Consider the following 72,089-nt stretch of genomic DNA (forward strand, 5'->3'; position numbering starts at 1 on the left):
TGATAGCATCTTGCTCGCAAGTTAGCCATAATTCGGCTCTTCAAGCTATGTTCGGTTCATTATCCTATTAAGGATTATTCAATAAGAATTCTTTCTTCTCTGCTTTATTTTATTATATTATCTGTCGTTGAATTTATTTTTCACTTCTCTATCACTTTGTATTAACAAAATTTTATATCTTTCGGATTGAATCGGTTGTTTGTGGCCCGTTATATAAAATTATTGCTATGACTTTGAAAACCATTTTTGGGGTTAAACAGTTATAAGAAGGAAGAAATTCCTAATAGGTAACGTTTGTCTTTTTAATAAGTCATACGGGGCACTCATTCAATTATATAAGGACAATATATAGGTGCTGAATACCTAATAATCAAAACAAAGGTATGAAAACTGACGAAATTAAATTAGTAATACATCAAAAATTGACCTTAATTTCTATTGGTCCCATGAGCACTAGAGGACAAATAATTGATAGAAAATGCTTTTGGCAGGTAGCAGTGTGTTATTAAATTTAGAATAGACAAGTATTATGGCATGATGTATTAGGACAAGGTGGTGAAATTTGATCCCTCGACTTGGGACAAATATTGACCCTTATAACATCTCCATTTGGATTTGTTGTTTGCTCTTGAAAATTGTTGTCTACAGTACTCCACACGTGGATGTGGTAACGTAGAAAATGACCTTTCACGAACAGATGTCAAAAATTAAAATAAAAAAAAATTGTTAGAAGAGAGATTTTATTTTTGTGTTGATTTTTCATATGTGGGAGGCCTATATTTCTTCTGTTCCCAAATATTAATTGTTTTAGCAAACCAATTTGTCTCAACATATTTTAAATTTTATAAAAAGGAAAAAAGTCCTAATTGTTACATTTTTTTTAGATTTACCCTTACTGTTCTAGTCAGTGAAATGTTTATTAAGTTAAATGTATAAAGTGAAATAAAATACTACAATCCACTCCCTCCTAGCTCTTACTGTTGCCCTACTTATTTTCCACTTTCTCCTAGCTCTTCTTATCCATATGTATAGGCTAATAATACTCGTTTTCTTTTTCGTTTTTGTTCTTTCCCAGTGGATGTGGTCTGCATTATTTTATTTGTTCTTGAATATGTATTCAAAAGAATGATTAAGTAGATGGAAAAAAATAGAAAGATTTCGTCCTCAAATTGCATTCACTTTTAGATAGCATCACGTAATTCTATATGCACTTTCTCATGGACTTTTCTATAAAATTTAACAAGAGACGTATCTATTGGAGCTTGAATTCATACTAATTTGAAGAAACTTTAAAGTTTTTGACAGTAATTAAAAATTCTTTTGCGAGAGAAATTTATTTCCAGATGGTTGTAGTATTTGTTTCAACTTTCAAGATTCAATTTTTCTTTCTCTTCCCCTTCAACATCAGTTGCCTTATATTTTAGATAATGAAATAGTACTACCTAGTCATATAAGCTCCCCCCTAAGTTTCAAACTTTCAATAACATTATAGTAAATATATTAGTACGTACTTAATTTATCAAATTTTTAATTTTCTTCTTCTATTAATTACTACTTACATATGAGTAATTTTCAATTGAACTCAAGAGCATGAGAATGGTGTAGGAGGAGGAATGGACGTGGTCCTAATCCAATGATTGTGCCAAAGTGGCATTGAGGTGTCAAAATCAAATGTATGACTGTAAAATCAACTAGCTGCCTTATGCCTAGTGACTTCCCAGCTTGGATTTCACATGTAAATTATTCATACCAAACCATATTTCCTACTAATTGTGTGCCATTCTCCCTATCTCAACTCAAAAGATCTTCCCTTTCTTTACTTCTTATAACCATAAATATACATCGTCTTATTATCCATATTCAGTGTTCCAGCGGTTAAAATTTGATATATAAACTAAATTCTCCGTCCAATTTTTGTTGCTACTGTATAATTTTCAGTGGACTCATGTGGAGTCAAAGTAAACAAACTTAAAAAAAGGAAGAGAAGAAAGGAAAAAGGTGGAAAACACAAGAAGGTGGCCTACTGGGGAAAAAAAGGAGGATGAGTGTCTTAGTTGAAGTCACATGGTAGCATGTGGGATTGTAGTGTTTGGATATGTTGCTGAATTAATGGAAAAGCCAAAGATATTATGTTTGTTAGGCTGAGAGGCCTACACGAACCAAAAGAAGAAAAAAAAACAAATCACTTTGTCTAAATATGTTGTTCATGGCCACTCGATTTATCCAAAATAATTTGTTTGCATCTAATATTTATATTAAATCAATTAACGTACGATACACATTACGTATATAAATTCTTTAAGTAATTAAGATTAAATCATATATATCTTTACTTTAATATGTAATTCTTAAAGTTAAATTATTCGGTTTAGTGTAAATTCTGAATAGAGTAAGTATTTTCTTGACGCTAACCTCGTCTTATTAAACTTTAGGTACTACTTTTGTGTTGCTCACACAATTGACCCATTTTTTGTCATGATTGTAGTTAATATCCTTATCGGTCTTTATGACCCTTTGTCATCTTACATTATTATTTATCCTAGATGTACAGAATAAATGAATGTGCAATTATCTCCGATATTGATTGATCGCAAGGAAGAAATTGTTTCTGAGATTTAACAGATAAATAGTTGATTTATTGAAGCAATATTTCAAGATTAATTACATCAAGAAAGAAGCTCAAGAACAAACCGAGCAAAAGGAAGGACTTTGAGGATAATGCTGTTTAATAACACACTAAATAACATGGTTCTTAATTGGTTAATCTGTGCATTTTCAACTGAAAACTAGTTAAGAATCTTGATGGATAATGATAATGACAATTAATAGACAAAATGCTTAAACCACAAAAATTGTTGTAATTTCAAGTCAAGAACCTAATCCGGACGGATAATGATAATGACAATTAACTTCTTGTCTATCATTCATTACAAGAAGAGTTACAAATAGATTTATGATCGTTGAGGTTTAATCACTAGAAAAACTTTTTTTTTTAAAAGGTAAACCAGTTTAGATGAAAATTATAACCATATCTATTTAAAAGGAGAAATAGTCCTTCAAAATTTATTGATTGTTCCACTTGGGGGTGTACAAAGGAAACCGACAAACCGCACCAACCCGATAATCCGAGTCAAATCGAGAAATAAAACTCGACTATAGGTTGGTTTGATTTGGTTTGGTATTGGAAAAAAAAAACCGACCATAATTGGTTTGGTTTGGTTTTAACTAAAGAAAGTCAAACCGAAATCAAACCAACCCGACATTACATATATAGAAATTTTAGATATATTTAATATATAAATATACTTATTGTGATGTAATTTATTAATATTTCTTAAAAAATTTCATAATTTTATCTTTTAAGGTATTATTTCAAGGTTGGACTTAGAACTTTTGAATGTTCCAATAAGTTTTATAGTCATTAACATTAGTAAATTAAATAGTGCTAACAAAAGCCCAAACCAAAATCAAATCAATACTAATGCTAACAAAAGACATTTAATTCAATACTACAAACGAGAATGTATTGAATATCTTTTTTTTTGTTTTGCAATAATTTAGATAAAATGCATAACCTATTTTTATTTTTTCTTTGCGTTTAGCCATGTATTTAATACTTCCGTATTAGTCTACTTATTTTAGCATGACTTAGTACTCTTAGATTATGTTTATTTTTATTATGGCTTTTTAATTAGCAATATTTATATTACATAATTTTATTGTTGAATATTTTAGGATAATGCCATGACATATCTCATATTTTGTATTATTTTCTTGAAAAATACTTTATATAGTTGTATTTTACTGGGACTAAAGAAATATTTTGAGCATAATTTATATGTTTTGTTCTACGAAGATTTTATCGGGAAAAAACCCGAATAACCGAGAAAAACCGAGAGTGAAACCCGAGTTTTATTGGTTTGATTTGGTCTTTAGATTTAAAAATCCGACACAAATGGTTTGATTTGGTAATTGTAAAATCCGAACCAACACCACGTATGTACACCTCTACACTTCCACTTCATCACTTTTTTCAAAAAAATAGAAGGTCGGACTTGTAGTGGTTTAGTTGATGACTTAATATGCACAAAATTGACAGTATGAAGGTTAATGGCGGCACACGTGTTAGTCCTTTTTTGACTGTAGAGAAGGCAATTTACTTTGAGAGCATGATAACTTAAGACCACAGAAGACAATTATCCCACGCTAACAGCTCTTTCAATCACTTTGTATTGAGAGGCATGCTCTCTAATCTGTATCATCTAAGCAAAGGTGTATTCCTTGTATCACAATAACACACATATATATCATTACTTAATTAGTGGTAACTTCTAATATTCTGTTTTAGATTTTTCAATTATGTTTGTGATAACTGCGTTAAGCTGGGAGGATTTTGTTTAGAAAAATTTGCATATAGCTTCCCTTAATTGCGCAGTATGTAATTATTATTGATTTATTTTTATGTAAAAAAGAATTTTGTTATTAACGGGTAAGTGTGAGAAAATTTATTCTAATTCATGCCATCTATACGCATAAAGTGAGTATTATAGATAAAGATAATGGACATAAATATGGAGAAGACAATAGTTTATGTACATGCTATAAGTAGGTAGAGGGTGGAAAATTTTCAATGACTAACAATGATAGTGTTTTTTAACACCATACTATACCTGGTGGGATATTTATCAAATTATTCCACATTCTTAATGCGTTATGTCCTTGTAGTGTCATAAAAGTATAATATCTTCCTGGATTCTCATAATTTTTCAATCATTATAAGAAATTAAACAAGATTGGTTTGGGTAAGAGAAGAAGTTATGATGGGATATATATCTCTCATCTCCTAACTCCTTGTTGTAGAGTCCTTAATGTGTCATGTCCTTAAATAGGAAAATTTAGGGCAATCTTCTAGAAATTGAACCCCTAACTCTGCCCTATATAACACGCATAAAGGGCGGAGCTATTTCATTTAGGAATAGTGTTGAGCCCCTTGAGGTTTGAGAAGGTGGTTGATACACTCCTTTGTAGTGTTAAGATTTCATAAAATTATGCTTGTTGCTTTTTAGACATGAGTAAGTGTTGATGTTCAAAATTAAAGGGATCGATTACCATTTACTATTGCACCCAATAATCAGAGATGGCTGCAATGTATCGATACGTGGTTCAACTAAACTCAGTACTTTTGACGCGGAACATATATTTATATATAAAAATTCACTAATATTGTAATATATTGCAATATGAATCCATAACTTTAAAAATACAATGAATTCAATGTTAAAACCTTAAATGTTGAACCCATAAAACTTAAATTCTAGATCCGCATCTGCCAATAATGTCTCTTGACTTTTATCATAAAGGATGGCAGATATCACTTTTAGAAACCTCAAAGGCATAAGTGTAACAATTCAAACTTCAAAGGGGTTCAAGTGAAAATTAGCATGGTAATAGTTAGGGGTGTCATAGTTCGTTTTGGATCGGTTTTTCTCTAAAAAGAAACCAAATCAAGTAATTCGGTTTTTCAAATATTAGAACCAAACCAAACCAAACCAATTAAGTCAGTTTTTTCTCATTCGATTTATGTCGGTTTTTTCGGTTATTTGTCGGTTTTTTCTTAAATATAAGACATACACTACCAAACACATATTTCGGCGACCACATTTTCAATGTAATACTATCAAATCAATTGCCCTTTGAGAAATCTATTATTTACCAAGATATATTGATGATAATTGAATCAAATAGTGATGAATAATTTAAGAACTCAATTAAAAATATATTATTTTTAACATGAATAGATTCTTACACTTAACAAAAGAAAACTACCAATCAAACTAGAATGTAAAGGTAAAGAACTGTACTAAAAGTGCAAACGATTAATATTTACTATAAAAATTTTGAAACTTTGTATAAAAGTATACATATATATAGGTGTAATAATGAATTTAAAATATCTACTCTTATATTCAGTTTGGTTCGATTTTTTTTTTTATTAAAATCAAAACCAAACCAAATTTAATCCATTTTTACATTTCAAAACTAAAACTAAACCAAACCAAAAGGTATCGATTTTTTTGATGGAAAGCATTCACATTACCGAAAATAAAGGTAGGGGGAATTGGGAAATAGGGATTAGCAATAGTAGGTGTTTCAACGCTTTACTTATATATATCACATGGGTGCTGAGATAGTGGGTGGGACGACTAGGGGGGCAAAAGATAGTTAAAAGGAGATTGAAAATGGAGCACATGAAAATGTGGCTCTCTCTCTCTCTCGCTTTTGTAGACTCTTGTTTTGGCCTATTCTCCTTCTCCCCCACTTGCCAGCTTTTCCTCATGTGCATTTGTGGGGTTTTGTTAGCCTTAGCCCACCCCTATCCCCTGTCCTTTTATTATGAGTCAAATTTTGTAACTGAAATTTGACATTTCAATATAGTTCGATCAAATTAGACGAATGATCAGTTTATACAGTAACAACAAAGATCCGCTCAATTCCAAACTACTTAAAATCAGCAATATCGATTCTTGCTATTCGTATATCAATTTCATTTCAATATTCACTAATTAAGTTCTGTGTACACGATAATTAACAAATATTGTTACCTAATTATATCGATTAAATCGTACTATGGTTAGTGAAAGAGAAAAGACGGCACTAGCTAGGCCTTCATCCATTTCCAGGAGTAAAAAAAAGGTAATTTCCCGTCCAATATAATTGCCTTATAATTATATGGCGAGTTTACCCAATACCTTATCTTTTCTATTTACTCACCTTGAACTTCTTGAAACATTTAAATTATTAGTTAATGAATTTATTAACAAATAAATTGAAAGGGAATCAAACAATTGTTTGTTCGATTACAAAAGATATTAGCTGGCATGTCTACTTAATCAGCCAATAATTAATGAATAAATTAATTAACAAATAAATATATAATTTTAATCCATAAGCAAGACATCAAGAGAAACAAAAAGTAAATACTACTCCAATAAAAAATTCAAAGAAAAATAAAAATAAAAAAGGTAAACAAAGTGGAGGAGAGGTAGAAGTTTTGAGAGCAAAAGAAAGGATAAAGAGGGGAGGGGGGACAAGTATACAACAAAATACACCAATATAAAAACTCAATTATTAACAAAAAAAAGTTCAGAAAAAAATTAAAAAGAATTTAAAAAAAAAAAGACACCTCAGCATCGTAACGAGCCACTTAGCCGAGCCGATCGGGGTGAGATGCAACTGATCCGGCTCCACCGGCGGTGAGGAGGCCGGTCAGAACAGTCATCGCTCGGATTTGCATCTCTAAAGCTGCTATGTAATCCGTAGTTTCTTCTAAAAGGTTCGGAAACGGGAGTTTCTGACAGCCGGGAACTAAACGGCCGAGAACACGAACTTTCCGCTGCAAAGCCGGTAATCGCTTCTTCGCCGCCGCCGGTTTCTTCGACTTTATATTGCTGCTGTTCACCTTAGCTTTCTTATGCTTCTTATTAATTTGGCTAAGCCTGAGGCTGAGCCGACCAGTGAGAATCGCTCTACTCCAACGACTTCTTCCTTTGGCTGTGACGGCGAGGACTCTGTCGGCGGTGTCCCTGACGGCGCGTCCGGCGATAACTGGTGACGGACAATCATCACTCCGGCGGACTTGACGGAGAGCCTGGAGAAGTTTAGAAGAGTAGATCTGCTGCTCGTTTTGAGTTCTCCACCTCGATTGATCAAGGCTAGCGGTTGGCTCACTTTTGCCGTCATCTCCAATTTTTCTTCTCTTTTTGCGCTTGGATTCTCGGGAAGGGTTGAAGTTAGCATCGGGATTCGAGACGGTAGAGGATGACGCCATCAGAAGGGACAATTCTGTGATACAAATTCGGAATGATTCTCACGAATTGTACTTCTGTTAATAGATGCAAGCTGCAGAAAAAGAAAAAAAGAGGCGATGAGACTCTGAAACAGGTTATAAAAGCTTTTTCAGAAACTGATTCTCTGTGTGTAAACATGCTAAATCAGGTGAATCAAAAACAACGCTTTTGTGTCCGTACATAAACACCTATACACATAAGGTAGTAGTAACATGATACTCGTTTGACAGAATGAATTCAAAAGTGACTCAACTATATCAAATTCGATTCTCAGGAATCTCCGTGTAAACAAAAAAAAATTGAAAATCAGAGCAACAAAACGAGAAAAAGAGAGCACTAGTTGAGTTGAAAAACAATACCTGAGTAGTGAGTGCGGCGGCTGCGGCGGCTGCGACGGCGGTAGGTGGCGGATGGGATGAATAATACGTAGAGAGAGAAAGAGGGAGAGAGAGAGAGAGAAATGGGGGAGGAGAGTTGAAGGAAATGGGGAGGGGGAAGGGGTGAGTTTTGTATAGGAAAAGAAGAAGGGGACAAGCCACGCGTCCTTTGTTTATTGCTTTCCCTTTTCCCATTTCTCTCTCTTTCATTTTCGTGCACCGAGGTTCTCTCTTCCCGCCCTTATTCTTTACTTTTCTTTTTTCCTTTTTCTTAATGACACTATTTTCATTTTCTGTATCTTTTGTTTCCCCTTATTGTAAATTTGTAATGTTAAATTTCATAAGAATTTCAAATTACGGATGCATAGGTTTCAGGTGGAAACTTAGATAGCTATTCTACCTCCCCTCAAAAGGCCGAGATGTAGTCAGGATTTCAATTTTAAGAGTTTTGAAGTTTAAAACGATAACTTCGAATGTTAGAGATTAAATTTTAAATTTAATATTTATACATATTTAATTAATTTTAAATACCAAATATATTATTTGAACAAGAGTTACTAGGTTCTACGAACCTGTAGCTAGGCTTGTGCCTAAACCTTTGAGTCAAAGGCTTGCCTTTTCTATGTTGGTTATGGACTTTGACCTCTGCCTTCATCTTTAAAAAGAAGAAAAGAAATGTTTCATTCTTCTTTTGTTGAGGATTACACATGACTATGTTTCTTGAAAATAAAATTTTGTAACCATATAATATAGGGAAATTTTCTTAGATACTGGAAAAACAAAAGAAGAAATATTAGATAGGAAATACATATAATTAGTACTTCTACTTTTTGAATTAGAGAAGAATATTATTGTCATTTACTTCGCTGTCCATTTGTTGAACTGTTTCTTATTCTCCATATTAATTTACTGTGTCAGCACATGCATATATCGTATATGTGGCTATAATATCCATCTGTCTCTGTGTCGTGAATAAGTGAATTGACTGAAACATGCATCATACTCCATTAATAAGCAAATTATATGAATGAATTAAAGTTAATAGTAGTTGTCGCTTGGGACCCATAATTGATAATTTTGTTTATGTTACCCTTCCACAATATTAAATGGTGGTTAACCATGTTTCTTATCCGTTTCTTTTTCTCAGATATTAAATAAGTAACGTCGCTCCTACTTCAGCTAGCAGGACGAGTGATTTATCAATTACTGCACCTTCTTTTTGTCAAAGTAAATTTACTTAATTTTTCCCATTTAGGAAACATCTATATCTATATAATAATATAAAAAGATTACACTTGAATTTTGCAATTTTTGTACAAATTTCAGTTACAATTCCATAATCCATTTAATTTTATTTTCCTATTCAAATTCCACACAAAAATTTTCAGTTATAAAATAAGTTATCATCCTACCGAATCTTCTTTTTACCCTTGACCCATCTTTTTTTTTTGCCCATTTCTCTCTTAAATCCTTTACTAACCAAGTTTTTCTTCCAAATTTTTTCTTCGACCATGGTGACCAGTCATATGTTATTGATTTGTCATTTTCATCTCTCTTTGTTATCCATTTTAGTTTATAATTCCGCTTTCTTATGTCAGAATGGTGTGAACAATAACCTGGATCGCTAAAAAGAAAAAGTTCTTGAAAGTTCTTCAACAATTCATTTTTCCTTTGAGGTTAATAATTTTCTTTATGAAGTTAAAATTTATATTACTGATTTTAATGCTTTAATTTACTAATTTTGAAATTTTTATTATCTTTTATAGTTGTCTTACTTTTGGGATATATATGAAATATTGTGATGGAGAAATACTTTATTAGAATTTGATTGTTTGTTCATACAAAATATTTCATTGGTATTTTAATTTATTCACGGCATTTGTGCCCGTCTCAATGAATAATTTATCGTTATGTAGTTTTTTCATGATGTTTTGGTCAATTATTTTTGAGTTTATTTATATTCATCTTTTATTTCTATGTTCTAATGTTTCTTACCAGAATGCCAAGCGACTTCCTTGAAACCCCTTTACGGATAAGGTATGAAGATTTGTGCATTTTTCTTGCTCTATTTCTAAGATTAAACTTTTTTTTAAAAATAATTCTTTGTGCTATAAATTCTTTATCTATTTTATATCAACTAAATTTTAAAAATGAATTATCTTACCGCGCGAAGTGCGGATCAATTAACTAGTGATCAAATAAGCTTGTACGTACAAATGCAATCTTTTATTTCATGTTGAATAATTCAATAAAAAAGATGATTACAATTAAACATTTTTCTTGTCATTGAAAACTGTTTACTCGTAAAACAATACAATTGGATTTGTAACGTGGTTTATAGACAAGCGAATTGATTTGATTTAAAAATAATGAAGAAAATGGACTAAAATTAAGATGGAACGACTGAAATTAAAGAAAACAATAAGCTTGGCTCCAAACTCAACGTTTTCGAGAGGAGAAGCGAAAAAAATGACAAAGCGAAAAGAAAGTTGTTAAATTGAGAGCAAAATAGTAAAGTAAATCTTTTGTGTGCAGTATGTTTTCATGTCCCTCCAATGGATGTTAACCCCACTATTTGCAGCTCTACCTAGAGAAACACGATTCTGAGATCAAGCTCCTCTTAAATGAGAATAAAAGTATTACTAATTAATATATAACGGCAAGCTTTGAATGCAAATATTCTTTGTAACGGCTGCTCATTTAATGCTAACAAATATTCTCTCATTGAATGCTATCCGATGACAAACTTTTGAACTTCTATCGCCGAATTTGTTCCCCTCGGAATCCATCCGGTACTGGTCACACGCGGTGCATCCAGTATTAGCTGTTTCCCAAATCGTCCTTTGTCTAACTCTGATTCCATGTGTCATTTTACCATGCATTCGACCACGTGCTATCAACCAATGTTACCCCATACAAAAACTATTTCATTATTTCTCTTTAATTTAACTAAAATACTTTTTCTAATCAAACTACTAACGAAAAGTCAATTTATTCTTAGAACTACTCTCTTCTATAGTTCTAGAAGAAATCAACGTAATGACTTATCAATTACACAATGCTTTACAAAATGGAAGTAAAGCTAATTAATTAGTCTATCGACACTATCCACCTTGCACTTGTACTTGATTTATAAAGAATAAATATATAACTAGAAATGGATATCCCTAGGGAGTAGGCATGTTAGTTGAATCAAGTTATCTTGCTCACAAAGGTAGAGTAAGCCTGAAAAAAAAAGACTGATTAGGTCAACCTAATCCTTCATTTGGTGTAATGTAATTATTATTTAAGAGACTTAAAGAGTTGTTTTGGTGACATAACACATAAATGTTCACAATCAATGTCATTATCCTATAAGGAAATTGATGTTTACGCATTTTATCACTTATCCTATTCGTTTAGATTGTGACCAATAAGAACCTATCAAACTTGACTTTTACCTTTCACCAAACCAAACAATGCCAAAAGATAGCCATGACTACGAAAAAGAAGAAAGAAAAATCACTACAAGATGAGGACTCCATAATATGTCAGACAAAAAAAAGAAAATTCATTGAATCTATTCTTGTTTGTTGATTGAAATGGGAAGGAAAAGTTGTGGGGGAGATATCGGTAAGGATTTGAGACACGACGTTATTATTACACCACAAAAAGTATAATATGTCTTAAATTGATCAAATCTAGATCGTGAGTATCACTTGCAATTTAATTTAAGATATTTGATATCACTTCAATTAAGTTATAAATGGTTTTAAGTACTAATAGTGAGATTCGTGATTTGTGACCATGAAAAATAAAAATTGAAAAAAAGACTCGCAACTAGAGGCAGAGTCAGGATTTGAAGTTACTGGTTCGAGATTCTAGACTTTTCATTTTATTGTAAGGTAAGAATTTATACTTATTTAAATAATTTTTAAGGCTAATATAAAATTTGCACTAAAGCTATTAGGTTCGACTGAATTCGTTATTGAAGCTCTAGCTTCGCCCGTGACTGCAACTTGCATCTTCTCTTTTTTGTTTTGGGTACATTATTATGAACAAATTCGCATAGGCAATTTTTTTACTTCCAATCTATAGATTCGAGTCATGTTAGAAATAAGTTGCGAATATTTTCTATCCTTGAAGAAAGGAAAATGGGGAAAAAAGGGGGCAATGTGCTATAATCATATAAACAAATAAAAGCATTCATTTTGTTTAATTGTCATGTGCAAATGATGTGGAAAAGGTCTATTGAAGAAAGAGGAGGGTGGTGGCAGCCATTGATTGGTTGTCATATGGGGTCAACTGGAATTTGCTTTTAATTATTCTCAGCAATGATTATATCAGTGGGTGATGCACAAATACGAAATGATAAAAGGGAGGTGAGGGAAAAAGAGCATGTGGTTGTTTTCATGGCAATTCCTATCAAATTCTTGGCTTTTCCTTTTCTTTTTTTTTTGCCTTCTTTTTATTTGTTTTTCAATGAATTTGATGCCTTTGGACTCATCCATAATCCTGTTGTTGAATGTGGAGAAGTTTCATCCACATAAATGTTCTTTCTATAGTTTCCTATTTTTCTTTCTGTTCTTAAAAAAATAAAGATGATAAACAAATATTTGCATGTAGGCAACGGTGGAATTTGAGGTAACGGTAAAATTGTCTTCGTATGACGTATAAGTCATAGGTTCGAGCCGTGAAAGCAACCATTAATATTTGCATTAGGGTAAGTTGTCTACCTTATATCCCCTTAATGTGCAGTCCTACCCCGAACCCTGCATGAATGTGGGATGCCTTGTGCACCGAGTTGCCCTTGCATGTAGGCTAAATAGTGAGGGAACCAAACGTAATAGAGAAAAAAGATCTTTTATGAACATGCTTTCACGGTGTAAAAAATTTACACAACTAAATTACTTAGAGATAAATATCGTAATAACTATAATTGATAACTTAATGAAAATTAAATTACTTGCTATTAAGGTTAAATTTACCGATAAAGTAAGAAAATAAATTGTTACACTATCGGAAATAACTTAAATGCCATAAACATACATATTCTACTTTATATCTAGATGTTGGAGTGGCATTCTCATTCTCATTCTCATTCTATTTATGACAATTACATTACGTATGAATAATAATAATTTTTGGACTCTCCACTAAGTAAGCAAATCTCATTCTCATTCCAAAATTCTTCTATATTCTTGAATGAGAATGATGTAATAGTGCAAATTGACCGTTAATAGTTACTAGTTAGTTGAAAAACTAGGTGCAGCACGCCGATTTACCTTTGCATTTACACTGAACAGTGATCGGTTTTTTTCCATTTTTGTATGCTATAAAAGTAGAGAAAGTAATCTCTTATTTTGCATTTTTCAGTAACCAATTTTGTCATTACACTCCAATAACGTAAGCATAACAGTTCCCTTGATATTTCAATGAAATCCAAAAAAAAAACCTTATCATAATCTCTATAATTAAGATATACTTAGGAATTAAGAAATTAAATTTCGGTTTTCTTGAAATAGAAGTAGCATGCATGTATCTTACAACTCACAGCAATAGAATCCCTTAAATCCTTGTGTAGATATATGTATAAATAACCAAAAGAGATAAAAAAGGATAATGTAAAATACAAAAACTGGACAAAGCCAATTTATTAGGCACAGTGACATGCCAGAGTGTTTTGCCTCTTTTAGTGAGACATGCTTCAATGTCATTAAACTAATTAGAAATTTTCAATTGTAAGAGCAGTGATCAACAGCTATCACTCACATGCTTCTAGATTATCAATTATAAACTCCATATGTTGATTTACCACTTGCATTTTAATACTAATTATATGACAAGATAAAAGAAAATGATATCTCTCTTTTAAAATTATATATATAGGAAAAGCTCAAACAGCTGGTTCGCAAACTTTAGTTACTGTTGGAAATCTACCAATTATGTAGTATATGTTTTTAATGTAATCATGGATAAGAAGGTGAGAACTACTGGTTAATTTTAAGTTTTGCCCATAATAAATTATTTCCTTTTTTCCCTTCATTATCAGAAGATAGGACTTTACTATATATGTTTAGGCAAAAATTTTATTGTTTTTGCATCATGGTTTATAACTTTATATTTCTACTTTGATTTATACAAGAGAAGAAAAAGAGAATTTACACATTTTTTAAGGAAGATGGCAAACGAATTAGGGCAGTTTATAAATTATAATCTATATAGAATAAAATCAAATTAAAAATTTGTTTAAGATTAACAGAACAATAATATTTGTTACCGATTCAGTGCTCGAGTATACGCTTTTATTATAAGTCAAATGTGAGTTTGAAGTTTGAACTAATTAAAGTCAGAAAAACGAGGATCGTAATCTTAAAATTTCTTTAAAATTCAAAGATATCAAGCCAAAATTTGAGCATATTATTGATCCTCTTTTTAATTAATCATGTTCAGCGCCTTGTAAGCTGCTATATATTAGGCAGAAATTTCCTAACACTTTCACAAGAAAGCCTACACGAGATGGTATATATACTTTTCTTGCATTTGGTGAATGGCTAACCAACTCCCACATGCTATCTCTTAATTGTTGTTCTAATTAAATCATTCTTTCATGCTAATATTCTTACTTATCCATAACATTTGACCTTTTCGTGTTTTTGAAGATTATACCTATGCTACTAAATAATATAACGACTGATTAATTTCGTGTTTTTGAAGACTATACCTATGCTACTAAATAATACTAACAACTGATTAATAGTATTAATTAGCGTACTTTCTGCGCTCTTAAGAACATGGAGCTATCTCTGCAGCACTCTTTGACCATAACGGTAGATTTAAACAAAATTAGAGTATCGAGATAACATGGATAATTATTTAAGTATAGTTGTGATTAGAAAACTAGTTTTTAATAGTGTTTGAATTTGAGAGACAAACTCCTCCCCTTGCCCGTGGTGTCACGGGCACTTCATTTTCCCGTTTATCGGGTTATTAAGCTTGATACTAATAAATGTGGTATTATCATTTTTAGCTCGCGTCAGAAACTATTTATATTTGATAGCCGAAAAATGTATAAAATTTGTATATAACATACAGAATATATATAAATATAAAAATCTATAAATTTTATATATTTTTTCGATTATCATTTCTACAGCAGTGTCATTTTTCCATAATAATAAACCCTAATTCGTAACTACCAATTCATGCTTATATTTTTAGAAAATTAGTTTCACACACTTTCAGATCAGACGGAAAGACTTTACCATTGTAAAGTATATGCAAAAATTTACCATCGTCCCTGCTTTGGAAGATAATTACACTCGTTAACCCCACCCCAACCCTCATATATCCAAGTACAAAATACAAATACAAATACAAATATAAATAATCATATAATAAAAACTAGAAAACCACCGAATATTTTAGGTTGATAGTCCTGCCTTAAAAAAAGGAATTTTACCTCCTATAGCAAAGGTTAACGCGTTATTTATTTTAAACAAATACAATTTAAAAAATTATATTCTATAGATACCTTTTGAAGTTTATAGCAAAATATTTAATTTTGGTTACTTCCTAGCCCTAAGCCACTAAATACACTAATCATTTACACTATTTTCTTTCTCTCTCTACTTTGATACATCTCATTCTCTTCCCCCGTCCCATTAAAAATTCTGATCTCCTCCTCCTTCCACTGGATTTGTACAAAGCCCATCTCCTAGATTCTTCAACACAATGACCCAATTTAAAAATTTCAAGAAATTCAAATGCTTGAAGCTTTTTGAGCCATCACCGGGTGTACTTGGTTGCTTTTTTTTTTCACTGTTTGCTTATTCTTGTGTTTGCTTTTGTTGGATTACAGAAAAGTAAACAAAGGGCCTCGTTTGTACATCCTTGTTTGCTACGTGGATTGGGCTCAATGGATCGTCTGTTCCATATAACAAGACTGAAAAATTGGATTTTTTGGAAAAGGGAGCAGAAAGTTGTGATCTTTTTTATGGGAATTGGATTTGGGATGAAAGTTATCCACCGTATAAATCAAAGGATTATAAGTTCTTGGATGAAGGCTTTCGTTGTTCTGAGAATGGTAGACCTGATAATTTTTATACTAAATGGCATTGGCAACCTAAAGATTGCAAAGACAGCAGCCGCCGACATATAATCCGGTTGGTTTGTTCTTGAACAAAGACGATGGAGTTTGGGGCTGAACAACTTGATTTTCTGTTAATATATTTCAATGTATTTTCATGTATTTCATTGTATTCATTGTCTTTTTTTCATTGCTATTCAATGTGGCTCGTTGTATTTCATTGTATTCACTGTCTTTTTTTCTCATTGTATTTCAATGTATCCCGCTGTATTTTATGTATTTCATTGTATTCACTGTCTCGCTATATGCCATGAATGTATTCACAAGTTTTTTTTAATTAATATAATTTATGTATTCAGGTGTATTATATAATTTCTCTGAAGATTGCTATGTTTTTGGGGTATTTTCGGTTGAGAATCTTTTTTTATAACTGAAAATACAAAAATTGTGTGTTATAATTAAGTTTGTTGAGTTATATTATGAGTCTATTATGTTAATTGATTCACTTTCCGTTTTACAAACAGTATAATCCCTTATTTCACGCCGTGAATACAGTCGAATACAATAATCTGTCCAGCTGTAATCCCATGTTTCACTCCATGAATACAGTCGAATACACTCGAATATAACAACTGATTAGCTGGACTTCCCTGATTCACGCCTATTTTTGCTACTGTATTCATGAATACAATAGCTTAAATACATCAAATACATCTTATAACCACATAAAAGGTATTTATAATCCGTAATATAACAAATGATATCTATAAATAGCTAATTACTACTAAAAGATAATGCTTTATGAAAATTTCTCCTAAAAAACCCCCCTAAATATGAAAAATAAATTGGGTGGTGCAAAGAATACAATTAGGGGTACAAACGAATGTTCACTTAATCATACTTATTGGTGTGCTTTGGAAGGAGATAAGACAGATGTTAGGCTTAAGAGTAGCATATGCATCAAATTAGCGCAATAAACGCGTTGCAAGCTGTCAATTAACAAATATAATATGAATATAAGCTATTCTTCTTTGCATTATTTTGATTAAGAGGGTTCCTAATTTTTTTCGTTCTTTCTAAAAGTACAATATTATATGATAAATCAAAGACTAACCAACGGTCTTTAGAACAATAAAAATATATCTAAAATCTGTTGAAGCCAAATAATTGATATTAGCATCTGCCAGCAAAATCATCATCCGACCAGTAAACGACAATTGCACACGACTGAGTCCCTTTCCTTTATCCTTTGCTTATCATGCAATTAATGATCATGTTGCTCGTTAACTCGTGACTCATGATTATGACATTATTAAATTAATCAATATTATCAACTCTTTTGAAATATATTCCAATATTATTTTGTAGGATGAGATGGTACTATATCTTGAATTGAACGCAAAGCACAACAATTGAATCCCAAATTGTTGGCCGACTTGGCGCCTCTCTTTAGGCTATAGCGACATGGAAAAAAAAAAATATTTGCATCCGGTGTTTGAATCAAAACCAGTAAATAAATGACGTGTGACTTTTATACATCCATTTATCAATTAGTAATAGCTATAATACGTATTCACACTTTATTTTGTAACTTTTAACGGTTAAAATGTTTAATTCAGTATAATTACAGAGTGCAAACACCGAACTAAACATTTTAATATAAATACATGTGTAACTATAAACAAGTTTGTGATCGATGAATCACTTCTCCGGTATCGGTAAGCTACTTGGGGATGTTTTTGGCTTCACATCAAAGGGAAGTGTGATCATGGCAGGGGCAGAATCAGGATTTACCTCTTGAAATGGTACTTCAAAGGTCAAAGACTGGTACAAGCAAACCTCATCTTCTTTGCAATAGTATACCTGAAATTGGTTTTACAAGTTTAAATTAGACAGTGCATCCTGTTCTTGTTTAATATTTAGCTCATATGTAACAGGTCTCAAAGTCGTAGGCAAATTTCACAGTAAAATGCTCGAAAAGTGATAATTCACAGAGCAACATCACAGCGAGGCACATATACAACCACATTGTTTGATCCTATTGGCATGCATTGCTTCTGTATATAACTATTCTTTTCATGAGCTGTTACTAACAATTGCTAATAAAAAACATATATAGCAAGCCACTGTCAATGACATAGCACACGCTACAGAGGTCAAATTGTCATTGGCAAATTTGAAGCAACTGATGCTTCATTTTGCTTGAAACGTTGCCTGGTATCTGCGTGAGACATAATAATCAGCTACAAGCCTTCTATTCATAAAATTGGCGACAGATACACTAACCATGGCTTAGGGAAGCAAATGCAAGCCAGAGACTTGACTGAATTAAAGTCAAACTTCAAAGATACTATCTACAGATAACCGTACCTTGCAATAAACTCTGCCGGTGGATGTTGAAGCAGAAGATCTTCTGAAGTGCACTACTGCTGAACCTTCTTGGCTGAGATTTCCCTCCAAGGAATCAACAACAGCAGCAGCATCTGGATCAAAATCTATGCTAAATTTACTTTGTGCTTCCTGCATTTTGGTAGAAGGCAGCAAATTACATAAGGCAAATAAGCAAAGGTATCATAAACAATTTTTATTCATGAAAGAGAGAAAGAGAACCTTTGAGAAATGGTACCCTTCAGGTACCGAGATTCTTAAGTTTAATGTACCCTCGTTAGATGAACCACCATTAACAACAATAGTCTGTGAGTCAGCTCCAGAACGCCGTCTAAGGCGCTTCAAAGATCTGGATTTAAGTGGTGGCTGCACTCCTTTTAACTCCAGAGTAAGAACTTCAACTTCTGACTTGTTCAGGTCTAAGTATCTTATCACACTGTTATTCGTATCTGCTATGTATAATCTTCCTGAAAAAGATAACATAGAACAGAGTCAAACACAAGTTTCAGCTGTCACCTTTTCAAAAATGAATACAGAGATACATACAATTACTATTAGTTGAATAAAAGATATGATGAATTAGCTCCAGATTACTGATCAAAATTCAGTATGCATCACACAATGCAGTTCTAGAACTTTCTTTAGGTCTATCAAGGGTCAGATAAGAAAAATCATAAAACTGAACTAAAATCGAAAGTATGGTCTAACTCAAGACATGGATCTCAGATCTGGAATACCATTACCATCGCAGGATACAATTTCTTGGTTCAACTTGTCAACGAGACTAAAGTTCCTCAAACAATTGAATGCATTGTAGAAAGTATTACTGAATCTTAAGCAATTGATACTCAAGTGGTCAAAAGTGTTTATTCATCCCAGCCTTTCTCCCAGGTTTCTTCTCTTTGGCCTTTTCTGCTGTCAATACCCAGTCGCTCACTCACACACCAAAGAGGTATAGGAAACAGTTGCCTTGTTTACACCAATATTCTTTAGAACATAAGTGGAGTCACGCTCTGTCAGGAGATGTGATACGCCTTAGGTGCAAATTCTCATGCACCAAAATCCCAGTATGCACCTCCCTCCCTCCCACACATCCACACATTTGCATCTGATCTTTGGACAAATATGGAAGAGAGGAGGAGGTCAGTTAAAATGTGTTCATGCAGGAATGAACACTTCAGACGTGTTCAAGAAGGACTGAGCAGTGCCACAATTTGATTTCTTTCATAGAAAGAACTCTTCCCACAGAAGGAAATACTTTAAACTTTATGCTTTAGCAAGAATTTCTGCTTGATCAATTATAAACTACTAGCATGCATAACTAGCACTCCTACGGTTTCTTGCTGGTGCAGCTTAAGATGGGTTTACAAAAATTGAACGTGATAGAGCTCCTGACTAAATTGAACTTGAAGGAAGAAGCAATTAGGTAATATCATCTGAACATATAGTAAATGACAAGGAAAGCAAGAATAGTGCTTTTCATAACGAAAATGCAACACTTGTCAAAGTGCTATATTAAATCATGAGGTCAACTTTTTGAGGATATTGTGGAAAAATAAACTTTTGAGGATAGACCACTAATTTCATTGAGATTAGTAACGTCTCTTATTCCTGCAAAGTTTCATGGCCCACTCTGAGAGTGAGCAATCAACCAAATAAATCGCAGCACATAGAAAAGAGAGTACCATTTTCTGCTTCAACGATTCCAGATGGCTCTGAGAACTGCAGGAAAAGAAAAATTTAAAAATAAAACAGAGAAGAGAATCACCAAAATTGCAAGTCAGAGATCCCCTAACAGTAGAAACAAAGCAATTTTAGAATGACAGATTTAAGAATCAAAAAGAAATTCTCCCTCTAACAATGTAATGTGAAGCTTAATGGGACAAATCAGTAACTAGTATCCTATAGTATTTAACTTAAGAAAAAATGATATTCCCTTTTTTTAGAAGGTAAAATTTTGTTGATGTATGGTAGCAAGGAGTCTTCCAACATACAAGAAGTACACAAAGGTAGATAAGTAGGATTGTACAATTCAAGGAACCATTTATGCTTTTTGTGACCTCTTGGGGCAAGTATCAGGTCCAATAAGTGCAGATGATTGGTGCTCTTTGCAGAAATAGCAAAGTCAGTTTCTTGTTGCATGTAGTTGGGGTGTCTTTTATCTCTTCATTCAACACAACCTCAGCTGTTCAGCATTCACCACGCAGCCTCACCCCCTACCTCAACCACCAAATTGAATGCAGTAATGCACATACTTTCAAGGGAAGAGAGTTTGAGAGAACAATTAGCAGTACTGTAGTCTTAACATTTTTACAAAGAATCAACTTGTTTCTTTCATAAAGTTACATATAAAAGTAGATTCAAAAGAAATTTATTATGCAGGCAAAGAATCAAACAGAATGGCGCAAAAACTTCCATCATTTTAATACCAAGGATTTGACGTCCATTCTCCTGTAACTACAGTTAGGAGGATCCATCCAATAAATTAATAACTTGCTTGGGTCATCTAAGAGGTAAGGCCTCCTCCTATCGATCCTAACTTTCATTATTGAGTTAAAGGAGTCCCCTAGCCCTTCAAGTTTACGCGTTGATCCCTCTGTGTTGTCACTATCATCAATATCAATCTCATTAAAAGAAAACCTTTAGGCTTGTTATCCAGGAACTTGTTCAGAAATATCTACCACTACAAGTAGCTTTTATTGATTGGCTACAGTGCTCACATTCGAAGAACAAGCACGAAAACCTTCCTAAATATGAGACTCTAACATCGATCAAGTTCATGCTTATTGTTAGTTATGTATAGTCCCACATTGGAATGGGAGTAATATGTACTTTGTAGACTGTGAGAATGCACGGGAGAAAATATATTATTGATTAATATTGACAATGATACAATGAGCCATATATATATAATACATGTTCTACTCCTAATACATATGGGATTAAGGTTATTTACTACTATTTAACTATCAAACTAACACTCTCCCTCAAGCTGGTGCATATAAATCATATGTACCGAGCTTGTTACATATATAACTAATACGAGGACCAGTGAGGGACTTGGTGAAAATATCAGCAAGCTGATCATTCGACTTCACAAATTTTGTAGCAATATCTCCCGAGAGTATCTTTTCTCTAACAAAGTGACAGTCAATCTCGATGTGTTTAGTTCTTTCATGGAACACTGGATTTGACGCAATATGAAGAGCAGCTTGATTATCACACACAAGTCCCATCTAACTAATCTCACCAAATTTCAACTCCTTGAGCAACTGTTTGATCCAAATTAGCTCACATGTGGCCATAGCCATTGCTCGATATTCTGCTTCTGCACTAGACCGAGCAACCACATTCTGTTTTTTGCTCTTCCATGACACCAAATTTCCTCCTACTAAAACAATATCCAGACGTAGAACGTCTATCAGAAGGTGATCCTGCCTAATCAGCATCTGAGTATCCAACGATCTGCTCATGACCTCGATCCTCAAATAATAAGCCTTTGCTTGGAGCTGATTTTATATACCGAATAATGCGGACAACTGCATCCCAATGACTATCACAGGGAGAATCCATAAACTGACTCACAACACTCACAGGAAAGGAAATGTTAGGCCTAGTCACTGTGAGGTAATTTAATTTACCAACCAACCGCCTATATCTTGCAGGATCGCTAAGAGGCTCCCCCTGTCCTGGCAGAAGTTTAGAATTCGGATCCATCGGAGTGTCAACAGGTCTACAACCTGTCATTCTTGTCTCCTCAAGAATATCTAAGGCATACTTCCGTTGTGAGATCACAATACCTGAGCTAGATTGAGCGACCTCAATACCCAGAAAATACTTTAATCTGCCCAGATCCTTAGTCTGAAAGTGCTGAAAGAGATGTTGCTTCAACTTACTAATACCATCCTGATCATTGCCGGTAATAACAATATCGTCAACATAAACGACCAGATAAATGCAGAGATTTGAAGCAGAATGTCGATAAAATACAGAGTGATCAGCTTCACTACGAGTCATGTCAAACTCCTGAATAACTGTGCTGAACTTACCAAACCAGGCTCGAGGAGACTGCTTTAGACCATAGAGGGACCGGCGCAACCGACATACAAGGCCACTAGACTCCCCCTGAGCAACAAAACCAGGTGGTTGCTCCATATAAACCTCATCCTCAAGGTCACCATGAAGAAAAGCATTCTTAATGTCCAACTGATAAAGAGGCCAATGGCGAATAGCAGTCATGGATAGAAAAAGGCGGACTGATGCAATTTTAGCCACGAGAGAAAGTATCACTGTAATCGAGTCCAAATATCTGAGTATATCCTTGGCAACAAGATGAGCCTTAAGTCGATCAACCTGGCCATCTGGACCAACTTTGACTGCATACACCCAACGACAACCAACAGTCGATTTACCCGAAGGAAGAGGAACAAGCTCCCAAGTATCACTCGCATGTAAAGCAGACATCTCGTCAATCATAGCCTGTCGCCATCCGGGATGAGAGAGTGTTTCACCTGTAGACTTAGGGATGGAAACAGAGGACAAAGATGACACAAATGCATAATGGGATGATGAGAGACAATGGTAACTTAAACCGATATAATGAGGATTAGGATTAAGTGTGGACCGTATACCTTTTCGTAGTGCAATTGGTTGATTAAAAGGAGACAAGTCCACAGTATTAGCAGGGTTAGGTGCAGGACGTGAATCAGCTGGGCCTGATGTTGAGGGCAGACGACGATGATAAGTCAGGAGTGGTGGAGCTGTAGAAGGTTGAACTGGACTAGGTGGTGGAACTGGAGCTATAGTTGGTGGAACTGGACTAGGTGGTGGAACTGGACTCGGTGGTGGCACTGGAGCTATAGGTGGTGGAGCTGCAACTGGAACTGTAGGCGGTGGAGCTATGGAGGAAGATGAATGGGAGATAGGGACTGAACCTCCAAAAGAAGGAACAGGTAGCACCTCAGAAATATTTAAGTGATTAACTGGACCTGTGAAGTATGATTGGGTGTCAAAGAAGGTAACATCAACAGACATAAGAAATCGCTGAAGGTCAGGAGAATAACATCGATATCCCTTTTGCGTTCTCGAGTAACCCAGAAATATGCACTTAAGAGCACGAGGAGCTAACTTATCTTTTCCTGGAGTAAGGTCATGAACAAAGCACGTACTCCCAAAGACACGGGGTGGAAGAGAGAACAAAGGTAAGTGGGGAAACAGGACAGAGAATGGAACTTGATTTTGGATAGCTGAAGATGGCATACAATTAATAAGATAACAAGATGTAAGAACTGCATCCTCCAAAAACGCAGTGAAACATGAAATTGTATGAGTGGGGTACGAGCAGTTTCAATAAGATGTCTATTCTTTCTTTCAGCTACCCCATTTTGTTGGGATGTGTACGGACAAGATGTTTGATGAATAATACCATGGGAGTTCATAAACAGCTAAAATGGGGAAGACAAATACTCTAGGGCATTATCACTACGAAATGTGCGGATAGAAACCCCAAATTGATTTTGAATTTCAGCGCGGAAGGTCTGGAAAATAGAAAACAACCCAGATCAATTTTTCATCAAAAATATCCAAGTGCACCTGGAATAATCATCAATGAAACTGACAAAGTAGCGGAATCCTAAGGTAGAACTAACCCGACTAGGACCCCAAACATCTGAATGGACTAAAGTAAAAGGTGCCTCTGCTCAATTATCAAGACGCCGCGGGAAATGGGAGCGGGTATGCTTACCGAGCTGACACGACTCACACTCTAGAGTGGACAAGTGAGATAAGTCAGGTACCATTTTCTGAAGTTTTGACAAACTAGGATGTCCTAACCGTTTATGTGATAAATCTAGTGAATCTGTAACGGGACAAGTTAATGGAGGAAGAAAAGATGCGAGTCTATGTGATTTTGCAAGGATAAGGTAATAAAGTCCATCTGATTCACGTCCGGTACCAATGATCCGCCCTGTACTGCGTTCCTGTATAAAAACAAGGTCATCAAGAAATAAAACAACAGATTTAAGTGATTTGGCTAAGCAACTAACGGCTATGAGATTAAAAGTACTACCAGGAACATAAATAACTGAGTCTAAAAGTAAGGAAGGAAGTAGACTTGCTTGACCTATTGCAGTTGCCATGGCTTGAGACCCATTGACCATTGTGACTGTTGGAAGAGTTTGAGAATATGAAATACTAGTGAAAAGAGATTTGTTACCAGAAATATGATCAGATGCACCTGAATCAATGACCCAAGGCTCAGAAGGTGAAGATTGGGAGACACAAGTCATGCTACTATTTGTTGGAACAGCGGAGGCTAATCCTAAAGATGTCTGTTTACGTGCTTTGTACTGAAGGAACTTAATATAATCTGGTAAAGAAACCATCTGGATTGGATTTAATGCATTCGATCCAACGAATTGTGAGTCTAAGGCTTCTAATGAGAATGACATTATAATGTTCACGCCGGAAAAGGTCAGAAAATTGTTTGAAAATCACTATTTCACTGTACTGTTCACCGGAAACACTGTAGCTCGCCGGAAAATAAAAAAATCGTCGGAATCTGATGCAAACTTGATGGGTAGGCCCGGAATAATGTCCTGAGAAGGCTGTCCAAAAGGAGTTTCGTTAGAAACTGACCGGAAGGAGGTCCACGCGCCGGCGCGTGGACAATTCTCGCCGGGAAAAAATCACTCCGGTCGGCGCGTGGATGGGTTTTTCCGGTGGGATTTTGTGGGGTTTGGTCGCCCGGAGACGGAGAACACTGTGGTAGTGTTAGTTTATGCACAACACCGGTAAAAAGTGGTTTTAATGCAAACAGCTACTCGAATCACCGGAAAATTGCACGGTGACGACTGATTTCTTCCCGGATGTCGTTGGAATGACGCACAACGATAATTATCTCACCAATGCTTTGATACCATGTGAGAATGCACGGGAGAAAATATATTATTGATTAATATTGACAATGATACAATGAGCCCTATATATATAATACATGTCCTACTCCTAATACATATGGGATTAGGGTTATTTACTACTATTTAACTATCAAACTAACATAGACTAGCTATAAATAGGACCTCTTGTATTATATCGAGTAACAAATATCAATAATAATATTTTTCTCTGTGCATTCTGACATAGTATCAGAGCATTAGTGAGCAACTTATCGTTGTGCATCATTTCAGCGAATTCCGGGAAGAAAGACCTCGTCGCCGTGCAATTTTTCCGGCGACTTAAGAGGCTATCCGCAACAAAATCAATTTCTGTTGGTGTTGTGCAAAACCCAACACCATCACAAGACTCCTTAGGCTCAGGCGACGAAACTCTAGTCAACCCCACCAGAAAATACCTTCCTACGCGCCATCACGTGCTAGAAAAAGAAAACAGATTCCGGCGAGATATGCTCCATGTGCGCCTTTCCGGACACTTTTTGAAAACATTTCCTTATGACAACTTGCTCGCAAGAGAATTCCGAGTTTATCCATGCTGATTACGACAAAATCCGATAACTTTGCAATTTTCTGGCGAGTTACAGTGTTCTCCGGTATGAACAGTGTTTTCAGTGTAAAATAGTCTTCTGCTTTTCTACCGTAAACATTATTTTCCCTGCTATTTCTTCAGTTCTCCCACAGGAGTTACTGATTTCCACTATTTAACAAGTTAACCCTACTACTACAAATTGCAGCGACATTGGAACCAATACTTTGAATAGTTGGATGGTTTCTTTGGTAGATTATATTGAGTTCCTTCAGTACAAAGCATGTAAGCAGACATCTTCTGAGATAGCTTCTGTTGTTCAAACAGGTAATAGCGTGACTTGTGTATCCCAATCTTCATCCTCTGAGTCTTGGGTCATTGATTCAGGTGCATCGGATCATATTTCTGGTAACAAATCTCTTTTCACTACTATTTCCTATTCTCAATCTATTCCGAGAGTCACAATGGCCAATGAGTCTCAAACCATGGCAACTGCAATAGGTCAAGCAAGCTCACTTCCTTCCTTACCTTTAGATTTAGTTCTTTATGTTCCCAATAGTCATCTCATAGCTGTTAGTCGCTTAGCCAAATCGCTTAAATGTGCTGTTTTATTTCTTGATGATCATGCCTTTATACAGGAACGCAGAATGGGGCGGATCATTAGTACCGAGCATGAATTCAAATGGACTTTATTACCTTATCCTTGCTAAATCACATGGACTTACATCTTTTCTTCCTTCAACAACTTGTCCTGTTACTGATTCACCAGATTTATTACATAAACGGTTGGGACATCCCAGTTTGTCAAAACTTCAGAAAATGGTACCTGGTTTATCTCACTTGTCAGCTCTAGAGTGTGAGTCTTGTCAGCTCGGTAAGCATACTCGCTCCCATTTCCCTCGGTGTCTTGATAATCGAGTAGAGTCACCTTTCACTTTAGTCTATTCAGATGTTTGGGGTCCTAGTCGGGTCAGTTCCACCTTGGGATTTCGCTACTTTGTCAGTTTCATTAATGATTATTCGAGGTGCACTTGGATATTTTTGATAAAGTCGCTCTGAGCTGTTTTCTATTTTCCAGACCTTCCACGCTGAAATTCAAAATCAATTTGGGATTTCTATTCGCACATTTCATAGTGATAATGCCCAAGAGTATTTGTCTTCCTCATTTCAGCAGTTTATGGAATCTCATGTGATTATTCATCAAACATCTTGTCCGTACACATCTCAACAAAATGGGGTAGCTGAAAGAAAGAATAGACATCTTATTGAAACTGCTCGTACCCTACTCATACAATCTCATGCTCCGTTGCTTTTTTTTTTTTTTGGGGGGGGGAGGGGGGATGCAGTTCTTATATCTTGCTATCTTATTAATCGTATGTCATCTTCAGCTATTCAGAACCAAGTTCCATTCTCTGTCATGTTTCCCCACTTACCTTTGTTCTCTCTTCCATCCCGTATCTTTGGACACTTGTTTTGTCCATAACCTTACTCCAGGAACAGATAAGTTAGCTCCCCGTGCTCTTAAATGCGTATTTCTGAGTTACTCGAGAACATAAAAGGGGTATCGATACTATTCTCCTGACCTCCAGCGGTAGCTTATGTCTGTTTATATTACCTTCTTTGAAACCCAATCATACATCATAGGTCCAGATAATCACTTAGATATTTCTGAGGTACTACCAGTTTCATCTTTTGGAGATTCAGTCACTATCTCTCATTCAACTTCCTCTACATCTCCAGCTCCACCACCTACAGCTCCAGTTGTAGCTCCACCACCTATAATTCTAGTTCCACCACCTACAACTCCAGTTGTAGCTCCACCACCTATAGCTCCAGTTCTTTCACATAATCCAGTTCAACCTTCTGCAACTCCGCCACTCTTGACTTATCATCATCGTCCACATCCAGCATCAGGCCCAGGTGATTCACGTTCCTGCATCAGATTCTGCACCTACTGCGGACTTGTCTCCTCTTAGTCAACCAATTGCACTCCGCAAAGGTGTACGATCCACACTTAATCCTAATCCCCACTATGTCTATTTAAGTTATCATCGTCTGTCATCACCTCATTATGCTTTTATATCTTCTTTGTCCACTGTTTCTATCCCTAAGTCTACAAGTGAGGCATTATCTCATCCAGGATGGCGACATGTTATGACTGACGAGATGTCTGCTTTACATGCGAGTGGCACTTGGGAGCTTGTTCTTTTTCCTGCAGGTAAGTCTATTGTTGGTTGTCGTTGGGTTTATGTAGTCAAAGTCGATCCGGATGGCCAGGTTGATCAGCTTAAGGCTTGTCTTGTTGCAAAAGCATATACTCAAATTTTTGGGCATGATTATAGTGATACTTTCTTTCCTGTGGCTAAAGTAGCATATGTTCGTCTCTTTTTGTCCATGGCTGATGTACGTCATTGGCATCTTTATCGGTTAGACATTAAGAATGCTTTTTTCCACAGTGATCTCGAGGAGGAGGTTTTTTTTATGGGTAAATAATATATTATATAAATATTTGCACCAAGCCAGTGCAACAGGCGTAATTACAGGTTGTGTAAATCAACAATTGCGTCTAAAATATCATCTACATCAGGTGCAAAAGCCAGTTTGCACCAAAAAGCAATCAACAAAATGCAACCACCTGGTTTTGTATGGAGCAACCATCTGGTTTTGTTGCTCAGGGGGAGTTTAGTGGTTGTGTATGCAGATTGCGCAGGTCACTATATGGTTTGAAACAATCCCCTCGAGCTTAGTTTGGTAAGTTCAGCACAATTATTCAGGAGTTCGGCATGACTCGTAGTGAGGCTGACCACCCTGTGTTTTATCGGCATTATGCTCATAATCTGTGTATTTATTTGGTGGTTTATGTTGATGATATTGTTATTACTGGCAATGTTCAGGATGGTATTACTAATCTGAAGCAGCATCTCTTTCAGCACTTCCAGACTAAGGATCTGGGTAGATTGAAGTATTTTCTAGGTATTGAGGTCACTCAATCTAGCTCAGGTATTGTTATTTCACAGCGGAAGTATGCCTTAGACATTCTTGAGGAGACTGGAATGATGGGTTGCAGGCCTATTGACTCTCCTATGGATTCGAATGCTAAGCTTCTGCGAGGACAGGGAGAGCCTCTTAGAGACCCCACGAGATATAGGAGGTTAGTTGGCAAATTGAATTACCTCACAGTGACTAGACCTGACATTTCTTTTCCGATGAGTGTTGTAAGTCAGTTTATGGATTCTCCCTGAGATAGTCACCGAGATGCAGTTGTTCGCATTCTTCGGTATATAAAGTGAGCTCCAGGCAAAGAATTACTATTCGAGGATCGAGGCCACGAGCAGATTGTTGGGTACACAGATGCTTATTGGGCAAGATCACCTTCTGATAGACGTTTTACATCTGGATATTATGTTCTAGTAGGAGGTAATTTGGTCTCTTAAGAGCAAGAAACAGAATGTAGTTGCTCGTTCTAGCGCCGAAGCCGAATATCGGGCCATGGCTATGGCAACGTGTGAGTTAGTTTGGGTCAAGCAGTTGCTCAAGGAGTTAAAGTTCGGAGAAATCAGCAAGATGGAACTGGTATGTGATAACCAAGTTGCTCTTCATATTGCGTCAGATCTGGTGTTCCATGAGAGGACTAAACACATTGAGATCGACTATCACTTTGTCATAGAAAAAATACTTTCTGGAGATATATTGTTACAAAGTTTGGAAAATCAAATGATCAACTAGCAGATATTTTCACGAAGTCTCTTACTGGTTCTCGTTTTAATTACATGTGTAACAAGCTCGGTACATATTGAGGGAGAGTGTTAGTTATGTATAGTCCCACATTGGAATGGGAGTAATATGTACTTTGTAGACTATAGCTATAAATAGGACCTCTTGTATTATATTGAGTAACAAATATAAATAATAATATTTCTCTCCCGTGCATTCTCACTTATTTTTTGTGCAGAACATCTTATAGTTTTTCCAGGCATCTAAAAACTCGGATACTTTATAAAATGTCCAAAACTTTCAGAGACCTAAGTGGACAGGTATCTGATACACTTATCCTTGCTGGATTACCTAGCGGCACTCATAGGTCTTACTAAAGTGTTTTGATCATGTCAAACAATGCAATGGTCCATGACAAATTTCTTTTGTTTCTTCTTTTCCTTGCTCCTTACGCATTAGATACAAGTCCACTACTCCACTTGAAAATAAACAAAGAAAAAGATGAGGAAAAAGAACAGATATATCAACATCTGTAGCCAAAGACAATAGCTCCACATGCTACTGCTGATTTGTATGAATTTTTTTTATTTTTTTAAATTTGTATGAAATCTAAGGCAGAAAAAGGGGTGAAAGGATGTTGCACTTGTACAAGGGCCTTTTTTGAGAAAACAAGGGCCTTATAACTAAAGAGGTTATTTACACATGCAACCACAGATTTAACAAGTAAAATGCTAAAGATTTAAAACGTTCACCTTCCAGAAGCTTATTATCATATTATGTCCATCATTTTGGAGAAATAATATGGTCTATGCGGTGATACTGTTACTCAATTCCATGCTAATGTTATCGAGTGTCTATGTGCCAATTAGTGTAGCACTAGTATCCAGGACACAATATAAGTAAGAAAAGATATATGAACTCTTTCCAACCTGAGCTGCCACTGCCGCTCCATCTTTGAAACCAGCTTGACCAACACCAGCTAATGTAGTCACCCTTCTACTAACTGGATCTAATTTCTTAATCTGGCAAGTTAAACAAAAAAGAGAAGCTTCAACTTACATAGAGATGTGTCTGTTACAGTACGAAAACAAGTAGTTCATTGTCGAAACATAAGTTACATATGAAATATGAAAATGGATTCTTTGAACTTGAAACAGCAACTAGAAGCATATGAAATATCTCAATTCAAGCTCACTAGCTGATTGAAAGAAGAAGCTCACATATGCCATCTTAAAGCAGCAATATGGCCACAAACTTTTGAAACCTAATATTTCGCTTATGTTCTTCATATCTGCCATCAGGCACCACAATTTCAGCAGATAAAAATTTATTTACACATCTCAATTTTGGGTTAAGCATACTTATATTTATTGGCTTTGACATCTCAATCGTAAATTTATTCAAAAGTAGGAAACCAAAATCTACACTGTATGTTGTATCATTGTTGACATATGCTGTCACCTTGATATTGCAAGTCAAAATGCTATTTAACACTCCTATCAAGTGTTATCGACAAGTCGTTGCAACTAAATCTTTCACCGCCGGGTTTCAATCTCACCAAAGGCTCTTCCCTCTTCTATCTTCTCCTCCCCCACTTTTCACAGATCCACCCCCCATCCAAAAAGATTTTTTTAGACCAAAAAGGTGCAAGTTAATATGACGAGCTTTGGTCAAGTCCAAATAACTTGAAACAAGACTCTCCAGATTATGTATTAAAAAGAGCAAGGGGTCTCAAGGGCCTATTTCTTCCTTCTTTCTTTTGATGGACAATTGTTAATAAAACCATATGTGATTCATGCCAAAGCCCATCGAAGGATCTTATGATGATGGTAGAGAGAGAGAAGGATAACAGTAATTTAAAGGGAGATGGGGAATGAAGAGTATTTTTTACTATCGCACATACATTCATGGCTTCCTACCAAAAACACAACTAAGAATGCAGTTAGGCAACCAAATCTGATAATACCATCAATAATTGCAATTAATGTTTCTTCCTTTTGAGGTCTCTCTTCTAGAAGCATATCTGTTTGGTCTTTTCCACTTGAATCATACGTTGATAATAGTAGAGACATATATTAAAGTAGTGATTGAGAAGATAGTTTGACAAAGAAATATATGTCATAGTTAAAATTAAATTAATAAAGCAATTACATTTCTTCTGAACTAGTGAAAGTAAAATAAGATAATATTACTAGGAGAAGAGTGTAAAACATCATAGATGTCATAAAATTTTGTATTTACTGTCAAGAAGTTTGTTTTTTAAGTACCTTGTGATTATAAGAATCTGCAATATAAATTTGGCCAGACTTTCCACATAAAACACCTAATGGATGTTGAAGAAGAACTTCAGAGCCTATTCCGTCATGGTCTCCGAACTGCACCGGTAAATGTTTCTTTAGCAAGTTTTGTTGTGTCACAAATGTAACTTAAGCATACTAGAGAATCAAAATCTCATTTTTTGGCTTCAAACAGAAATACCCTAAACAAGTTTTCCGCCATTATTGGATCACCACCAGCCAGTAATCTTGAACCTCCAGTTCTTAGATCAACTGCCCGAATGGAGCTACTCTCACTATCAGCAATATATGCCTCCTTTAGATCTGAAAAAAAAAAAAAGGTAAATCAATTGGTTTCAAAGGAAAAGGTAAAAACAGTATACCAGTATTTAAGAACAACCTATTACTCGTTAAGAGAATTACCACGTGATAATGAAATCCCAGAAGGTTGTGCAAATGATGTGTTTGTTGAGCTTTCCCATGCCAAGAAAGAAGAAGATACATAACAGTAGTAAGAATTTCAGCAAGTTCGCCTAAAGTGAGTGGAAAATGATATGAGATGTTCTCACAACTAGCACATACAAAGTCATACAATGAGAGAATCTCAAAACTCAAAAACTAAGGGTACAAAGCTGGGTTCTTTTTTCTAAATTACATAATTGTTTCCCTGTTTGCTTTTGATTGCAAGCCCCTGCTGATTCATGGAGATCAACTATTTTCACCATATGTTACTAGGAAGTTATAGCATAAGTAGCCAACAGAGAAAAATTAGCTAGAGCTAATCAATTTTTCACTAGTAAGAGATCCAGAGCACATATCAAGACCAAAAAGGAGGTGTGTGTTCTTGCTTAGAGAAAGATGTTTCTTGTACTCTTCACGTTCAAACATATAAGTTAAATGATAACATTGGAAGTCCAGAGGAAAATGGTTCCACATTTATAATGGGAACTTTCAGTAAAAATTGAGGTTTAAATGCCAACCCAGCTAAATTCACATGTACTTTGACAACTAGTCCTATCTTTGCGTATACCACTCCAAAAGCTCATTCCATAAAACTCTTTCTGTTTCCAAAAAAATGAGAGAAATTTAGGAAAAGCCTACTCAGGCTATTCATCAAAAAGAAGAAACATATCCATGTGGTCCTAGAAAGTGAATACACCGATAGGATTACAATGCATGTGCAAAGCAGTGAATAAAAAATCACGAATTTCTGCTCATTTTTGGTCTTTATTTGTTGATCAGTGAAAGATCCTATTCTCAGTTGGCTTTCCCTCGCTCTAGATTGACATATGGATCTCTCTCTCTTTTTATCAAAAAGAGGAAAAGGTACCTTTTCTGCAAAAGGGCTTGGAAAGTAGTTTAAAATAGAAAACACCTCAAAAGAAAATGTGACAGGACTCCAACAGATGATAAATCAATAATCAATCAATCAGCTACACTTCATCCTCAAATAAACAACTAGCACAAATGATCAGCGTTCTGCTGCAACTCCGCTTAACCTAAAATACATGCAGATAAAAAAATATTACCTTGAACCATTCTGATTTCTCTCAAAACCATTCCCACTGAAAGCTCTTGTAACTCCATCTGATGTCTCGTGCACCCAGATCTGATGCTGACCGGCCATTGCAATGTAAATAATTCCGTTCTCAGGTTCAAAACAGACATCCCAGGGAGAGTTGAGAAGCTGAAAACATGACCAAAGATGTTCAGTTACAAAGAAAAAAGGATGATTAACCAGACTGTATTTGAGACTGATCTAAGAGAAAGATTGGATTAGAGAACGAAACTACATCATCATGGGAATAAGCTTGAGCTAACTGGCACCAGTTTTATCACCAAGATATTATTTATTTACAAGTTTCCAGATATCATAAATTTGATCCGATCTTGCCTGTGCAGTTCCAGTTCCTCCTCCTTCATAATCAGAACCTTTTGTTCCATTTCCAGCAAGGGTTCGTACTGTCTCATTCACAAAGTCAATGACCCTACAGATGTAAAACTCAATATGTTGTTAAAACTGAAAGATTCATCAAATTTTCCAGGAAAAGAACAAAGTTGTAATCTCATAAAAAAACTACAAGCACATCATGCGAACTAAAAATGAAAATTGAAGGGACAACTTTCATCTGTCAAAAATACAAAAATTGGGAAACAGAATGTTTAACCTCATGTTATCAATCCTACAGGGAAATGGGGTAGGTATGTTCAATGTGTTAAAAAGTTTTTAGAATGACTTATCACAGTAACTCTGATAATGGCTTGAATAACTATGAAATGGTTTCATCTAATGAGCAAACAGCATCAGAAGCCTTTAGACTTCTCTCCTTAGAATCATATTCCAACATTTCGATGGCCGATCAGAATTGTCTACACCTTTTAATCCATTAGATTAATGGCTAACTGAGAAGAGTTAACAAGAAATATGCACTTGTTCTTACTAACTGTTTGAAAGACATCTTTTGAATTTGAACAGAAACTATAGGGCTGAAAAACACAAATTTTTGGTACACCGGCAGAATAAAATGGAGTAAACTGAGGATTTTTATTAATGCTTAGAATGAGTGAGTAGCTAATACATGAAATAGTGAACCTGTTGCCTTACAATTCTCACAATAAACTTCAAAACCTAGTGAAGCCAAAGTTTCCCACGTACCAATGGTTAACCACTTGGTATCTTTTTGGGTGGGACAGATAGATTAGTCAAAACCAAACTTAAAATTAAATGAAAAGGAGTATCGCATTAAAAAGTACAGAATGGTTATCAACAAGTTACAAAAAATTGAAATATTTATATTCTGCCATTGTAATTTTCAGTTGAAGAATATTGATTCCAACTGTTATTTTTTTTTTTTCAGAGAGTTTTATTTTGAAGCTCCAAAACATTGGTTCTAAACTAATGATCAATGAATTTTATCACAATTATCAAGTACTCGGATACATCTGAAAATCAAATTTAGCATATGATATGGAAACAATGATGTTCTCCATTCAGACTACCTTCAACTACTTTACCATCCTGTATTCCACTACGACTAAAAAAATATGTAACTCAAATCAACATAACTCCATGTATTATCAAACTATTTCATGTAAACTGAGACAGAGGATACCATTATAGCGCAAAAATTTCCCATTTTAAGAAAGACAAAAACACATTTTGAATCCATCACAAAAGTCCAGTTTTTTCTCTTATAATCACTGAGGAGCAAAAACTTCTTCATGCAAACAAAAATGATGAGATTAGATTCCAATATACCCTTTGGTCAATCCAAGCTTTTCCCGGTAATAAAAAGCATAAATAAACCCACAACGTCAATTTTATCCTCCTTAACTTCTCCAAGATGAAGGCATAAGCATCTAATGGGAGGAAAATATGCACGGAAAAGGAGAATCCATAAAATAAAAAATAGATGAGACAGTCATTTGTATGAGAAGTAAAAACATATATGTCTAGCCCAATAACAGACATGCCTCTTCTGCCAGTACCTTAAAGCATGGTTTTCAGTATCTGCCACATATAAGAGGTTTTTCTTCGCATTGTAAGCCAGACCCTATAAAAGATAATAAGATGTAAGATATGAGATCTTTGCAAATGGGAAAAAGTAAACAATCCAACTTTTTAAGAGAACAAAAAAGTTATAACAATTACCTGCGGCCGATTGAATGTGGCATCATCAAAGTTACCATCACGAAGACCCTCTGCTCCTGTGCTTCCAACTTGGACTAGAAAATTTCCTTCTAGATCAGTTACTACCTGTTCACATGTGAAAATTGTCCGGGTTTACTAATTCTACCATTCAGCTCACAAGGAGAAAGTGGAAAGGAGGAAGGCAACTAACAATAGTATGATCATAAGGGTAATGCAGGTCACTCAGACAGTACGGGACATGCGGGAAAGTTCTGATTATGGGAAAAAGTATCAGAAGAAAATCAGGGCCTCATTTGTGAGACTGGGATGGACTAAGAAAGGAAGTGTAATGTAATAGAATGAAAATATTTCCTAGAAGAGAGCAAAGAAGAACCAGAACGTATATAGAAGGAAACACAATTTCCTAATCAACTTCTGAGTCCCCCACAAAGAATGAACAAGTTCTGTAAGAAAAGCAGAAGGGTAAGAAACGAAATCTACAACAGTTACACACATAACATGCAAACCCTTCCTTATCCTCCCCTAGCATGGTTTCTATCTTCCTCGTGAATTTTCATTCTAACATATTCTTTCCCATTGAATGCTTGTTTCCTGTGCAAATTTCAGGTTTTCCATTTTCAATTGTTTCCCCGGACGATGTATGCCAGAAGCTGTTATTTCTCTAGCAAGGAGAGAGTTTTCAGCACTCTGCATCATATCACTAAGGTACAGGACATCCCTAGCAGCTTCCAATCTTAATTCTTTGTTCTTCCATCACCAAATTTGGATAAAGAGACTGCTAAATCTTTCAACCTTATTTTCTATATTCCAGTTTGACATCACCCAAATTTCCATATTACCATTACTATACACTCACCTTAGCAATATTATCCCCTGCCTTCTCAACTAAATATATAAAGATTGATCTTATCTTGGCATAGCCCTAATCTTTTCATCATACTTTCCTCTTTTAATTTTCTGTAGCTTCCTCTTGTAGATATTTTACAGCACTTGTTGCCGATATCAATATACTACCTTTAAATATTTAAAAAAGATATTCCTATTTAAATTCTCATTTCCAACAGTAAATACGGAATTGGAAACTCCTGCAATCCAAGTGTTAGAAACATCTCGCTTTATTAACTATCATTAATGCATTTTGAACTTCAAGCTTGATATTGTTCAATAACCCCATGGTCAGTTCATAACTTCAAAAAAGCAGCATACCCTGAAAAGAGTAATCATAACAACTTGATGCTACAGACACCAACCACTTTCTGCAGTTCACGCATTTGAACATTCTCAAAATAATAAAATAACCATATAGAGAGAAAGATAGAGAGGAGAGATAGGAAGAACCTACTATTCGGTTATGATTGCTGTCTGAAATAAATAGCCGGTTGTTGAGGATATCAACTGCCAGCTTACCAGGGAACTTTAAAGGAGATGTTAATAAGCGGGGATCATTATCTTTCTCCAAGCGCAAGGGAATGGGTGTGCTATCCAAGAGCTTCTTCCTACCATAGAACAGAAGAGCAGCCTCGACTAAATAATCAAGATCCTACAAGCCAAAGCAAAAAACATCGAAATGACAGCTAGTTCTTGTCAATAATTTTCACTATCAATTGCCGGAGACCACATTGATTAGAAAGAAATATGTAAGAGGCCATTTGCAATAATCAAATAGCAAAAGAAACTCTCTGTTACAAATTATATCATCTGAAGGAAGTTTCAAGGCATAAAATAGCTAGAGAAGATAGGGAAAAGGGAGAAACTCCAATATGTAGCTTCCATAAGAATGTCTTCCATGAAGTTGCACATTAGATAACAGGAGATTTGAAGAGAGCGAAGCGCAGCATATTATCTCAGAAGTTTTCTTTCACAATGCACTTTGAAAGGTGTTCAAGAATTGAGTGTATTATATCAGTTGTCAAGTTAATAAGTGAACCATTTTCCATCATCTCATTGTAAATGTGTTAGATAATTCCAGTATACACACTACTATTGCATGAAACAAAAGAAAAAGGAAATCCATAAGAAACCTTTCTATGACCTTCACCAGCTAATTGTGCCAAGAGTTTGCCATTTGGCCCGACAAGAGCAAACGTTGGCCATGAATTTACACCTAATTCCCGCCATAAATTCATTTCTCCATCATTAACAACCTGATCATTCAAAAGAATCAATTAATTAAAAATCCATTGCCTGCTATAAAATACAACATATAATCCCTCAATCCTAAGACTAACCCCCTAAGGGATTGTACTAAATGGAAGCAGAGAATTTTCTTTAGAAAAAGGAAATGAGTAGACTGGAAAGATAGAATCAACTAAAAATTAAAGCTGATATTTTTGACATGATAACAATGTCAAATTTCAAATTACCCTATTCACCAGAATTTCAAACCTGAATTATAAACTTCAGGTATGAACAAAAGCTTCAATTGGAAAAATGAATTATATAAATTGTTACACAATCCTTAATCATTAACAATGAATTAGCATGTACTCCCTGCTGTAGAATTTATGGAGTCCCCAAGGCTCAGAAGGTTCCTTTGGATTAGAAAATGGAGGAAAGGATGGGAGAGGTTGCCAAGACAATGTACAACAATTAGAAAGGCAATCTTAACATAGCCAAGCATGGTGTAGATAGCAGCGCTGATTCTATCTTAATCTACCAAAAAGGAGTAATATATAACCTAATATAGGTGAAGTGGTTTCTTGGCAGAGAAGAGGGTCTAAAAGGCTCTTGACTAATAAATGTGTCAACATCATTTAGAAGAATTAGTATACCTAATTTAGACGTGATTGCCATTATTTAAATGTTACAGAAGGCAAACCAAAACTCTACCACTGATTCATTTGGTTGAATTAGCTTGCATCTTAGAGTACTTTATAATCATATCCTAGCCAAAGTTTGTGCAAGTTGGTTATTAGGATCTCATGGTCAACAATCATTTTACAGTTCATCTGGTATACTTTATGTTCTAGTTAGAAGAAACAAATTCTTGGGCCCACTGGAGAAGGTACCAAAAGTACTAACTGAAAACCCAGGTTTTCCAATAATAAGCAGAATGAGGATGCTTTAAATTTTGTGCACACTAATATTGTTTCCAAATGTTCATGTCATTTCTTCCATCTCAAAAAAAATTAATTTCCATCTAAAAAAACTGTTCATGTCATTTCTTGGGCAACTAATAGATTCAAGACCCAAGCAGGTTGTGCTTATTGGAAAGAATCATCACACACAAAATCAGTAATACTCCAGCTCATGAATAACTACTTACTGGATGAGTAATTCCATAGCGCAATACAGCACTGCGGATGGCTTCAAGGTCCTTCTCGTTATCAAACTTTGCCGAATGCACCCCCACAACAACAAACTGCAAAACTAATGTTTGATGAATCAGCTACTGTGATTTAGAAGTGTGTATGCAAACCTTCAGAGGCATCTGTGGATAAGAAATACTAAATTGATAACCAATATTAGCTTCTTCTCCTGTTATTTGGATAAGAAATATTGGCTTCCTCTTAAAAAAAGATTCTTTTATGAAAGGGGCATGAACAATTATCTTATGTTCATTTCACGCATATGAGACTAGCAATTATTTGAGGTCGTGCTATCTTTATTAGTTTCAGGTTCTTTATTTATTTGTGTTTTACGCATGTCCTATATTGATTTGACCGTCAGTATTAACTCAGAAAGCTAATAAATTAGCCCAATTAAAAGCTACTAAAGCTCCTTCTTCTTTGACAGCACTAGCAATCTGCAAAACTCATTTGATGCCTATTCTCAGACGATCAAATTGTAGTAGACAGAATAACATTTCAATAAAGCTGAGACTGAAACCCTAAAGGTGAAAGGGTGAAAGACAATCTTACAGGCATATCTTTATATTTTCTTTCTAGAAACTCCAGATCTGGCAGTACATGCATACAGTTAATGCAGCAGTAAGTCCAGAAGTCCAAAAGAACCACTTTTCCTTTCAAATCCTGCGCAAACATAGAAATGTTTCAGGGAACAGGTGCATAGTAATAGCATGGATATATCATCCAGAACTCCTCCTTTTTCCATTTCCTGGTAAATATATGCAACTTAGAAACATACCTCCAAGAAACAATAAGATTTAAAGTACTATTCAGCAGAATAGATATTTTTCAAATTCATAATGGTGTAATAGGCTATGTTGCGAGGATTCTCCAAAATGTAGCCGCACCCGTGTCGGATCCTTCAAAAATGCACTACTTTTGGAGGATCCGACACGTATCCTGCCACATTTTCGGAGAATCCGAGCAACATAGGTAATAGGTTGTCTCACATCTGCCTAAGCCTTGAGGGGCGACGTCAGAGTTATCTTGTACATGTGTTGGTGGGAGGTAGTAGGTACCCGGTGGAATAGTCGAGGCGCGCACAAGCTGGCCCGAACGCCACCGTTAGAAAAAAGGTATTCATGGTTGTCACCAAAAGCTTTTTGTAACCAATGCCCTAGTCAAAAGATCCTTAACATTATCTCAAAAGGATAATATGGTAATCCATTAAAATATTACAACATATTGTGAAACAACACTATTATATTTGGAAGGAATTTCTCTACAAGTTTCAAGAATTTTATGTACACATGTAGTCAATAGAAAACGTCATTTAGACAATTTCAAAACTGATAGCAGTAGATACCGAAAAGTTTCCAGAAGAATTTTTGCATCAAGACTGAAGAATGACAGAAGAACATAAATATGCACAAAAGAAAAATAAGTCATAAGAAAAAGAAATAAATTTGCCAGAAGAAGCAGAATTTAAAGATGGAATTATGTATTTACCCTGCGTAGCTGAAGGGGGGCTGTATTCAGCCAATCAAGTTTAGATGGGAACTCAGGCACAATAGCCGTAGATTTCCTAACAAAATGCAGAATATTAAACATGATAAAATAAGCCAAGAATCCACGATCAATTAAAGAGAAGTATATCAAGATGTAAGGATTCACAAGATGCCAGAATACATGCAACATAAATGATAGTGATTTCATAATGTAGGAAATCTGCAAACTAAAATTAAGCTTCAAAATACATAAAACCCTATGTTTACCTGGCGTCCACATCAGAAATATAGTCTACAAATTGTTGAATCCTCTGCGAACGGGATGCATCTGCAGTGGCAACAGACAATAAAAAATAATCTCCTTCCATTATATATTGCAAGAAATAAAAGGAAAAAAAGAAAGGAAAAAGAAGTAGCCCATGTTTCATATACAAAATGGATAGAAGCCGTATTGGAAATGCACAAAAATAAGAGAAAAGATAGTGCTATTGAGAGAAGTTTTCTACAGCAAGAAGAATGGAAGAATGAAAATAAAGAGCAGATAACAAATACTTCATCGTAAGAGGAAGACCTTCTTTCTGTTCAAAAGGAGGACTGCCTGTGCCAAATAACAAGTTCCAGATAGCTTTTGGAGATGCATACTGCATTGCCTGCATGGGAACAGCAAAGCTTGCAAAGATGAACAAAGAAAATTATAAGGAAGCCTTCACTTTCTTTCTCCTACGCTCTGCTTTCTTTAAGTTTTATACCTTCCAGTTTGTAATGGTGAAGAGCAGACAGGATGCAGCAATTCCTAAACTTCCATATCTTACAACATCGCGTCTCGTAACCTGCACCCTGTCTGACAAATTATTTCTGCAACCTCACGACAACTTTATACCAAATGCCCTAAATGGCAATCTCGTAAAGCATCATGAAATGGACCCTTTTTGGGGACAAAAGTATCCCACTTTGCAAACGAGAGAATTTCATTTGTATGAGCATTATTCATGTCACTCTCTAAGCATATTTGATCCTACATGCAGCAAAATAAAGCATGTAACTCAGTGATTATATATACATCAGGTTAGAATAGATTGATAAGCATATTGCCAGTATGCACTGTTCTTAGCAATTCGACTTACTCCAGGTAAAGTTTAAGAAAAGAATCTCAGAAGGGGAAAAAAGGGAAAGAGAAAAAAAAATTATGAAGCTACAAATGAATACAGCCATTCGAGGTATTAGATATGAAAAGTGGCCATGATGACAAAGATGATCTAATTTTGATGATCAAGATATTGAATCCCTCTTACCCTCCAACTGAAGATACAGCACCACTGGTTGGATAATTATCTGCAATACTCTCTGTCCTATTGGATTCAGGGGAAGAAACAGCTAGATCAATAATGGATTGGGATTCCTGCACCATCACATCTGCAATGTTTGTCATCATAAGATTCATTATATAGTAAGCATAGAAAGGAAGCCACTATTAACCACAAAGGATATGCTAGAGAAACATCAGAACCAGCAGCTTTCCATCAACTAAGTAAAAGACAATAGTTAGCAGCTAAAGCATACAGCTTAAGGGAGCTGAGAACAGGAAATCCTTCAAATAATAATTGAGTCAATACAAGAAACAGCTTATTCGCAAGTTTTTTCATAGTGACACACAAGAGCTTCAGTATTCTACATTTGTCAATATTACATGAAAAGGGCAGTTCTTAACATGTTGGTGAACTACATACTATGGCTACCAGAGCCACCACCATTGAGGATATCTTCAATTGATATATTGCTTATCTCCTTTCTGATGAGTGTTGGCTCCGCTGCTTTTAGAGTATCTTCTGACAGAGTTGTCGTCACAGCGATACATCTGCAAGTAGGTCAACATACTTAAGAATATAGAAGAAATGGAATCAAAATGGTCACTAAAACGAGAACCAAAGAGGGAAAATTAGAATGATGTTGATACAACTCATTGATTCAGTTGACAAATGCAACAAATGAAGAGGAAAGTCCAAGTACGGTCAGTGTTACCTTTTTTGAGAGAAGGGTAACTATATTAAGAAAAATCAACACCAAGACAGCACTTAATATTTACAAGTTGAGCCAAAAAAAAAAAGTGCCCTTTCTATTCTTCTAGGGATTCTAAGAGGAGTAGAGTCAGGGTTACCAACAAGTTTGAATGAGTGTATGTAGTCCAACTATATAAATAAAAGGAAAAGGCACTCAGATTGCAAATACCTCATTTTCGCAGCTTTGGCAGCTTGTACTCCGGCTAATGCATCTTCAATCACAATACACTGTCAACATAGAGGATTATGATAATGTCTACCAAGATCGACAAAAAGAATGCTTATTTGCTTAAAACATCAAGATTCATCAGCCTCGGATGATAAACCTTCAGCAATTCATAATGCGCCATCATTATTTTATAAAGAAAATGATGTATCCAAAATTAGAAAAACTGTTCTCACTGACAGAACGTTTGACAATTAAGCATCTCTTTCTGTCCAGAAATTTTAATTTTCAACATACAAAATAAGAACATACTTATTGTTAGAGATAGCTATGTAATTGTCCCACATTGAAATAGGAGTAGTATCCCATTTGTATAGAGTAGCTATAAATAACACCTCTTGTATTGCATCACACACCATATATCAATATATATCATATTTTCTCCCGTGCTTTCTCACATGGTATCAGAGCTATCGTGAGAGATTTATCGTTGTGCATAAATTCCAGCGATTCCGGGAAGTAAAATCAGTCACCGGAACCCTTTTTTCCGGCGACTTTCAAAGTTGTTTTGCGTCTGTTTTGTCTCGGTCAGTGTTGTGCACAAAATCCAACACTACCACAAGAGTAGTCACTGTCCGGCGACCAAATCCCAGTGAAAAATCTCCGGCGGTACTTTAGTTGTCCAAAGAAAATTTTCCTGCGAAGTTCCAACGTTGCGTGGGCCACCTTCTGGCCATTTTTTGGCGATGACTCTTCAGGACAGATTGTTTCCCTTGCAATTCCGAGCTTACCCATCCAGGTTACACCAAATTCCGACCACTTTTTTATTTTTCCGGCGTGAATAGTGATTTCAAAAAAAAGGGTGGACTTCCGGCCATTTTTTGAAAAAATTCTTTCAGAACAGTTGGGTCTTCTGGTAATTCCGATCCTAACCCTACTGTTTTTATTTCATTCCGACCACTTTGAATATTTTCCGGCTGCAACAGTAACTTTCCAACTGCTACAGTAGTTTCCTATTCTGGTTCAGTGTTCCTTACTCTATTTTCAGTGGATTACAGTTGATTATTTCTCTTTATTGGTAATAATTTACAAGATGTCTTTGGGAATTGATGTTTTTGGGTCTAAAAGCATGAGTTCTGGAAACTCTAATGTTATGATTACCTCGGAACCTTTAATGGGAGGTTCAAACTACTTAGCTTGGGCTTCATCTGTCGAGTTGTGGTGTAAAGGTCAAGGTGTGCAAGATCATCTGATTAAACAGTCTAGCGAAGGAGATGAAAAGGCGATAGCACTTTGGGCAAAAATTGATACTCAATTATGTAGCATCTTGTGGCGTTCTATTGATTCTAAGTTGATGTCTTTGTTTCGGCCATTCCAGACATGTTATTTGGTTTGGGCAAAGGCTCGTACGTTATACACTAATGATATATTTCGCTTCTATGATGTGATATCACGGATGACAAACTTAAAGAAGTAAGAATTAGATATGTCTACTTACTTGGGTCAGGTACAGGCAGTCATGGAGGAATTTGAGACATTGATGTCAGTTTCTGCTAGTGTGTCAAAACAACAAAAGCAGCGACAGAAAATGTTTCTAGTTCTTACACTCGCTGGACTTCCTCATGATCTTGATTCAGTACGAGACCAGATTTTGGCGAGTCCGACTGTCCCTACAGTTGATGAATTATTCTCTCGATTACTTCGCCTTGCTGCAGCACCAAGTCACCCAGTGATTTCATCACAAATACTTGATTCCTCTGTTCTTGCATCCCAGACAGTGGATGTTCGGCCATCTCAAGCTATGGAGAATAGACGAGGAGGCGGTCGTTTTGGGAGATCTAGACCCAAGTGTTCTTATTGTCACAAACTTGGACACACTCGCGAAATGTGTTATTCCTTAAATGGCCGTCCACCCAAAAATGCCTACGTTGCTCAGAGCGAGACTACAGGTAACCAGGGCTTTTCTGTATCTAAAGAAGAATATAATGAGCTCCTTCAGTATCGAGCAAGTAAGCAAACATCTCCACAAGTAGCCTCAGTTGCCCAGATTGATACTCCTATTGCTGGTAATTCTTTTGCTTGTGTTTCCCAGTCTAGTACTCTTGGACCATGGGTCATGGACTCAGGCGCTTCTGATCATATCTCTGGTAATAAATCACTTTTGTCGAATATTGTATATTCACAGTCTCTTCCTACTGTTACTTTAGCCAATGGATGTCAAACTAAGGCACAAGGAGTTGGACAAGCCAACCCATTGTCTTCTATCACCCTAGATTCCGTTCTTTATGTTTCTGGTTGTCCTTTTAGTCTTGCATCTGTTAGTCGTTTGACTCGTGCCCTCAATTGTGGTATATATTTTATTGATGATTCTTTTATTATGCAGGACCGCAGTACGGGACGGACAATTGGTACAGGTCGTGAATCAGAAGGTCTTTACTACCTTAACTCGCTCAGTCCTTCTTCAACATGTCTAGTTACAGATCCTCCAGATCCAATCCACAGACGTTTAGGACATCCGAGTTTATCCAAACTTCAAAAGATGGTGCCTAGTTTATCCAGTTTGTCTAGATTAGATTGTGAGTCGTGCAGCTTGGGAAACATACCCGAGTTTCCTTTACGCGTAGTGTTGAGAGTAATGCAGAGTCTGTTATCTCCTTGGTTCATTCTGATATATGGGGTCCTAGTAGAGTCAGTTCAACCTTGGGATTTCGTTATTTTGTTAGCTTTATTGATGATTACTCAAGATGTACTTGGCTTTTCTTAATGAAAGATCGTTCTGAGTTATTCTCTATATTCCAGAGTTTTTGTGCTGAAATCAAAAACCAATTTGGTGTCTCTATCCGCATTTTTCGCAGTGATAATGCCTTAGAATATGTATCTTCTCAGTTTCAGCAGTTTATGTCTTCTCATGGAATTATTCATCAGACATCTTGTCCTTATACCCCTCAGTAAAATGGGGTTGCAGAAAGAAAGAATAGGCACCTTATTGAGACTGCTCGCACACTTCTAATTGAGTCTCGTGTTCCGCTGCGTTTTTGGGGCGATGCAGTTCTCACAGCTTGTTATTTGATTAATAGGATGCCTTCATCTCCCATCAAGGGTCAGATTCCACATTCAATATTGTTTCCTCAGTCAGCCTTATACCCTCTTCCACCTCGGGTTTTTGGGAGCATATGTTTTGTTCATAACTTAGCCCCGGGGAAAGATAAGTTAGCTCCTTGTGCTCTCAAGTGTGTCTTCCTTGGTTATTCTCGTGTTCAGAAGGGATATCGTTGTTATTCACCTGATCTTCATAGGTACCTTATGTCAGCTGACGTCACATTTTTCGAATCTAAACCTTTCTTCACAACTGATGTCACTTCTGCTAACCACCATGACATATATGAGGTCTTACCTATACCGACTTTTGAGGAGTTTAGTAATCCTCCTCCACCTTCAACCACAGAGGTTTCACTCATACCAACTTTTGAGGAGTCCAGTGTTATCCCTTCTAGTTCCCCAGCCACAGGAACACCACTCTTGATTATCATCGTCGTTCGTGCCCTACATCAGGCTCATCTGGTTCTCGTCCTGCACCTGACACGGCTCCTACTGCGGATCCTGCTCCTAGTACACCGATTGCATTTCGAAAAGGTATACGGACCACACTAAACCCTAATCCTCATTATGTTGGTTTGAGTTATCATCGTCTGTCATCTCCCCATTATGCTTTTATATCTTCATTGTCCTCGGTTTCCATCCCTAAGTCTACAGGTGAAGCATTGTCTCATCCAGGATGGCGACAGGCTATGAGTGACGAGATGTCTGCTTTACATACAAGTGGTACATGGGAGCTTGTTCCTCTTCCTTCAGGTAAATCTACTGTTGGTTGTCGTTGGGTTTATGCAGTCAAAGTTGGTCCCGATGGCCACATTGATCGACTTAAGGCACGTCTTGTTGCCAAAGGATACACTCAAATATTTGGGCTAGATTACAGTGATACCTTCTCTCCAGTGGCTAAAGTGGCATCAGTTCGCCTTTTTCTATCCATGGCTGCAGTTCGTCATTGGCCCCTCTATCAGTTGGACATTAAGAATGTCTTTCTTCATGGTGATCTTGAGGATGAGGTTTATATGGAGCAACCACCTGGTTTTATTGATCAGGGGGAGTCTCGTGGCCTTGTATGTCGCTTGCGTCGGTCACTTTATGGTCGAAAGCAGTCTCCTCGAGCCTGGTTTGGTAAGTTCAGCACGGTTATCCAAGAGTTTGGCATGACTCGTAGTGAAGCTGATCACTCTGTGTTTTATTGCCACTCTGCTTCAAGTCTATGTATTTATCTGGTAGTCTATGTTGATGATATTGTTATTACGGGCAACGATCAGGATGGTATTACTAATCTGAAGCAGCATCTCTTCCAGCACTTTTAAACTAAGGATCTAGGCAGATTGAAGTACTTTCTAGGTATTGAGGTTGCTCAATCTAGCTCAGGTATTGTTATTTCTCAAAGGAAATATGTGTTAAACATTCTTGAGGAAACAGGGATGACAGGTTGCAGACCTGTTGACACGCCGATGGATCCGAATTCTAAACTTATGCCTGGACAGGGGGAGCCGCTTAGCGATCCTGCAAGCTGTAGGCGGTTGGTTGTGAGTGTTGTAAGTCGGTTTATGAATTCTCCCTGTGATAGTCATTGGGATGCAGTTGTCCGCATTATCCGGTATATAAAATCGGCTCCAGGTAAAGGATTATTGTTTGAGGATCGAGGTCATGAGCAGATCGTTGGGTACTCGGATGCTGATTGGGCAGGATCACCTTCTGATAGACGTTCTACGTCTGGATATTGTGTTTTAGAAGGAGGAAATTTGGTGTCCTGGAAAAGTAAGAAACAGAATGTAGTTGCTCGGTCTAGTGCAGAAGCAGAATACCGAGCAATGGCTATGGCAACATGTGAACTAGTTTGGACCAAACAATTGCTCAAGGAGTTGAAATTTGGTGAAATCAGTCGGATGAAACTTGTGTGCGATAATCAAGATGCACTTCATATTGCATCAAATCCGGTGTTTCATGAGAGAACTAAACACATTGAGATTGATTGTTACTTCGTCAGAGAAAAGATACTCTCAGGAGATATTACTACGAAGTTTGTGAGATCGAATGATCAACTTGCAAATATTTTCACCAAGTCCCTCACTAGTCCTCGCATTGATTATATATGTAACAAGCTCGGTACATATGATTTATATGCTCCGGCTTGAGGGGAGTGTTAGAGATAGCTATGTAATTGTCCCACATTGGAATAGGAGTAGTATCCCCTTTGTATAGAGTAGCTATAAATAACACCTCTTGTATTGCATCACACACCATATATCAATATATATCATATTTTCTCCCGTGCCTTCTCACACTTATCAAGTTTCTCATTATCTTTTTTGCTTGTATTGTGTTTTCCAGCAAGCTTCATCTGATTACAGGCATAAGGGGATAACAATGTAGGGAAGTCTCGCTTAAACAAAATGTGAATGCAGAAATTGGTAATATCTTAAGCGACTAGAAGTTTTTCATCAGGTTATCATCACATACTACCCAGAGCTAAGTGTCTACAAAAAATTGTGATGGGTGGTAGCGAAACAGCATTGCACATTTTGGAAACTACCTCACTAGTGGGAACATCAAGAATCCGTGATGCAGCCAAGAAAATATCAGGAGCAGGCTTCAAATTTTCAAAAGCATCAGCAGATACAATTGCATCAAACCTGTCAATGAAAGAAACAGGAAATGAGGTCACATATAAATTAAAAGATAATTAAAGATAAAGGCGAGGAAGCTTTCAATTATTTCACTGCAAACCCGCCATTCTCGTCACAAGTGTACACTTTCACTTTTAAACCACAATAAAGTTCTATGTTCTTCCAAACTATGTTACCAACCAACTCATAGATCATGTGATTGCATACATACAAATGCATGTACACTACTATGTGCCCGGACATACAGCTCTTTTGATACTTTTGTCTTAGAGCTAGGACCATCTACCAGGTATCTGTCTGATAAGATTAACAACCAGATATAAACTCCTAAATACAGACAACCAAGATTACTACTAACAGACAAGTTGAACTTATGAAGAAATTTTAAAGTTAAGAGTAATCATGATATAGAACAATAAAATAGTCACAGAAATCTCTACATCCACAGATCCAAGCATATTTAACTTTTTTGGAGTCTGAGCTCTATATTCCACTACTAAAAGATTCATTGTCTCAACTAGGAGTGGCAAACGGGCGGGTCGAGTCGGATATGGTTCGGGTTGAAAACGGGTAATGAAAAAACGGATCAATTATCCGACCCGACCCATATTTAATACGGATTAAAAAACGGGTTAACCGGCGGATAATATGGGTTACCCATATTATCCATGACTTCTTGTATATGATCACTTTTGGGAGAATTCTTAGTTTCTCTAACTTGAGGAACCCCCAATTTGAGGCTTTACAAATGTAAAAGTTAGACCCATTGGTTATCCATTGGTTACTCATTGGTTATCCATTTTCTAAATGGATAATATGGTTCTTATCCATATTTGATTTGTCTTTAAAAAGTTCATTATCCAACCCATTTTTTAGTGGATAATATGGGTGGTTAACTGTTTTCTTTGAACCATTTTGCCACCCCTAGTCCCAACAAACAGTTTATGTCCAGCAATTCCACAACAGCAGTTATACTCACAAAGCCAAGCATCTCAGGAATAGATATCAGGTAGCATGCAGCAATAAAATATATTTATACTGATAATTTCAAATAAAATGAAGTTCTCACCATGTGTTCATTCAGTACAATTCAGTGTCTCTTGTATGCTGGTTATAGAAAGAATGAGAGGCTACTATTCACAGCTAAAGTGCATTACGTTAACTCACATCGTTATTGGTAAACCTGCCGCAGCCAAGTTTGCATCAACTTTAATCCTATCAGCACTAGATGCAACAGCAACTTTGAGACCACTGCTTTTACACTGTTGTACCATATCACCAAATTAATGAAAAGCAGTAAAGAAGAAAGAGAAAGAACATAGAGCCAAGTTGCAACACAGGTCACATACCTGAGAGACAAGTTCATAAGCACCAGGGAAACCTATGCCAGAATTCGGTTTTGCGTACTACAAATGATTGTCAGTTTTGGGGTCAGTTACTATGTCTAAAAGGAAAGTGCTTTAAGAGTAGATATTCTTAACCTTATCAAAAAAAAAGGAGATATTTTTTAATAATATGAGAATTTCAATCACCTTTGATAAATATATCTCAAAAAATCTCTTCTTTGCAGCGTTGGGATCAAATCCTTCAACACTCTTAGCAGAAGCAACACCACCTAAGAAGTATGCTTCACCTGATTTATTTCGAGGACAACAGAAAATGAAAAAGAGAAGAGGTTATTGACAAAAGATGGCAAAGGAAAAAAGGTGTCATACACTCAAAATTTGCTTTCCTAAAGGATAGTAACATTACATCAACTTTTTTATGTGTCCGTTACTTGGGGGTCGAAAAATGAGTACTGGAAAAAAAAAAGTTTAGCCGGTGTATTTGGATCCGATGGCAATTAACTTGATAATGATTCACAACAACAAGTTCTCACAGAGAAAAGGAATGACTATGTAACGCAAGTGTTAGAGATGAAGCTTCACAAAAAACAGATATTCAAATGAGGTAGATGATGGTGCTCTTGTTTCTTACATAACAAAGTTCCCCGAAGAGGACCTAATCATTACTTCACCAAAGTCATTGGCATGGCTTTAAAGAAAATGACCAATTGCTGAGATAAGGATATAATGAGGCAATCTGACTGTAGCAGTGAACAATTGCTTTCTGCACAGAGATTTACCAACTTAAAAGTGAGGGACTAGTGCTTTGTGCTTTAACCTAACTTAAGGCGTGATATCCAAAGCAGATAAGGGAAGTCACACAAAATCTGTCTCTTTTTTTTTTAGAAAATTGTCTTGTTCCCAAACATATCAATCAAGAAACTACTTCTCAATCACAAACTTGTTGGGGTCGGCTAATTCTTTCCAGACATATGAAAAAAATATGATTCAACAATGATGATCTCCACCAGTACCCTGAACTAGTACACCATAGAACGCAAATAAATGAAAAGAATGTAATAATTAATAAAGAGAGTGTCCAAGAAGAAGAATGTTACCCATGCCCATGAACGGCACAAAGTCATCAACAGTAACTTGAACACCCATTTCAGCAAAAACATCCACAGCCGCTCTTCTTGAAGGTTCTTCACTATTGCAAAGCACTCCATCCATATCAAACAACACCGCCGACACTTTTCCCCATTGGCTACCCTTTTCTGATACGATCTTCTCATCCAATTTCTGGCAAGCATTCACCTTTAAACTCATCTTTCTAGATTCCAACTCCAAGATTCTGAAGGGTTTTGGACGAAATTGAAAGGAATATTTGGATCTTGAGGTGAAAAGTGTAGTGAGTCTGGGTTTTCCACGAGTGCACGTGGACACTGGAGATGGTGTAAGCCTTAACGCCATTTTCTGGCCTTTGGTAAGAGCCTTTGGTGATGTTTCAACTGAAACCTCAAATAAAACTCGTATTTGGTTGTTTAATGGGTGGCGGGGAAAAGGATTTAGTTGTGGTTCCGTGTGATTGGCCCATTATACCCTTTTATCCGACTCGGATACGAGGGTTGTTTTTAGCGGATAATCCGAATTGAGGTGGGATTTTGTCTATTCATCCCATATTTATGTGATGGGAAATGTCGGTTTTCCTTATCAATTTGCTATCTCCTCTCTGTTTTGGCTTAATATATTGTTTACCCTGAAAGTGGGATAACAAATTAAATTTATAATGTGGTTTTAAAGATACTTGATTTCACCTAATACCAATTGATAAACGTAAAGATAATAGATGGAAATTGACAATAATATAAAGCAAACTAGTATTTGGACACGTTTGGACAGAGCCCTTGAGATCGGATACCCTCGACTAGTTATGTAAGAACAGTTAAAATGCAACGAGATGATGAACAAGAGAGCGTAAACTAAAGAGAAAATATTTTATTGCTTTGATCTGTGTGAATGTGTGTCTACAAGTGATGGGGACTCCTCTTTATATATTAGAGGAATCTTAATTATGGTATAGCTCTAATTAGAGAAGTAAATCCCATGATTAGCCCAAACAACCGCCCATGATCTGATTTGTTCCGGGATTTCCGCCATGATCTTTGACCGGTTATGGATATCTCGTCTTTTTGTTACTGCGCTTCGTTCGAAGTATGTCATATATGGTCTCGATCGCTACTGGTCTCGATCTCGACGAGCACCTCGATTCTCGAGCTTGATACTTTATCTTCGTGCTATGACCTGACCAATTACGAGACTGACCCTCGACGCGATGCCTCTAGTTTTCGATAAAATGGCAAAATCGGACAAGTTCCAATTCTATCCGTATACAGATAGTCCCCTCATTTCTTGGAGTGTAATGAGAAGAAACGAACTAAGCCTTCGATTTTATACCTCGATCAGTTATGATGTCACCCTTGTGACGTAAGCAACAGAAGCGACCGAAGTGTCGCATCGATATGGTTCCCAAGATCATTAATGAGCGTCATTTGATGGTCGGCCACTAGTACCTTTGAAATGTCGTCGTGAATCCTTCAATAGATATTTTTCTCACCTCTTTAAACTTTATTTTGAATATTTCTTGCACTAATCTTCAAAATCCTTCTAAGTTTTTCAAATCTTTCTGCAAATCTTCAAAGTTCTTCACATGTTATCAAGCCTCTCCGTCCTTGCACAGTTTCTAGGCCTCGTTACCAACCCTTTTTTTCCAAACTACAAATCTCATCTTTTTCTTTCCCTGAATCCATATAAAGATGGCAAAAATATCAAACACCGATCCTCAAAAAGAGAAAGCTTCTTCATCGCGGTCAGCCGGCGACAAGACGTCGGTAGAGCCACGTTTCGAGGAGTGTGTTCCCGGGGTGTGCAATTTCACTTCTGATTTCAAGGTTGAGAAACCCTCGTCGGTCTCTAGCCGATGTGAGCCAATGTCGAGATATATATGCTCGATAACTGAGGGCGACCTTAAACAGGTGAAGAAAGATTGTCATTAGGAGGGCAAAGAGGTGGTGATTCCGACCCTAGAAGAGGACATCGCCACTTACATGAAAGGGTTCTTAATTGTTTACACTTACCCTTTCACGTTGGGTCCCGTCGACCCCACTATCCTCGATTTTTGCCGCCAATACCAAATAACCCTAGGCCAGATCCATCCTTCTTTCTAGCGCATTATCATTCTACTTTGATTTTTTGTGAGCAAAGTCGAGGGCATGCCTTTTACCCTCGGCCATCTCATTAGACTGTACATCCCCCGTCTCTATCGAGGCAGATTAATAAGGCTCCAGCGTCATGCCACCAAGGTGTTGTTCTCAAGCATAAATGAGGACAAGGATCAAGGATAGATGGGCCGGTTTGTCCAAGTGAGGACTTCCAACATAATTCCCGCCGAGAAGATGCCATTCCTCGAAGAGTGGAATATGAAACATAAGTACAAATCAACATATAGCTTCTGTTTTGCTTCTTTTGCCTTTTCTTATTGACATTCTTTCATATGATACAGTGGTTTCTTGGGTGCCCGGTGCAATCCCGAACTTTGAGGACTGGGTTCGAAAGCTGGCCTCGAACTCTTTGTATGTTGAGCACTCGTGGCGTGATTTAGCAAAGGGCCGATGAGAGGCCAAAAATCACGGTAAGTTTCTTTACCCGTGTTTGATGCTCTTCTCTGAAAATGTTTCTTTTTTTATTCCTACTTGATTTCCTTTTATACAGGTCTCTAAGACAATGTTGTCATGAGGCTCCCATTTGGAGAGGAGGAGGAGGCCCCGAAGCCGGCCAAGGATAAGAAGAGAAAAAGGGTCTCACCCTCTGATACTCTAAAGACCAAGAAAAGCAAGGTTCGCAAGTCAAAAAAAAGATACCACCGCCCTGCGTGCAAATGTAGTTCAACAGCTACGAGATGAAAAAGAGGAGAATGAAGATGTCGCCTTCGAATTGGTGCCTCGAAAGAGGAGTGTCGAGGTCCTAAAGGCCGCTGAGCCGGTGATGATCGAAGAGGTTCAGCCTCGGACCGGGGGGATCTCGAAATATGGCCCGACAAAGTCCCTGAGTCATCGGAGGCCAAAGATACCTCCCGTCGTGATGGCCAACCGGTGGTCGTACCTGAAGAGGCCAAGTTCGAGGCCCTTCAAAATGAAGAGAATGCTCCAAGTGACTCGTTTGGGGCAATAGACATTAGCGACTCGCCCCTCCCCACATTTTTCGAGGGGCAAATTCAGGAAGCTTAGGCCATAAGGACCCTTCGATATGGGAACGACCCACGAAGGGGAAGACCTTTTTCGTGGCTGCTTTACGGGGGTCGAAGATTCCTCCGATCTAGGCGATGCATCGAGTATCTTCAGTGAGGCTCATCGACTGTTGAGTCAGGTAAGTCTTAGCTCCCTTTATCAATATCACTTTTGTCTTTTATTCCCTCTTGTATGATTTTCTTTCTTTCTTCATAAGCCTTGACACTTCATTAGGAAGCGTCTTCTAAATCCTGGGGCAAAGCTGAGCCGATGTGAGGCTGATCTCAAAAGGCTTACGGAAAAGAGAGATGCCTTAAAACTTCTCATTGGGCAAAAAGAAGAGGAGATCAAGAACCTCCGAGCTGAATTGGCAACAACTCATAAAGTACAAACGGACCTGATTGAGTAGGTAATAATTTTTTTTTGGAAGATCGATATATTGATTCGGTAACGATGACTAACACTTTGATCCTGCAGGTTCAGAAAAAGGCCAAAAAGATCGAGCAACTTCGCGAGGAGACCATGATAAAGGAGGCGGAGACTTTGGGGTGGAAACAAAACATGGATCGCCTTGCCTAAAAGAAAGAGGCCGCTCGAGCCCAACTGTTATCGGATGAACATCAACTCCAAAGCATGAAAGAGGAGAACTTGGCCCGAACCAAGAGAATTGAGGAGCTCGAGTCTCAATTGGCCGCCAAAATTGCGAAGACCACATCTGAGGCAGAAAAAGTAAAGGCTGACGCGGAGGCAGTCATGGCCGTCTAACGAGCCGACGCTGAAGCTGCTCACGCTTGAGTAAAAGAAATTTTCGATGTTGTTTAGGCTCGAGCATTCTGCATTTTCGAGCATGCCAGTCTTATAGAGAGACTATCGAGGAGATTCATGCTCGTGGCTTTGACCTTGCCATCGAGATCGAGAGTGAGAAAGTACTCAAGACCGAAGCTAGAGCGTTGCTTTCTTCTAATGACGATGTCTCCGGGAGTGCAAGTGGATCTAAGAGTGGAGAAGATGAAGAGGAGGTTGATCGCAGCCTACCCCACACTACTAAAAAGCAGGAAGAGAGGGTCACAATAGCTTTTACCCGATTTGTGTGTCGGGATCAATTTTCACATAGATCTAGGAATGGAGTCGAGTATCTATTTAGGTTGGAATTGCGTATTTGTTCCAAATATCACTTCTAATCATTTTTGGGTTTTCTTTATATTCTACTATTATCAAACTACAAATTATAATTGCTACTAGATTAACTACAAGTAAATTGCTACAAGTTGTATCTAATAGTTTAAAAGGCACTAGGGTAGTGGCATCCTCCTAGGTGGACAATTGACGGGTAATTGAACATAAGGCATGATTGACATGGTTGGAGAATATGTGATAGCCGTTGCACAATTTTACCCACTCTCACACCTCTCGGTAGAGATAGTGATTTCGCCCAATTGACTTTCTCAAGACCAATAGGGTAGGAACATTTGCTCAAGCAACTGTGGTTCAAGTCGGGTATTACTCTCTTGAGGTTTAACCCTTTAGTTGGGACTATCAATTCTCTTGAGTCCATCCCAATTCCTTGTTGGGTCAATTTCGGAGACTTACGCTCTCTTTCTCAAGAAGAACCCAAGTCAACTTAGTACAAACTAGTATTTGTAACCACTAATTCATATATTAAACCATGAAATTGACCCAAATAACAAACACTCATAGTCAAACAACCTTAAATTACAACATCCATCAATTACCCACACTAGGGTTGAGCCACAACCTAAGCTAATGGGTTTAACTACTCATGCTTGAAGAGAAAAAACAGAGAAATGGATGAAGATAAAGACATATTAATTAATTGCTAAGGTAAATACAAAGATTCAGTGATAAAAACTAAGTAAAAATGCCCAAAATGACTAAGAAAAGTCTTCTCACGAGCGCAACTAACGTCTAATAATATCTGATACCCTAAAAATGGAAAAAGGTTCTATTTATACTAAGCTGGAAAAACTGGACAAAATTTCCCCTGCGGGTTTAGTGAGGACCGCACAAAATGGTGTGAGGTCTCACTAGGCTCTTGAGCTTGCAATCTTGACTATCTGAACCCAGGCTTCGCGGACCGCACAAAATGGACTACGGCCGCGGAGGCTTCTAGCGCGGTCCACACAAACTCGACCGCGGACCGCACAGGCTTGAACCTTTGAACTTGGCATCTCTCTGAATCTTGTATCTGCGGACCACATAGAATGGGAGTGCGGCCGCAGAGGTCCACCGCGGACCGCACAGAGTGTAGTGCGGTCGCATTGCTTCGAAGCCTAAAATGTTGAGCCGCATTGCTTCCACCGCGGTCCGCACTAGGCCTGTTTTTCCTGAGTTTGTCTTGTCTTTGGTACTTGTGCAAGTTTCACTCCTTTTGAGCTGATCTTTGACATTTTGTCACTTTATTGATTAAACTTGCAATCAAGCACAACTTATGAGCCTTTTGGGACTATTTTGTATGAATTTATAATCAAAGCGCAAGCAAAAAAGAGCATAAAATGCGTCAAAATCCCTAGTTATCAACTCCCCCAAACTTAAGTTTTTGCTTATCCTCAAGCAAACAAAATAAGACACACCCCTTAAGGGAAAATCCAAGAAATTTTCAGCTGTCCTAAAGCAACCTCAACTAGCATCAATTGGGACTAAAAATTGCCCTTAATACAAATGAATCATTAACAACATTTGACCTTTGAAAACCCATGGATCAAGTGCGACACAAGAGCATCAAGAGTTGACTCAAAGAACTCTCTCAATTACTTTGGTCATTGTGGAACCCAAACTCACACATCCTCAACTCTCCCTAAGCAAACCTCACCTTTTTAGAATATTGGACACAAACCGAGGTTAATGGAAATTCGTTCATCTCTCTCAAGAAAAAGTCACAAGTCCGGCTTTAAGTACCATATGCCTGCCCTTTATATGAGTATCCACTAATGTAAGCTTCATTCAACTCAAGATCATATAGGGCTTTTGTGGAGTCATTATGAAGGTTTTTGGTTCAGCGTAGGAAATGTTTTGGTCTAAGTGGGTTCCATCTTTCCTTAAGAACTTCTTTTGATTCATTTGGCAAACATTCTCTTGACTCTTTGAGTCATTTCACTTCTTTTCTAAGGGGTTAGAAAGACACATTGTCACTCTTTCTTATGCTTTTCAAACCTTTTCTCCTTTTTCAACTTTTCCACACCTTTCATTCTTTGTTTTTCTTGAATCCCTCTTTATTCCTTTTCACATTGATCATTTTTTTTGTCTTTTGCTTTTCTTTCTTTTTCATTGCCTTTTCTTTTCTTCGTTTTTTTGTGCCTTTTTACCACTTTGTTTCCATCCTCGTCTCTCCCCCCAAACTTATACTTTTGCCATGTGCTAAAGGAAAGATCGGGTGCCAAGAGAGGGTATCTTTTAGAACGGGTATAGGCTTGTATCATGATTCTTGAAAGATGAAAGTCTAAGGCTCAAAAGGGTTAACTAGGGATCATATCATTGGTAGGCTATGGATTTGTGCAAACTAACATTTGGATCAAGGAGAGCCTATAATCATTCCTCAAGTCAAAATTCACTTATGATTTCGCCTCAACAAACATTCAGGGCAAGTTCTAGACCAATGGCTCGGGACTTAGACTTGCAATTCAATGACTCACCACACAAGCTAAGGAATTGCTAAAGACATAGAGTCGGGGGCCCACAACGACCTTCGATACGATTTGAGCACACAATGGTCCCGAAAAACCACTTGATAATTATCGGTCAACACAAGAGTCTCAAGGTCACGACTTTCACCATTCTAAACACAACAGTTTGTCTTTGACCATGGGATCAAAGGCAAATGTGCTAGGCCCAAGTGAAGCTTTGCTTGAGATACCCTTAACTACAAACTACTAAAGCAAAAAGATAAACGGACTCAAACCCTTAAAAGGTTGTCACGCCATCCATCATTGGGAAGAGCCACCCAGTTCACACAACACTCCACCTTTGGAAAGAACCGTGGCATTAAGAAAACCAAAGGCTTATTGAAAATATCCAAAACAAAACAAAAAGCTACGAACATAAATAAGAAGCTAAAAACGAAAAATAGAATATATACAATAGAAAAACGAACATAAATTTTTGCGAAAAATAGAATGAATATATACAATAGGGGATTTGAATATACAATGGGGGATGAATATATACAATGTGATGTCACTTTATATACATACCCAAAGAAAGATAAAAAGTGCGATAAAAGTAACTAAATATCAAATTATATACAGACCAAATGTGAAAAATCAAGAAAGCATAAAAAATATCAATATATACAGTCATCCAAAAAAATGTAGGGCCCACCCCCTCAAATGAAAGCTGGCATTGTTCCCAATGCCAACTAGTCTAACTAAGCACCAAAAATATATAGAAAAAGGATATAGAAGACTCCTTAAGTCGTGTCTGTCTGCATAGGATCATGGGTGATCCCTGGGTCCTCTGTGTGCCTGGGAACCTTAGACTGGTTCCCAGTGGTCTGCTCTGCTGCTACTAGGATCGGGGCCTGGACCTCGATAGGCTGTGGAACTAGTACATCCGTTGGCTGACTAGAGTAAGTCTCCGGTGGGTCCACCAACTGGATGATGGCATCATCTTCTATAGGAATCCTCCTCCTCTTCGGAGTCCTCTGGGTCTGCTCCGGCTGTGGATGAGCTGCTGGGATTGGATCATCAAGCAACAGGTCCAAAGGCAGCTGGTCTGCCTTCAGTCTATCAACATCTGCCCGCAGCTCCTTCACGGACTCCTTGGAGGCCCGTGTCTTCCTAAGCTTTTTATGCTCCCAAGCAAGCTCCTTAAGAGCCTTGCTGTGTGAATCAACTGCCTTGGCCAATGCATCCTGAGTGGTGAGGATTTTCTTCTGGTTCTCAAGTATCTCCTTCAAAGTATCTTGTATCGACTGTGTGACCTATGCTGGATGAGGTGCCAACTGAGCCTCTACAGTAGTAGTCAATGTGGACAACTTGGATGAGGTAGTCTGCATCCAGTTGTTTATACTCAGCATGGCTTGGCTCAGCCGGTGGGCAGTAATGGGATGGGCCCGGGTAGATGGGATCTCCGGGCCTGCTGATGTGGAAGGGCCAGGAGGAATGGATGAAGATGTGCAAGGTCCAGGGGGTAAGTCAGCAAAAGTGGAGGTAGGCGCAGCAAGGACTTCTACATAACTAGCTCTTCAGACTGGCCAGTTGGGGCAGAAGCAGGGGCTTTGTAGTTATTGTCCTTGGGGTTGTCATTCTCGTTCAAGCTATACCAGGAAAATGGGGTTGTCGCCTTGACCTTGATGTCATATAGCCTTGGCTTCACCTCCAGATCTGTGAAGTATTCAGTGAGGAAGCTGGGGAAAGGGTAGTTCCGGTCATGCTTTGCTTCCACAATGGTGATAACTCTGGACATCACATTCCCCACATTGATAGGGTACCCCGCCATAACGGAAGAAACCAAAATAGCCCGATGGAGAGGAAGGGTCTGGTCATGAGTGGTCGGGTCCAACCAGCTGCAAACAAAGGTCTCCCAACCATCCGCCTCAAAGTTTAGGGTCCTCCGCAATATTTTGACCCCAACTATCAACCAATCAGGAACGGTACCTGGGATTGCTAGGTACTGAGCTAACCATGGACGGACCTCCTCGCCCATCTCCATCTTCGCCATATATAGAGTCTCATCCTCCTCATTGAAGCCTAAGTATTCATTAATTGACTTCCCATCGAACAAAACTTTCAAATTACGAACTTTGGTCACTTTGGAGCCCTTTTTGATGTGGGCTACATTACAATAAAACTCTTTGACCAAATGCTCGTTGGCATCCACATAGTTATCTAAGAAGTGCTCCCAACCCATTCTAGTTTTGAACTGTCTCTGCATGTTAGGGTTGTGGGGTAGTAGATCATTGTCAATGAAACTCCGCTCCGGTATCAACTTACTCACCGGCCACCACTCCCAAAATTTGTGGTACGCCACTTCGCTCACGAACCTATCCTCCCAGACATCAGGTTTTCTTGTTCTGGTAATACCTCCCACCTGAGGCTCACCACCTCTAGCTGCCTCCTCATCTCCCTATACCTGTAAGCACGTGATTTTTGACCCTCCCCGGGAATTTTTACGTTCTTAAGCTTAAATATCTAATTTAGGACTAATATAGCTATTTTAACTATTTTTACTTTATTTCGTCGCAAAAAAGAAAATTTCAAAAAATATATATATAAATTTTAGTTTATGTATTTCTCATAAACTTGAAAAATACAAAAATTGTACTTTATTTTGGTACTTTATATAAATTCAAAAATTACAAAAAATATAATTCTATTAATGTTTTGTAGTCGTTTTAATTTTGGAAAAATACAAAAAATATTACTTTATATTTTGTCTTTATTAAAAAAACGAAAATTACAAAAAAAATAGTTTTATTAATATTCTATAGTCATTTTAACTTTGAAAAATACAAAAAATATTACTTCATATTTTATCTTAATATTTAAAAAAAACGAAAATTACAAAAATAGTTTTATTAATATTTTGTAGCTATTTTAAATCTTGAAAAAATATTTAAAAAGATATAGTTTTGTTTAAATACTAGTCTTATTTTTGGTAGTTATTTTGCTTACATAGGACTAGTTAAGCAACGTGTTCCTATTTCTCGGGTCCGGGCAAAAGAATAATATTCGGGTTCAAACTACCCGGTTTTAGGCCTAATTTTCGGACATAGCCCATAATAAACCGAGTCCAGGACACATGGGGAACCCCACCACGCGTGGGGGACATAAGTCTTGAACCCCACCACGCGTGGGGCTCATTTTTCTGGGCAAACCCATACAAATGCACGGGGAAAGACTTGGAAAGGGGGGATTTTTAAAATTTTTTGAAGAGGGACTGTGGATCGTCTTCTTCCTCCTTTTTGAAAACCAGAAAACCCTAGCGACCATAACAAAACCACCAACTCAACCTCACGGACCACCCTCCTCCTCCATCACCACCATCAACAAACCACCATTGTTACCCACCCCGGCTCCTCCCAACTCCGTCGACCACTGCCCAAACAGGCTCGTCGACCACTGCTCGTCGCAACCAGTCCATCACCTACACCACGACCCTTCCACCTCCGTTAACGATCCCTACCCCAAAATCGACCTGCCTCACGACCACCGGACCCCCGTCGAGCAGCAGCTGTTGCGTCACACTCCTAAACGTCCCCTCGCACCCTAGCAACACCCAAACCAACCAGTCCAACTCCATCACCCTACTGTCCAAACCACCATAACCCAGCCGGACGAGCAGCAGCTGTTGTTGCTGCGTCATCACTGTCCGTCGCGCCACCAACTCCCTCCATCCCGTCCAGCTTCCCCACAACCACAGCTGCTCCCCGTCGTCGCCCCCCCCCGTCCCCCCCCCCGTCGACAACAACCCACTGCCGCTGCCCAGCTCGAACGTCCAAACCAGTCGCACCCTCCCCCCCTCGCGTTCAAAGGGTCACCTGGGAAAACCAGTGGTAGCCATGTTTCATGCTCAGTCCGTTCGAGTTCGAGTTTTAGCGCGAGCTATTCCGTTTGAGCTGTGATGACTGTTTCCATGGTTTCCCGTTTGAAGTCCGTTCGAGTGCCGAGGTGAGGTTCCAGTTCGTTGGTCTCGTTGCGTCATTTCGCCGACTATGGCTCCATTTCGGTTTGATGAATGAGTTGTAAATCCCCAGTAGCGTTTATCATTAGAGGTTCGTTTTCTAATCTTTGTTTGAGTTGCTATCGGTTACTATCGTGTCCGAGCTTGAATACATGTTATGTTGAAGATTTTGTTTAAATCCGTCGAGTTTTAGTTTTATGCTTATGTTATTGCTATCTCGAATGGGCATGCTAGACGAAAGTTGTACAAAAGTTTTCATGTTCGTGACTAGTTTGCCGAATGGGTAGTCGGATTGATTTAATAAGCTCTGTTATAATTTTATTAGTCATTATTCAGTTGTTCATCATATGGTTTAGTTCTAAATGTAGGTTCATGTTTAATTGTAATTCGTCAAAGCTTGAGATACTCTTCATTAGCCGTGTACCCTACTAGCTTCCATTGTTCGATTAATAAATTAGGATTTATTTTTTAGAAACGAACTTAATAGAAAATATAGTCGTTGTAGGTTTACCCTTTAAAATAAAAACGAGACTAGCTTCGCCAAAAATAAAAATGTACAGATTGCGGAGCCCTCACAAAATATATGTATTAAACACTTAGATTCCGGGACGGGCCGTTTAGCAAAATTCACGGCCCTACCCAATATAGTAATGCGCTAGTTGCTTTAGGCGCGCCTTAATAATGTTATCTCCCTAAACTCGGGTGCACATTTATGTGACCCAAATCCAAATCTCAACGAAATCGAAATGTGTCTTTAATCACGGGTACATTGACTGTGACGTGGTATAAGATGCATTTCCATGACGTTGCAAATTCCTTTTTTTTTTAATAATGAATGAGACGAGCCTCGTCAAATAAAAATGCAAATTGCGGGGCCCTCAATAATTAGTCATAATAAATACTTAGAATTTGGGATGGACCGTTTAGTGAATTTCACTGCCTTCCCTAAAGATAATAACGCGTTAGCCTCTTTAGACGCGATTTAATTAAATTACTTTCTTAAACTCGGGTGTGCATTTCATGCGACCCAAATCCAAATCCTAAAACATCAAATAAAATATGTTTCGGATTGTGGGTGCATTTCATGTGACACAGTCCAAAGATATGTTTTAAGCGATGTTCACATTCCTAAAAAATAATGATAATAAAGCGGTAAAAGATAAAATTTGCACATGGTTCATAATTGTATTAAAAATCAGATAAATAAGCCGAATATAACAGTTAAGCGACCGTGCTAGAACCACGGAACTCGGGAATGCCTAACACCTTCTCCCGAGTTAACAGAATTCCTTATCCGGATTTCTGGTACGCAGATTGTAATATAGAGTCATTCTTTTCCTCGATTCGGGATTAAAATTGGTGATTTGGGACACCCTAAATCTCCCAAGTGGCGACTCTGAAATAAATAAACCAATCCCGTTCTGATTGTCCTTTAATTGGAAAAAACTCCCTTGCACCCCCTCGGGTGCGGAAAAAGGAGGTGTGACAGCTCTGGCGACTCTGCTGGGGATTATTTGACCCAGAACCACTGGTTCAGGGTTAGAAATTCGAGCTTAGATAAATTGTTATATTTGGTTTTATCTGATTTTTACATGTTTGAGCCTAATGTGCTAAATGATGCTTTTACCGCTTTGATATTATTTGAACTGTATATAAACTGTGCCGAAACCTTTCTCTTCTTACCTCCGGGGATGTGCTTACTGGTTGAGACTCCCTATTCTGTTAGTGTCGTACCCTAAATAAAAGAGGCTCGGAAAGTTTCTAAGCCGGCTGGCCTTTTGGTTCCCGGAAAGGAGCTCCTTCCTAAGCTCGAGTTGTCCGCTCGGGTACACTGTCTAGAACAAATACCCAGGTTATGAACTTAGAATAACTCAGCTTCATGCCGGATCCCTAGTAGGAACGTTTATTTGCATCATGTGCATCTGACTTAGGGGACTCAACACAGGGGTTGGGTCCGTCTAGGACAAGCAACCTGAAAATAATAGACCATCTTCGGCATCCTATGTGCTACATGTTGTATTTATTCAAGGGTGAATGGGTCATTTGGCGGACCAATGATAGTGGCGGACAAATGACACACTTTTGTTATGTTGACCACGTTTAATAAGAAGGTGGCACGTTTTTCCAGCATGGTGTTATTTTAATCAAAAGCATGGGGAACAATTGTGGAGTCCAAGAAGTCTTGGAATTCTCTATGTCCCCCATGCTTCATTTTTGGGAAAAGACACATGGGGAACATTTGTGGAATCCAAGAAGTCTTGGAATTCCCTATGTCCCCCATGCTTCACATGTTGGGAAAAAACACACGGGGAACATTTGCGAAATCCAAGATGTCTTGGAAATCCTTATGTTTCTCATGCCACATTTTTGAAAATAATAATAAATATAAAAAAATAAAAATACATATAAAAACAAAGCATGGAAATTCAAAAGATTTTGTATGTCTTCATCATTTTCCACGGATTAAAAAAAACGTGAAAAAAATGAGAAAATAACAGTGTAGAGATATAACTACTTATTTTTATAAATAAAAAAAAACGAATGTCCGAGTAGTATCGAAACTCTGCCGAAATTTTGAAAATGAAAAAAAAATGTCTTATTAGTTTGTTATATTAAAAGCAAAGGAAAAATAGAAGAAAAATCATCATTGTTCTGTCAAAAAATATAGAAAAGAAAATAGTTTGTTTTGCCATGAAAATGAAAATGAAAAAGAGTCTGGTTTTTAAAATGTTTTATTTTATTTTATTTGTCTATGAAAATGCCAAAAATAAAATAAAAAGAGTCAGGCGTTGAACGTGATTTTATTATTTGTTCCAAAATAAATATGTATATAATCCAAAAAAAAAATCAAAAATATTTTGATTCTTCTTTAAAAAAAATTCAAGCATTTCTTTTATTAAAGGAAAAATTCCAAAAAAAAAATATATTTTTTCTTTAGAATAAGAAAAACAAATGAAAAAGAAGGAATGTTTTTAGGTTTTACGTTAGTTTGTTTGTTTGTTATGAATTAAAAATAATAGTTTGTTTGTTTGTTATATATAAAAAAAAAATAGAAAATGGAAAAGGGTCTTCTCAAAAATAGTCTATTTGCCCGAACTACGCGGGTTTGATTCTCACCGGATGTGAGATACGTAGGCAACCCTCATCGGGTCCAACCCCCTTTTTGCTAAAAAGCCAAAAACGCATAAATAATAAAAACATGTCATAAATAAGTCGGGTGATGTCCAACCCACCTTTTTGCTAAAAAACCAAAACAAACAAATAAACAAAAAAAAATGTGTCAAGATTTTTAATTTTGTCATAAATAAGTGGGGTGATGTCCAACTTCCCCTTTTACAAAAAAAAAAATAAAAAAAAATAAAAAAAATAGCAAAATATATGTGTCAAATTTCTAAGAAGTCGGGTGACGCTGTTTTATCAAGACATAGCCGAATGTTCCCGAAGGGGACGCCGGAAGGCTGACTTTGCATAAACAGCCACTTTTGGGTCATTTTGAGATATGGACCCACACAGCCTTAAAAATCTTCGTCCCCGAGGCGCTGAAGGGCCGTGTTTGCAACACCAAGTTTTTATTGCAATTTGAAAATAAAAAAAAAACAAAGAGTCAGCGGTCAGGTGAATACCGTTTGGATTTTTGGTCAAAATAAGCCGAGCCAGCTTCGGCCGCGTCTTAAACCGTTCTTGCCGAAATAGCCTTAGAGTATCTTTCAGTTGTCGAAAGGTTATTTTCGTAAAAGAACGGACAAGTTTGTAAAGTGTCATAAAATAATCCTCCCCGGCCTCAAAATTCATGTGAAATTCGGAAGGGGCCACATTCGCAAAATAACCATTTGGTTGCATTCGTCGAACAGAGAAAGGGAGTTAGCCTTTCGTTTTTGAGTTTATAAACCTCTTGATTAAAGTATATGGGTTATTTGATTTTCGAGTTTGTAGATCATCTTCAAACCTTTGAAACCCAGTTTGTTTTAATATGAAAATTGAAAAATGTTTATTATTGTTTATCTTTTATTGGTCCGAACTACGCAAGGTCTGATTCATGCGGGGTCATGATACGTAGGCAATCTCCATAAGATTCGACCACAACACAAAAAAAAAAGCAAAAAAAAAAATGAATGATAAAAAAAAATCGAAAAAAGAAAGAAAAAAGAAAGAAAAGAGAAGAAGAAAAAGAAAAAGATGTTGTCAATAATGAGGACCGACTGAGTCCATTCTAACCTGTTTGTTTTGCAAATAAAGTTAAGGTGGTTGGTTTGTGGTAAGCCGGACAATGACACCCGGAATCCTTTACTTGCACCTCATGATGCACACTCTGCGGGGATCAGGCCTGATGACAGAAACATTCGAGTCCTATTGGGAACTTGTTGACTAAGGGTAATGATATTGAAGTCATTTCAATACTAATGCAAAGCTCAGTGGCTACGATGCCAAGTTTGATAAAATGGGAGGACGCTCCGTTCCTTGGTTAACAAGAAAGAAGCAGTTGGTGGCTTATTTTGTTGTCATTTCTGTTGTCCGGATTATTAAGGTTGTAATGCGGATTTTGTCATGTGTCAAACCTTCTTATCTTTTCCTTTTGTCATATCAGTTTGTTTAAGTTTTGTCGAGTCTGTGTTAGGATTTTATTCTGGTTTGTTTTGTTTTCTCAATCCATTCCACCGGTAGTCTAAAGCAAATCCGGTCTTTTATTATTTCCAGTCATCTCTTTGTTTAATACTTTTATCATTTCGTTCACTGCCGATTCTAGGGACATGACATGTGCACCCAGTTTGGGCCTAATCTTTAAAGTTAATCATAAAACCCCGGAAAGGCGATCAGACCATTTAAAGAAAATAAGGACGGTTTGAGATTATTCAGAGCTCGAGTCATGTGGAACTGGGGCAAGTTAAGCACAAAGAAAACCGTTAAAAGCAAGATTCGCCAAATTGGCATGAGGGTCGGTCATGATAATGAGAGTGTCGCCCAAGGTGCTTAGAAATGACAAAGGAAAAATAAAATGTTTAACATAATTGTCAAGTCCAGCACCATCGGAAGAGACTATAAATCTATTGTTTAATTGTGTTGTTTGCACTTGGCATGTTTTAAAGACTGGAATGACGAAGGCATTTTATTCTGCTACCTAAACACTTTATCCTTCGTTACCCCTTTTGAGCCTTATTTATTTTCTTTCATACCCCTCGTTCGGAATCAGTAGCAACGAAGAGAAACAGAGAGAGAAAGAAAACAACAAAACGAAAAAAGAAGAAAAGAAAAGAAAAGAAAATGATAGCATAAAAAAGAAAAAAAAAGAAAAAAAGGAAAGTCAAATGAAAACAGAGGAATTGGGAACTACGTTTGACCTGATTCCTCAAAGAGGATACGTAGGCGCTTCACGGCTCGGTCATAGTTTTAGAAAATGAAAAAAATCAATTAAAATATCCCCAAGCAAGAAACTGGGGGCAAAAGTTGCGTTTGTTGTAAATAAATCTAATTCCGAAAGTTGTAACTAATAACCCAAAATTAATGTATTTTTTGAGCCTTTTATACCCTTTCTTTCTAGCCTATCCAAAACCCACATTACGGTCCAAAGAAAGACCTTCTAACTAGTCTTCAAAAGATGTCAAGTCAGACAAATGAGAGTCTTACCGGCGAACATAACATTCTGTTCCACAACAGAAAGGACTCTAATCTCCAACAGAAAGAGTCATACTGGCAACACTCCGAATCCCCAGCTGGAAAGTGATACAAATGAGAGAGTCTTATCGGTGAAAATCTTCGCGAGCACCATAAGGCGATGAAAGCTGAGAGAAAAACCAAAATGAGAGAGACTTGATAGTGAAAACCCTTCGGGCACTACAAGTCGAATAGGATTGAGAATCAGAGGGGGAATTGCCAATTGAAGATCTTGAAAGATGATTGGCGGTAGAGGATAGGCCACAGGCGCATGTCATGACCATTAGAGTCGGTGTCTGCATTTGATAGGTTTTTATTTATAGTTTCTTTTGTTAAAGAGTCATTTTTCTTTGTCTTTTTATTCTGTTCCCTTTTATCTTTTTCCTTTCATAGAAAAATTCCCCAATAGAGTCTGTCTGGTCAGAACAAGTATGAAATGACTTCAAAATATGCCATCAGCTTTCCAATTATGCAAGATAAGATCTGACTAGTACATCCAAGTGGTATAGTCAGCGAGGAACAAACGCGAGGCCAGTGTCAAAAAGATATCCCCAGCAAAAGGGAATTGACAGAAGGATTGACAAGCGTCAAGAGGGATACCGTTGCCTTTATCAAAAGTTATAAACCTCAAGGCCAAGGCCCATGAACAAAGCAAGGAAAGCAGTGAGCATGATTTGGCGAAATCTATACTAGACTAAAAGGTCGGGGAAATGCCAGTTTCCGAGCTATGCCACAAAAGAAGAGGGATATCCCCATCAGAAAGGGATTGTACCCAGCAAATAAAATCGTCCCCAACAAGTCGTGGAGCACAGCGCAATGAAGGAGAAAGGGAAAGCAATCCCAATAGGAGTATCACAACCAACCACCATGTTTTAAACTAACAAATTTTGTTTGATTTGAAAGAGGTAATGGAAATGGCATTGATGCAGAAGCGCATGCCACAAGGGATATTATCAAACTGGGGCAGAAAATTTTCCTTCCATTTAGAAAATTTTCTGGAAGTCAGGTACCCCCAGCTGATAACATTTTACCCCCCAACAGGTAAGTAGATCAAGGGAGGTAGTCTTTGAAGGAAGAAGCTATGCAAAAACAAAACAAAAAAGGAAATAAAAAAAAGAATAATAAAAAGAAAAACAAGAAGAATAAAAAGATAAAAAAAAATAATAATGAAAAAAGGGGGAAAAGTCATCCCCATCAAAATAATCCCCAACAGTTTCGAGGGAAGACAACACATGTAAGTAAATAATTCAAAAAAAGAAGGAAATGGTTCACGCATAGGAGACGCACTTCCTAAATGAATATGTCATTAATAGGAGACGCACTTCCTAATTTGAAATCATTAAAGTTTTACTCATAGGAGATGCATTTCCTCCTAGGTTTGTTTTAGTTTTACCCATAGGAGACGCATTTCCTCCTAGGTTTGTTTAGTTTCATCCATAGGAGATGCATTTCCTCCTAAGTTTGTTTTAGTCCATTCATAGGAGATGCATTTCCTCCTAAGTTTATTTTAGTTCATTCATGGGAGATGCATTTCCTCCTAAGTTTGTTTTAGTTCATTCATAGGAGATGCATTTCCTCCTAAGTTTGTTTTAGTTCATTCATAGGAGATGCATTTCCTCCTAAGTTTATTTTAGTTCATTCATAGGAGATGCATTTCCTCCTAAGTTTGTTTTAGTTCATTCATAGGAGATGCATTTCCTCCTAAGTTTGTTTTAGTTCATTCATAGGAGATGCATTTCCTCCTAAGTTTGTTTTAGTTTCATCCATAGGAGATGCATTTCCTCCTAAGTTTGTTTTAGTTTCACCCAAAGGAGATGCATTTCCTCCTAAGTTGTTGTTAAAAAAAAAAGATAAAAAACAAAAATGACCTAGTCTGATGAACCTTCTCCTAGGATCAAAATCTTAGTCTGACGAATTTTTCTCCTAAGATAGAGACCTAGTCTGACGAACCTTCTCCTAGGATCAAAATCTTAGTCTGATGAATCTTTCTCCTAAGATACCAAAAAGAAAAACCTAGTCTGATGAACCTTCTCCTAGGATCAAAATCTTAGTCTGACGAATTTTTCTCCTAAGATAGAGACCTAGTCTGACGAACCTTCTCCTAGGATCAAAATCTTAGTCTGATGAATCTTTCTCCTAAGATAACAAACAAAAAATGACCTAGTCTGATGAACCTTCTCCTAGGATCAAAATCTTAGTCTGATGAATATTTCTCCTAAGATACCAAAAAGAAAAGACCTAGTCTGATGAACCTTCTCCTAGGATCAAAATCTTAGTCTGACGAATTTTTCTCCTAAGATAGAGACCTAGTCTGATGAACCTTCTCCTAGGATCAAAATCTTAGTCTGATGAATCTTTCTCCTAAGATAGAGACCTAGTCTGACGAACCTTCTCCTAGGATCAAAATCTTAGTCCGATGAATCTTTCTCCTAAGATGCTAAAAAAAAAACATTTTGAATAAGAGTCATTTTCCCAAATCCAGGCGCCCACCTGTATAACGAGAGGAATACATTTCAGTCTTTACTTTCAAGTGTTGAAATTGGGAGCCCGCCCATGATAACAGAGGCATACATTTCAGCCTTTACTTTTCAAGTGTTGAAGTTGGGAGCCCGCCCATAAAACAGAGGAATACATTTCAGTCCTTACATTTCAAGCATTGAAGTTAGGCGCCCACCTATATAACAAGGGAATACATCCTAATCTAGTGTTTAGTTCACTCTCAGCACTGCATCAGTAGTATCAGTGGGCTACGATTTTGCTAACGACTCACAAACCTCCCCAGTGCAAACTGGGTTAGGAAATTTTGTTTGTTTTGTTTGTTTTGATTGTCAGGGACCCGCCTGTAGAACGGAGTTTGTGGTATGTCAAAGATCGAAGAAGTCAGGAGTCCGCCTGTCAAAGATCAAGCAGTGACCCACTGGAAAGCAGAAGGATTACAACAGAAATCCCCAGCATTCAATCCAAGATAGAAGCTCGCCTCAAGAACGCGAATCAATAGTCTGGGATGATCAACAAAAGCTGGACACAAAAAAAAAAAAAGAGAAAAAAGAAAAAGAACCCAAATTACGGAAGTGGAGAACAGATGTGGTCTGCTCAAGAACTAGCGCCTACAACTAGCAAGTATCAAGGTTCAAATCCAAAGTCTGTATGAAGCACCATTCAAGACTCAAGATCAAGTTTCAGAAGACTTAGAGATAGAAATCCTTGTAACTAGTAGCTGATAGGCTTAGTTAGTCTTTTTCAGTTTTCATTTTTGTTGTAATGACAGGACCGCGGACCGGAACCTCAACGGAACGGCACCTCGATCGGCTCTCCACCTCGGTACACTCTACCATCTCTCCCATTTTCTGAACTACACGTGGCCTGATTCCTGTATAACCAAGGATATGTAGGCATCTCAGATGCCAGGGCTTGGTCACATTCCCTCCCTTTCCTTAGTGTAGTCCGTCCAAGTAATGGTCGGGTCAAAAACACGTCTAGTCGTTCTTTGTCGGAAAACTCTTCGTGTTTCCAGTCAAAGAGGGGCAGCTGTAAGCACGTGATTTTTGACCCTCCCCGGGAAGTTTTACGTTCTTAAGCTTAAATATCTAATTTAGGACTAATATAGCTATTTTAACTATTTTTACTTTATTTCGTCGCAAAAAGAAAATTTCAAAAAATATATATATAAATTTTAGTTTATGTATTTCTCATAAACTTGAAAAATACAAAAATTGTACTTTATTTTGGTACTTTATATAAATTCAAAAATTACAAAAAAATATAATTCTATTAATGTTTTGTAGTCGTTTTAATTTTGGAAAAATACAAAAAAAATATTACTTTATATTTTTGTCTTTATTAAAAAAACGAAAATTACAAAAAAAATAGTTTTATTAATATTCTATAGTCATTTTAACTTTGAAAAATACAAAAAATATTACTTCATATTTTATCTTAATATTTAAAAAAAACGAAAATTACAAAAATAGTTTTATTAATATTTTGTAGCTATTTTAAATCTTGAAAAAATATTTAAAAAGATATAGTTTTGTTTAAATACTAGTCTTATTTTTGGTAGTTATTTTGCTTACATATTAAGCAACGTGTTCCTATTTCTCGGGTCCGGGCAAAAGAATAATATTCGGGTTCAAACTACCCGGTTTTAGGCCTAATTTTCGGACCTAGCCCATAATAAACCGAGTCCAGGACACATGGGGAACCCCACCATGCGTGGGGGACATAAGTCTCTAACCCCATCACGCGTGAGGCTCATTTTTCTGGGCAAACCCATACAAATGCACGGGGAAAGACTTGGAAAGGGGGGGATTTTTAAAATTTTTTGAAGAGGGACTGTGGATCGTCTTCTTCCTCCTTTTTGAAAACCAGAAAACCCTAGCGACCATAACAAAACCACCAACTCAACCTCACGGACCACCCTCCTCCTCCATCACCACCATCAACAAACCACCATTGTTACCCACCCCGGCTCCTCCCAACTCCGTCGACCACTGCCCAAACAGGCTCGTCGACCACTGCTCGTCGCAACCAGTCCATCACCTACACCACGACCCTTCCACCTCCGTTAACGATCCCTACCCCAAAACCGACCTGCCTCACGACCACCGGACCCCCGTCGAGCAGCAGCTGTTGCTACTGCTGTTGCG

General features: G+C 37.1%; 2 protein-coding genes across 3 annotated transcripts; both read right to left on the reverse strand.

The window, feature by feature from the left end:
- Positions 1-6,993: 6,993 nt before the first annotated feature.
- LOC107806261 (transcription factor bHLH149-like) lies at positions 6,994-8,345 on the reverse strand. Its single transcript, XM_016630384.2, has 2 exons — positions 8,207-8,345; positions 6,994-7,899 (listed from the first exon to the last, which is right to left on the reverse strand). The coding sequence occupies exon 2, from the start codon at positions 7,826-7,828 to the stop codon at positions 7,205-7,207; it is 624 nt and encodes a 207-aa protein (XP_016485870.1). The 5' UTR covers positions 7,829-7,899; positions 8,207-8,345; the 3' UTR covers positions 6,994-7,204.
- Positions 8,346-17,802: 9,457 nt separating this feature from the next.
- LOC107823786 (protein SUPPRESSOR OF QUENCHING 1, chloroplastic-like) lies at positions 17,803-51,447 on the reverse strand. 2 transcript variants are annotated; one of them, XM_075217599.1, is made up of 28 exons: positions 50,989-51,447; positions 50,078-50,178; positions 49,895-49,951; positions 49,713-49,807; positions 48,452-48,551; positions 42,823-42,881; positions 42,324-42,451; positions 41,889-42,009; positions 41,346-41,433; positions 41,168-41,246; positions 40,864-40,924; positions 40,598-40,673; positions 39,662-39,772; positions 39,067-39,162; positions 37,823-37,945; positions 37,144-37,341; positions 35,802-35,906; positions 35,639-35,703; positions 34,044-34,137; positions 33,679-33,836; positions 32,573-32,622; positions 32,352-32,473; positions 32,141-32,248; positions 30,803-30,895; positions 20,366-20,402; positions 18,903-19,147; positions 18,663-18,812; positions 17,803-18,155 (listed from the first exon to the last, which is right to left on the reverse strand). In XM_075217599.1, exons 1-28 carry the CDS (start codon positions 51,341-51,343, stop codon positions 17,994-17,996), a joined length of 3,237 nt encoding a protein of 1,078 aa, XP_075073700.1. In that variant the 5' UTR covers positions 51,344-51,447; the 3' UTR covers positions 17,803-17,993. The 2 variants fall into 2 exon arrangements, with proteins under 2 accessions (XP_075073700.1, XP_075073701.1); XM_075217600.1 differs by having other exon boundaries at positions 35,802-35,902; positions 37,140-37,341.
- Positions 51,448-72,089: the final 20,642 nt, after the last annotated feature.

Source organism: Nicotiana tabacum, chromosome 7 (genome assembly GCF_000715075.1).
Source record: "Nicotiana tabacum cultivar K326 chromosome 7, ASM71507v2, whole genome shotgun sequence".
Lineage (NCBI taxonomy): Eukaryota > Viridiplantae > Streptophyta > Magnoliopsida > Solanales > Solanaceae > Nicotiana > Nicotiana tabacum.

Excerpts from the sequence above, each read along its gene's own strand:
- LOC107823786 (XM_075217599.1), bottom strand. The coding sequence starts at position 51,343 with ATGGCGTTAAGGCTTACACCATCTCCAGTGTCCACGTGCACTCGTGGA. Across the intron at positions 40,674-40,863 it reads ATTTCTGATGTGGACGCCAG|GAAATCTACGGCTATTGTGC; the intron begins GTAAACATAGGG and ends GCATTTTGTTAG. Across the intron at positions 39,163-39,661 it reads GAAAATATAAAGATATGCCT|TTTGTTGTTGTGGGGGTGCA; the intron begins GTAAGATTGTCT and ends TTAGTTTTGCAG.
- LOC107806261 (XM_016630384.2), bottom strand. The coding sequence starts at position 7,828 with ATGGCGTCATCCTCTACCGTCTCGAATCCCGATGCTAACTTCAACCCT.